Below are 72,089 nucleotides of genomic sequence, written 5' to 3' on the forward strand. Positions count from 1 at the left end.
GTACAACGTCGTATGAGTGCGAGGTCCTTCATCACCTGGATTGCAGGTTTGAGTGTACCTTTTTAATCCTTAGAGTTGGATTAGGTGGTCGTAAGACCCTAGTCGACCTTAGTCATGCTCAAGTGAGCATCGCCAGTCGTCGTCGGTATCCCCTTCTTGTTTGGGTTTGCGAGTCGTCTGTTTGGTTGACCTTCTCGGTTTGCGTGCTTGGTGTGCATGGTTAAATTGATTAATTAGTCCTTAGTAATTATTTTGATTAAATATGTATTTGTGCATTAGAGATTAATGGACTAAAGTAATCGGGATTTCGTTATGCGATTTTCATTGATATGAATTGCTTATTTTAGATTGGGAGTAAGTTCGATTAAATGACTGATTTTGAATATTAAATGCATTTTATATATGCTGTTGAAAAAAAGAAAGTTTTGTATTTTATCGCAATAGATTGATCGTATTCTGTTGGCTTTTGAGATTAGAAAGATTAAATTTGATTAAATGAGAAAATCGATTTTTTAATTGAAAAGGCAAGTCGATTTGTTGTGATAGTTAGAAAAGAATTAATTTTTGAGAATTATTTGTAAATAAAAATTTTAATTCCAAAAATGGAATTTTTGGTCAACTCTTCCATATAACCCAAAATTTGGGGAAAATTGTGGGGATGGACTTTTTTTGGAGAATTTTTGGTTGGAAAGAAATTTTGGGGGTTTTGGGAAGGAATTTTACTGGATCTGACAGGTGGGCTCTCCTTCATCTATTCCAGGATTGCATATGAAGGTAGGATTCTGAATTGTTTTTCTTGTTGCCAAAAGAATTTACTGTTCTGGTTGAAAGAAATGATTTTGTTATTGAGAAAACGATTTGATTGTCCAATATGAGTTGGCTGGAAATTTTAATGGAGGTGTGTTATTCCTCATTGTTGTTTGGGTGTTTGAAAACCCCTTTGTGTTTGGAGAGAATGAAATCACCAAAGAAATGGATACCAAAACACAGTCCGTCTAAAACGAACTTATTATTTGAGCCTGTGCATTTTTATTCAAAATTTATTATCAGATTTTAGTAGTGGGCATTTTTTTTTATATATATGAACCGAACTGGGCGTTTGTGACCATTTCCGAACTGTGTGTTTTTTTTAAAAGAAAAAATATATATATATCTTTATGCGAGCTAGGCGTTTGCTTCTGTTTCGGCATGGGCGTTTGTTTTTGTTCAGCCTGGGCGTATGTTTTTAAACCGAGGTTGGGGTTTGGAGGGCGGGGAGCGGAGCTCCACCCGCTCCTCCTCCACTCCCCCACGCGTTCCCCTTTTCCCCCGCTCGCCCCCTTACCTCCGCTCGCCTACGCAGTGACTACGGCTCACGGTGGTGGCCGTAGGGGCCGCGGTGGCCGCAGGGCGCCGCAGCACCTGCGGGCACCACCGTGAGCGCCGCCCGCGAGCCTTCACCGCCTGCGGATAGGGCTTGGGCGCCCAGCCTTCCCAGTTGGGAGGTGGGCCCCACCCTCGTCTCTTCCTTTTAATGTGTTTTTTTAAACATAGTTATAAAATGGTTTTTTTTTAATGCATTTTTTTATTATTCAAAAAAAAAAATGCTTATAATATTTTAAATATTATTTTATTGTTAAGTGGAATTTAGTTTCTTAATCATGATTAAGGTGGCGTTAATTTTGATAATGTTAAATGGGATATTGATTAATTTCATAATGGAGTTTGTAGGTGAATTAAATATTCCATTTCATTTCATGACTTATGCTCATTTCCTAATTAAGTTCTAAAACTGTTAACTTTGCAACTAAATATCATTGATTATATTCTGATTGATCTTGGATTAATGAATCTAGATCTTACCTTCTAGCTAATTAGAGCATTTGGCTAATTAAGGTAGTATTGTTTAAAAGCACAATAGCGAATAATATGTTATTGGAAAATCGTTGAAATACGATGTAGTTACTAATTGATGATGTTAAATATTATCGTAGAACATATCATTTGAGTAATTTAGAAGTAAGTGAAATATTTATCGTTGGGTGTTTGAATTTTAACGATATGCTTTGGAAATGATTATCTCCATTTAGATTCTCTTTCTACATTTTTATTTCCGTAATCCGTATAATGCATCGGGGCTTGAGAAATAATACGAAACTGTAGAGGTCGGTTTTAGACCAGTATGTTAATGACGTTTTGATTGCAGATTAAATATCTTATTTATTTGATTAATGGTTGTCTGAGTTTAATTAATATGAATTGGTTTAAAAACTCTTTATGGCTTTATATGTCTGTTCGATGCTTTGAACCTTAGAGAGTTAGAAAACCAAGAACAACTTATCCCTAGATGAGATAGATAGCAGTAATCTGATTTAGATCTCGTAGAAAACTTGATCGACGTTTAATGTTTAGATCAATTCGGAAAGATTGCATCTGTTGAATATTGCCTTTTCTGTTTATTGCCTTTGCGAGTTTAATTTTTGTATTCACTTTTATTCATGTAATGGCAAGTCGTGCTTGTATGATAGGACCCTGTCGTATGGAATGATTTGGGGTACCTGTTTCAGTCCTCTGTTTTGAGTTGACTGTTGTTTTGTGGTGTCGTCGTAGTTGGTCATATCCTCCTTGTGTGAGTCAAATGATGATTCATGGTTGACCTTAGTTTGTCAGGTCTCTAGTTAGAGTACCGTCAGTAAGTGTTCATCTTTGAGTCCTGTTTGACCAAATGGTTGTCCTCTTCTTCTTGAACTCCGTTCGTCTGACCATGTGTATTCCCTGGTTTTGAGTTCGTCTGAGTTTAGTCTAGTGTCGTATGGGAAAGTGGCTTTCGATTGGGGGCCACGCCCAAAGTGGCTGCTGGGTAACCCATCGAAAGTGAGTCTAATAAGTGATAACCTTTAAGTAGATTAGAATGTAATCTCTAAGTAAGATAATTGTGCCACACACATGGGACGAGTGCTAATATAGACTCGACATGCTGTGAGAAGGCCTGAAATGGCAAACCATCATCCTTGTCTTCACGAGAGGATGTGTGGGTCCACATGAGGCTTGGATGGGCCGGAAGCTCGGATTAGGTTGCCAGGGTAACCCAGTGTATGGGGTCGGGACCTATGAAGACTTGCCATGGTAACCATACCAAGTTGTGTGATGACACTTGTCCCTACGTTCGCTAGTGTGTTGTCGTTTCGTCCTGTTAAGAGTACCTTCGTGGGTCGTCCTTTTGTTTATGCCCTTGTGAGTATCGGTTTCATGTAGACCTTGGGTGGTGATGGCTCAGTTTTGTGGATGCTCTTCTGGACCTTTGTATTAGCTTCGATTATGTTCAGCTAGATCCTGTTCTTTTCAGGGATCGTTTATGTATTTATTGACCGATATGGTCGTTTGCATATTGTTTATGTTTCGCCTTGATGGCCGGATTGTAATGGTGTAACCTCTTGTATTCTTAACTTTATTAATTATCAGAGGGGTCTTGCAGTTGAGCAGACCCGGAGATGTAGCCCTTTAGGGGTGAACTCCGAGATCATTATGGTGTTATGTGATGTATTCTCTTATGTTTCCTTTATTCAGCTTTATCATGTATGATTAGCTTATGTTAGAATGGTTAAGTGAATAAATGGAATTAACTTTTAATGCTTATATTCAGTCCTTTCTTGAATGCCATGTTGATCGAATGCATAAGTAGTTTAGATGAGATTTATCGTAGATGCATGTATGTAATCATCTTTTAAATGCAATAAGTTGGAATATGAAAGAATGTAACTTAGAGTAATGGATATATTCAGTTGTTGTAAGGAAATTAAGTATGCTTGAAAAGATCTCATATGTTTATGATGAAATTCTAGTGTGTTAGAATATTAGATGTATGGCTTGTAACTTTATATGAAAAGCTTGAATGAAGATTATGAATAGATCTTAATGGATGAATCTTTGCTTGTGATTTATATTTCCGTCCTTGAAAGAAATTGTCCTGATTAAGAATTATCTCATTGTTAAGATAATCAGCTTATTTGATTAATTGTGCGAGTTAAGTGAATTGTGAAATTTAAGTAATCTCGTTGGGAAACTCTTTAGGTGTTAGTTGATGTCTTCTGCTATGTAATCTAAATCTTTGATATCTTGCTGTATCTTAATGTGGTGTAACTTTAAAAAAAAAAAAATTTGCACTCTATTCTTGTGTTATGGCTTAATCCCTTCGGGGTTTCCTGGCGGGGCATTACATTGACATCAATGATTGCACATCAACTATACTCCCATACCAGTTTTACTTCTATACCGGTTGACATCAATGACAACAGAATGCCAACAATCTCCCCCTTTATTATTGATGTCAACACATGTAGTATCCAGCATACTATAGAATATTTCTCCCTCTTTGACAACAATGGCCAAGGGCACTATCAAGATATCATTCCTCCTTGTATCTACCTAATACTGACAAAAATCTTTCTCCTCCTTTATCTTTATCGAATGCATCTCCTCTTTTGATACCACTTGTTATAATTTCTCAAGTTACAGCTCTTGAGATGGAGGACTCAACCATCAACTGACATGAATTGCTCAACTACAAAGTGTATATACAAACCAGAAGCCTTTGCATATACAAGTCTGAGACCAATTGAAGGCACATGTGTCAGTGAACAAAACTTACCTGTCGGTCAAACTGCATAATCTCCCCTTGATATGCAAAATCCATTATGACCCCAAAATGTTGATACCAATTGTTTCTCTTTTGATACCAAATACATGTTCTCTTATGCAGGTAACTTTCTCTCTTAGTAAGCAACACTCTTGGTGGTCTAGTTGATTTCAATTGAATAGGCATTGAAACATCTCACAAAACTAGATACCTCCAAAATACAAACATACCAATACAACCATAGACACTTGCGCACCCTTTGTGTCTAGCAAGTTTGATACATCAGAAACCATTGCTGTCAACTCCCCCTAAGTCATACATATTAGGTCCACATTGTCGGTCAGGTTCAAAACCGGAGCTCCAAACTTCACTATATATCAGTTGAGTTGTGCATATGTGATCAATATAATGATTTATCAGCTCCATTATAACTACCATAGGAAATGACATGATCATGGATGTACACAATGCCATACAATGTCATCATCATTCCAAGAGTAAAACTGGTTAGCCCTCGAGGGATGTATGCATACATAATTAACAACTGGGCCAACATATATCATGCAGGTCTTCATCAACACCACCTGAGACATGACCTCCCATTCCATGTTAGCAGGGCTAATGCAATGATCTCCAACCTCATTGTCTTACATAACCTGCAAGTACCTATTTAACATTCATGTCGGCAACATCCTGCATATACTGGTTTCCTGTATCGATCCATCATCACTACCAGAGCACCTTCCTGTAACTCCTGACATTTTATGTCACAATGTATCTGATTTCAATTGTTAATCTCTATTTATTGACACATGCAGTAGTGATCCAACTCTGATATGTAGGTGTGTAGCCAAGGAAGCCACTACACACACTTATCTTCTCATTTTCATCCTTTGAACTAGCAACATCTTGTTCTTCCATGTGTCCTTCTTCACTGAGGGGGTGAATGATAAGTTCAGTATACTACTCCCCCTAAGGTCCTGCATCTCCTTCAAGCCTTAGGAGATATCACATGTGCATTGAATGCACATAGCTAGTCCATGGTCTTCTTCCTCCACACCTACTTGGTCTCATTCTTCTTCCCATTTTCAGTCATGGGAGCAGGTCTTACCTTCTTCTGTTAATGGGTCCTTTAATTTCTGGACTCTGCATCACAACCAGAATTAGTGCTATAATAGCACACAACATCCATCCCAACTTCATGATTAGGGAACCTCTTAACATACCACTTTGACCATCTTCTTCTGGTCATGTTGTTGTGACTGGGAACCGAAACCGGTGGACCTCTTGATCCTGCAGGGACATTTCTCCTTTGGTTCCATGCAGGCCTCTGACTTTCATATGCTTTGTATCCACTTCTACGTAGAGCATAGTTGCTATACCGGCCTCCATATGACTGCAAGTTCCTCTTCCTACATTCAAAACTTCTATGGCCAATTCCATTGCAATTTTAATAAACATTATTTTCATAATCGGGAGAGGGGATATGCATGTATCTACTTTGATACATTTTTCTTATTTGCATGATATTTGTGAGATCCTCGATTATTCCTTCTCGAGCCCTTTCTAAATTCTTCTTCCCTAAGGCCATGACCATTACATGCAAATCAATAACCGGAGAAGGATGGAATATGACTTACAAAATTATTCTGCCATGCATGGGGAGATCTTACTGGTCTGGCATCTCCATTTCTCCTTCTCTGAGGATGGATCCTGGGTTGTCCATTCTTTGCATTTCTTCCATCTGATCTCTTCTTTTTCCACACTTGTCTTGACATGTGGGTGGTAGCATTTCTTTGTCCTATACCGGTAGGAGGTTTTCTTTGTTGTCTTCTCATGTTCTTGCTTCTGGTGAAGCAGTATTCTCCCATCTTCCCTTTTCCTTTGGCATCTGCATTGTTCATACTTCTTGCAGCATTGATCTTCATTTTTGTCTTCAAGTCTTCACCGGTTGTAGTTAGATCAACCTTCTTCCGGGGAGCATTTCTAACTATGAAGGTTTATCCCTTGTTTTCTCCATTTGAGGAGACAAACAAAATGTCATTATGGAGGACATTCTTACAGGTGGAGCATTCTCCAGCACCACTTCCTAAACCTTCAGTGTCCTTGGCATGTTTTTGATTTTTCAACATTTTGTCCAAGGCATCACTACAGCCATCAAACCGGATTCTTACCTTGAGCTCATCCTGACACTTCTCAAGGTTATTTTGGAGAACCTCCATTTCTCCAAGAGGTTGTTGATTTTCTTTATCCTTTACTTCTAGCTCAGAGGCTAGATCATTGCATAGGCACTCCTTGGTGTCTCCTTATTGAGGCTTCAACTCTAAGATACATTTCTCAGATTATTCAAGGCATTTCATCAACCGGTTCTACTCCACTATAGTAGCATTCTTTAATAGCTTGTATTCATTTCTCACTCTGTTGAGTTCTTCAAGTGCATTTACAAGCTCTCCTTCAAGATCAACTTATGCTTCCTCTTCTACTTCACCTTCACTATTACTGCCAAACACATCTTGCCGGTAGGAGTGATCTGCATGATCATTTTCAGATGTGTGACTCTCATCCTCATTATTCATGAGCCATGAAGAGGTGGATTCCTTCATCATCATTGCTACAACTATTGGCATATCTACCTTCATCATCTACAAATGCATGAGATGCATTTTGCATTCTATAATCACAAGCTAGTTTTGTAGTAGTGAGCTCATTTCCATAGAGCTTCTCCAATCTCTCCCATAAGATTTTTCCTGATTTGCATCTATCCACCTGTAAGGAAACACCATCAGATAAACCACAAAGTATAGCCTTCCTTCATTGCTATATCATTGCAATGGTTTCTTCTTTCTGCATCTGAATTGATGGGAGGATTGACTTTGCTAGGGAAGTCATTAACAACAGACATCCACACATCAAACGCTAGAGAGGATAAGTAGACTTCCATTCTACAACTCCAAATGGAATAGTTTCAACCATCAAAAACTGGAGTAGGGATTGACACTAAACAAACCATTGTGTCCTTAAGCTATAATCTACCCAAGTTGGAGAAAGCTCGTTTGACTGGGAACCTAGACTCTGATACCAATTGTTAGACACAATGCACCACTGAGAGGGGGGTGAATCAATGGTTCTCAATATTTTCCGTTTATCTACCCTTTGTGTGTATACCATTTATTAGGTCTAACTCAATGCAATATTACCGGTTACTGGGGAGACTAATTACAAATGCATTCACACATAAAAGGGTATCACATAACACCAGCATATATGAGGAAAACCCAAGATGGGAAAAACATCTATGAGAAATGTTGTTGGAGGCTACTGCTCCAATCCAACCTCACAATCAATCTCTGATTACAATGTTTAGCCCACCAACCCTTGATTTTAGGGTACAAACCCAAGGAGCTACAATCCCTGATTCAGGGCACCAACCCAAGGAGAGACAATCCCTGATTTAGGGCACCAACCCAAGGAGCTACAACCCCTAGACCAAGCTCCAACTCAGTGAATACAAAAACATAATCATTTAAAAGTTAATAGCCTTGTTACAAATCTATTTTTTAACTCTTCTTCAAATCTCTCTACTGGATCTTCTATCCAGTTCACTGTCAGGTCTCTCTCTCACCCTCTCACTGTTGCAACCTTATTGGTTCAGCCTTTTCTCCTTTTCTACCGGTTCTCTCCCTCTGTCAGTTCTCTTTCCTGGTTATCTCTTCTCTCAACTGCTCTGTTGGTTCCTTCTTGCCTACTCTGCACTCTTCTGCAACTCTTTTTTACCAGTTTGGTCACCACTGGTATACTTCTCTCATAGACTCACTTGCAGACTACCGGTTCCTTACTGTTGTTGGTTGATTCTTTCAACTTGATTCTCACTTGCACACACTGAGTCTCTTTTTAGATACTTGTTGATTACTTGACTAATTTTTCTCACATGCAGTAGCAACAATCTCTCCTTCAGTAGCACGAACAATATCCTTGGCTCGCATACTTATAACCAAATTTTCCCACCAAGACGTGAGTTTGAACATTGACATGGTTAGGGCTTCCACCATGCACTGAATATGCATCTAATCTAATCTCTGATCATTGTGACATATCAAATCCAATCTAATATCGTGTCCTTGATCAATGTTCAACATTCAATCAATGATAATCACCCATCTATCTACCCTGTGAAACACGTCTTCCTAATTTAACCATTTGTAGCGTGTTTTTCGGCCTTTTGTCTGATCAATCACATGATTGATTTGGTTTCCTTCACCCACTTCAATTTGCAAGATTAGTCTTCTTTGGATATCTATTGTTTCCTTCATCTCGAGCCGCAATCCTCTTCTTTTCTTCCTCGATCCTCGCAGTCATCATAAATGTTGACCAACCATCAACTGCCTCACCAACATGGCACATCACTGACCTCTGTGAGCTTTCCACTTCAACTCCATGTTGCATCCTTATCGATATCCACCTTAGCAAAGATCTTTGTGTCAGCTACACTTGGTCACCGACAATCAACACACAACCGATCCTTCTTTTATGTTGGTTCTCTAACCTTGTCTGTATCTCACACTTTACCGGTTAACCATCATATCTGCACTTTGTTGATCTATCAGTGGAGCACCTTAACCAGTCGCCAGACATGCCTATCCATAGCATGCAAATTCTCATTAGATAGGAGCACATCACTCAACCTCTTTGCTTCCTTACCAGTTCTCATGCTTACCGATAGCCATTCTGATGACACCATGTCATCAACCTTCAACTAATTCCATCTAAGGCATCTGCATACCAGTTGCACTCTCTCTCTGTAGTTGTTATGCCTTTCATCATTATCAGTTAGTTTGTCAAGGTGACAAAACTATCACTCTTCATTTGTTTTGGCAACTCAATCATGCCTTCTTTGTTCGTCCAGTGCATATCCCTAATTTCATGCACTTGAGGAATTCCTTTGATTCACCAATAGAACTAGTGCTAGCATTCAAACACCTGCCTTTATCTCTTCTTCCTTATCTCAAAAAACTATGATACACACTATGCATAATAGGAGATAATCTCCACTTACTGGTGCTAGTGGATCCTTGTCATCTGCATCCTGCAATGTACTCATGTGGCTTCCATGTTTGTGCAGCATACCTTCAAATAAGCACATGTGATCTGGAGTGAGTACATTCACTGTCAGTCATCTTTTCACATGGTGACTACATCTTCATCCGGTGGAAGTCTTGTTGTTCTGCATCCACATAGCATATTGGTGACCTATACATTCTTCTCCTCCTATATTGATGTGATTTAGGTAACATTTTGCCTCTTCATCACAATCAAAAGCTCAGCATCTTGCCCACTGACAGATGTCATCATGTACCGGTTTTTATATCATACTGGTCTCTTGTCCATATCTTCCACACAAGTTAGACACTAACTTGTGTATCGGTGACTCAGCTGTGACTCCAATGGTCATTGTATTGAATGGCATTTACTCCCTTACCGGTGACCTACGAGACAGGTTGACATCAATGACTGCACATCAACTATACTCCCATACGGGTTGTCCTTCTATACTGGTTGACACCAATGACAACACAATGCCAACAATTATATTTGTATTAATTCCAAAGCTACCTTCTATCAAATGACAAGACTATATTTCATTTACAAGATAACCCAATTGAAATCTGAAACTGATCACTATCTTTTATTTTTCTCTGCAAAATGATATTACAATTCTCTACTATTTTCTCATGATATCTCAAAACTGGAACCTAATCATGTCGACTTGACCTACACAAAGAGACCCTGTTCAAAGATTTCAGAACCCTTTCTAATGGCCCCGATTTCTCTTTTATAGAAAACAAGGGAGCAAACAAGATTCAGACCAATAGACACATGTCATCAGGATGATTAAACATACCCAAAGTTTGTTACAATAATATTCCATCCTTAGGAAAGTTATAACAAATATCAAAATCTGCAGCCGCTTATCTAAAATTCATCATCTTTTTTACCACCATTGTTGTTGTTCTGGTTCAAAAAGATATCTACTACTAGAAGAGAAAAAAAGTTATATCAAACTATTTACAACCCTTATTCATCATCCAGATGCATCCTACTCCATCCATTGTACTCTTCATCAGATGACAATTCATAACTTGATCAGCTTTACCTCTGTATGGAGTGTATTTAACAGCTACTTGATTTGCCTCTCTTTCAAAAGATTCAAAAAATGACCCTGTGGAAATTATTTTCTCCAATCTATCCTCCAACATATCCATGTTTATCCCTTCACATATTAACTCTGCCTAGGTACTAATGACTCTCTCTACCTCCTCTTTCCAAAATTGTAAAGGCTTGACTTCCCTATCTTCATCCTCAATATCTAGCAAAAGAGTTTCACTCAACTCGCTGAAATTTCTCATTAGCTCCCTTATCTTTCTTTTTTATATTTTTCTGGCAAAATTTGGGCCTCCTGCATTGATATTACCAACAAATAAGTTGGTTGGAGTACAGGTGGCCTCTCAGCATGATACTTGGAAGCCATAGACATTATTCTAACTTTGTTTCCCCTTTACAACCATTTTGTGAACATGGGAACCGTCATCTCTCTATCATCATCAAATTTTTGAATAGCATTAAATAATAAAAAATACAAGGCATGAATGGTGTTAAGTCTACTATCAACCTTTTTCATTTAAATGAGTTAGTACTGAGCTAACTATCTCCTTTTGTTGCCAGGCCGATTGATCTTTTGATTCCTTCAACTTATTTTCTAATTCAATAATCTTCTCTAGGAGCTAAGATTGAGTTGGATCAGTAGATCTAGTGGCTTCAAGCTCATCATCATCATATGGCATCAATGATATTGGGGACATCAACATTGATGTCAGGTTTAACTGCCTCTTCTTCATGGGTAAAAAGTGATGACCTGGATGTTGATGGTGTTGATGTCCCTATAAATGTAGAAGAGGAGAATCTTATCTATCTTTTCTTAAGGGATTTCACTCTCGTTTGCAACTCTACACCCCTCTGTTGAACTACATTGTAATCATTGAAAAGATTTGCAAATTTTCTTATTAACTCTGCCTTTTCCAAGGCTTCTCTCTTTGAATTTTCATGAGCCAATTTGGCAACATCAATATTCAACTTTGTATCCTCCACACTTGATGTGTTAGATTCTCTATTTACAATAAGGCCTCCCCTTAAGTTGGGATTTATGTCACCAACATTGGGCTTTCTAGGTCCTTCCTCTAAGGCCCATATTACCAACGTTGCATAATCATCTACAAAATCTGATTCTTTTAATACTAGTATTGCTTCTTCCTTTGAACCTAATTTTTGGTCATTTGATTTCCTAATTGCAACAAAGGTCATTGAACCGACTATATCCCACTCTGGTAAAATCAGGACTCCAGCTTGATTTACAATCATCCTGCCCTCTTCTACAGTAATTTTTCTGAATTCTTCCATCATCTCATTTTTAATTTCTTTCTGATTTTCATGTCCAAACATGTTTGGCCTCTGAGATTTTCTCTTGGCAACTTATCTTCTTAAGTTCTTCTATTTTCACTTTCCACACTAATTGCAGAAAAGTTAGTCCTCAAGGAATTTGTCACATGCCTCCTTCCTTGCATCCCTGAAAGCTATACCCTAAATATCCAAAGGGGTAAGGTCTAGCTCCAAACTAGGAGGCACAAGAGGAATACGAATTTACATCTCTACAGTTGTCACTATTAAAGTAACTTCCTCCATTTGTTCCTCATCATGCCTTAAAGGTGAATAGGGCACATATGGTGGTGAAGGACTTCTATTTGAACCTTCAAGATCAATAATCTTGATTCCTTTAAAAATCTTAACTTGCACCTTTGGGGAATCCTATGTCTTTATTATCCTTTTTCTTTTTCTCCTCACCAATTCTCCATTGGTGTTGCTCCTCTCTTCCTTGCCACTTGTTTCTTCTCTTTCTCTCTTTTGAGAAGGCTCATAAATAGGTCTCTCTTCTATTAGGCCATCTATTATTTGAGGTTGAGGAGTTCATGAGCCTGACTGTTGCATCCTCTTTTGATGAATCAAAATTGATTCCTCCACTGTGATGGGTGTTGGATGTTATAGATCTCTTCTTTCAACTTGTCGGCCATGAACCTCTTCAAGTTTGTCCTTCTTCTCCTTCAATGCAAGAATCAATTTATCAAAATTATTCATAACAAAATTGACTTTACCATAAAGGGAGTGAAATATTTTGTTGGATCGCAGCTTGGATCCATTTTCTAAATTATAGCCCCTAACTTCCTGAAAGCTATCCATTTCTCTTTCCTCCAATCCTGAATCATGAAAACAAACTCATTTCTAATTATATTCTCAAGAGAGTTGTGCTCATGAGGAAATAGGCCTCCTTTTATTCTTTCCCTAAAAATGTTTTAAAACCCCTCCGAGTCACTGTGTCTAGATGTGCTAACCCCTAAATGATATGGTGCAAAAAATTTGTCAAAATGCTCATATCCTCCTTTCAAAATCACAAAATATGGGATGATAGTATAATTAGGGAAAATTGCTCCTTTTATTCTTCCCTTTAATTCCTTATCCTTAATGCATCCTATCAGCCACATTACTTCAGCAAAACCCATTCTTAGAGGAACATTAAATGCAAATACATGTGGCTAACCCGAGAAACCATAAATTCTGATAACATTGCTAATAGGATAAGGGATGAAATCCCCCAGGTTGTGCTCAATCTTCAGAAGTGGCAATCTTTCCTTAGGCCTTACAAAATCATGCAATTTAATTGGAATCCTTGGTAGGTTCACTATCAATCTTTGCCTTAACCTAGAAGCAAAGTTATTATCAAACCTTATAAAACTAGCCTCCTACATGTCTCAAGACATGTACTCCCAATCTGAACTAGAATCTCATTATTGTCAATTGTTCTTCTGAGACTCATAGTGCCTTCAAAATTATCTATATTTCAATACAAGAACATGTGCATGAGCAAGGAATACTAGTAGAAATGAGTGCTAGACACTTCATTCTTAACATCTTGCAACCACACATGAATCTTCTCTTCAAGGTAGGGGTGAAGTCAAAAATCACTTTATAATCTGATGTTGAATTTGCATAGCCATATTCATGAAATTAGCTAGCATAAATTATATTGGATTGAAACCCAAAACCTGACATAGAGAAAGAAAAAAAAAGGTAGCCTGAAAAATAGGGAGCAAAAGCACCAATGGGAAAAGTCTCCTCTGAACTAGGGCCAATGGAATATGTTGTATGTCCTGCTTTTGCCAAATGAATTGGAATAAATCAAGTTCTAATGAAGACTTTCATTCTATAATACTATGCCTTCAGTTCATTTCAATCTATTTGTACCAAGTTGGCAGATGGTTCATATAAGTCAAAAATCTCCTGGAATTCCTCTCTTCTGATTGTCAGCAAAATTTCTCCCTCATTTCCCCATATAACCCTCGAAACAGGGTCATATCTAATTGCAACAGCCTTGAGCAGGTCGACATCCATGAATACATTTGGCACCACTAATTTACCCAAGTCATACAGCTAGACACTAGAGAATGGGGATTGTAAATTCCTCTGTCCATACCACAATTTGAACATATCTATTCCAGTCATTTATACCCTAGCATCTGCCAAGTGGTATGTTTTATCAGTCAACCCTTCTCCTAGGGTTTTACCATGAACAAATTTCTGCCCTTGGTACTTATCATTTGTCAAGGGCTTTAATTGATCGAGAAAATCATCAAAAAGATTTCTCTTCAAATATTCAGTCTACCTTGAATGTTTTCGTGAGGGAGCCATTTTACCAAACTAGGGTTTCTATCACTTAATCACAAAAGGAAAAAGAAACTAGGATTCAACACAAAAACCTCAAGAGTAGCACAGAAATATGCAAATTCTTATTAAATTCTGAATCCTAGAACAATTTGTGAGATTTTCCCTATGAATACCCACATAATTCACACTTCAATTATCTAGGGAATAAAGAAGGGGTATTTTAACAACTTACTACTTTGTAAACACCAAGGGAATAGCAATATTGCACTACAAGAAACCGTCTCAATCTTCTTCATCTCCCGAGATGTCCTCTAAATCGCTATGAACCTCTTTATAAATCGAAAATAGCTTTGAGAGTGCTTTTATTATCATCTAGAATGAAGCACCACTGTCTCATCTTCCATTGTTGCTCACGAGAGTGAAATAATGGCTCTAACTTGCATTTTAAATAATTTTTAAACTAAACTGTCAATCATCTTTGAAAATGGCACATCGCACGATCATCTTTAGTCAATCTGAAATTGATCATCACATGTGGCAAGTGGGTCCACCCTTAGCATGGTGTGTCCTATCCAACTCACCGCTTACTTCTCCACTTTCAATGACCCCACCATCGGCCTTTCTTGGTCTTCTTTGGACACATGGCATCATCTCGTGATGTCGTGGTCCTTAACCCTCTTCCATATTCTTTCACGGGGTTACAAGGGTCATCGGATCTATTCACACTTTACCTGCAGGCTGCGATGATCACTTAACAATGACCGCTAACTCTCAAGCACTTCTTGGATTAGGTATTAAAACATCATCATTCAATTTTACCATGTGTAGAAACATGCACCTTTAGTAGCTTGGATTTTACCTGCTGGAACTAGCAACATGAGAGATTTGAAAAGTCAAACCACTGGCTCACCCTTCTCCGCCAAGGGCACATGGCATCACCTCATGATGTCATAGTCCTTATCTTCCTTGCACTTTCAATCACAAGGCTACGTGAACCGTAGGATCTGTTTATGCTTTAACATAAAGTCACCGGCAAAATACATAAGACTTTAGAGAGGAAAATTTAGGCACAAGCATAAATATCAAACGGGATCTGCCTAGGGTAGTTTTGTGTGCAACTTAGGAAAAATAATAAAAGGACCAACCAAACGCAACTTAACGCTTAGGAAAAAGAATGGCCCCACCAATAGTAACCGACCCTTGGCTTTAAGTGGAAAAAGGTAACACAGAAATATAACAAGCTTAGGGTCTTTTGATAAAATTTTATCAAAATGCATAAAACCCTAAAACCCTAAACTTTGAACCTAGGAAAGAGGACAAAATTACTCCATAATGACCAAAATTTTGGCTAAGGCATGAAAATTGTTTGTACAATCATTTTTAGGACTATCAGTGGCTCTAGTTGGGGATGTTCATTTCACAGGAATGGAGTGAGTATCCAGAATCTTTGGTGAAGTGGAACATGTTTAGAGCAGACCAAAAAGAAATCACCTGGATAGGGTAGCTTCAACAGAAAGGAAACTACACTACTTATACACAAAACCTAACTAATGCTCATGGAAAATAACTACTTTAAGAAAAGTAGAGCTTAAGAAATGTTCATGAACAGAAAATTCAAGAGCATCACCATTTATATCCTGGAGAAAATAACAATCTTCTCCCCACTTGCTCCGGATAAGATATGGGCCAAGCCAAATGGCATCAAACTTGTCATGTTTTCCTTTATCTTCTAATCTTGCATTCCACATCAGAACCAAATCATCAACTTGAAAAGTTCTTACAATTGTTCTTTTTCATACAAGCTTTTTACTTGCATCTGTAACTTCGCATTTGTGGTGTTAGCCTCTCTTCTAATTTCATCCAATTCCATCAAAGATTGAACCCTTAACTGCATATCGTCATCTATATCATTGTCATAACTTTGGACAAACTTATACATTTTCATTAAATTATTTTGAGGTAGCCTTGCACGCATACCATACACTAAGTCAAAAGGTGCACACCCTATTGCTTTCTTGACTATCACTCGGTCTTCCCAAACTGCCAATTTTAACTTTGAATCCTAGGCCTTTTTTATTTTTCTCCAAGATTCTTTTAATAATTTTCATCAATATTTTATTGCTTGATTCAGCTTTTCCATTTCCTTGTGGGTGGTAAGGTGATGAGTATGAAATCTGGATACCATACTTGTTGCAAAAATCTTCATATTCCTCTTACCTAAAGCTCATAACATTATCAGAGACTATTCTTTCAAGACATCCAAATCTAGTCAACAGGGAAAACTTTAAGAACCCCCCCCCCTCGGACAAGGTGTAAAAACCTAGTGAAAGGTGTATAATTGTCAAGGAAAATTTTAATTTTACTGGCAAAATTTTGCAGTTTACGGAGATAAAATAATAATCTCCATTGGTGAATCATTCGTGATCGCTCAAAGTTTGTGAAAAATCCTGGCGAATTGTAATGTTTTTAAAACCAAAAAAAATATTTGCATGGGCAAATTGTAATATTTTTAAAACTAGAAAACATATTTGCATTGGCGATTTAAACTTATTTCAAACCATTAAAAAAAATATTGGTGATTTCAACCTATTTTGTAACCATTAAAAAAACATATTGGCAATTTCAACCTATTTTCAAACCATAAAAAAAAAATGGCGGTTTCAACCTATTTTCAAACCATAAAAAAAATTATTGGTGATTCCAACCTTTTTCCAAAACGTAAAAAAAATATATTGGCACCTCAGGAGTCCCCGTCAAGTAATTAAAACACGTGGCACACAGTCGTCAACCCTCTGCCTGAAAGATTGCCCATTAGAAAATCTCACGACCTAGCGACAAGCCCTTATGACTTTATCTCCAGCTCACAAGCTGAAAATGCTAAGCCTTCATAACCTCGAGATCTAGCAACTGAGGGCAACTGAACCGCCACTCGCCAATTCTCAACCACAAAATGTTAAGTCCTCGTCACTGCAGCAACTTGGAGATAGTGGTAACTTTAACCCTTGTCGCATACTTGCCAACATAAAACTGTTTATCTCTTAACCACTAGCACTTCACTCTCAAGCTCGCAGCTTGATCAGGTCTTCAAACATTTAACTTCACGAGTTGGCGATAACCATAAAACTTAACCGCAAACTATCCAGTCGCTAGCTCACGACCTAAAAATACTAACATTAAACAAACATGAGAGCTAGCGACAACTGTATGAAATGAGTTACTCGCGGCTATAATGTATGACATCAGACCAACTCGAGACCTCACGACCAAAGAAATTTCATTAACAATCTCCATCTCGCTAACATAAAATACTAACACCCAAAAAGATAGAGACCTCGTGATGTAAACCCAAACCAACTTGTTGCCATCTCGCAGCTTGATCACATCTTTAGACATTTAACCTAACGAGTTGGCGATAACCTTAAAAATTAACCACAAACTATCTAGTCGCTAGCTCGCGACCTAAAAATGATAACATTAAACAAACATGAGAGCTAGCGACAACTGTGGTGGCAAGCTAATAGGTACAAGGAATTTTTAAGGCTTGGATGTCGACTCATTCCTGAGGGACTATTTTGAAGGTTTCTCCTGAGTCAAGGTTGATTTGACAAACGAGGACGATGGTTTTAGAGGCATAAAAGGATTGAATAGCTTCTGAGTTAGAGATGGGAGATCATGGATTTCTCTAAGAAATCAGAGGTTGCTTGTTGTCAGGGATTCTGAAGCAGAATTTGTACAATCAAGGAGGAATAAAAGCAGAACAAAATCGTTCACATAAGATGAGCCTTAGCAGGATGCAATGGATTTGTTAGGCATGACTTCTAGAGTCTAGAATCACGTTCAAAAGCACCAAAATGATGATTTTTCATGTGAATGAGCATCACTAGATGAAGTGTTAAAAATTCATAAATCCAGTGGAGTGGTGACTTAATTGGTAGAAGATAAAAGAAACTTTTTTTTAATTTTCTAAGAGTGGTTTTTTCCTCAGAAAGGAAGATGATGTTTGAGCAGGATCATGCGTGGAGTTGTTGTGTGCTCTGTGATACCAGATGGGTGTTTTTTTTTTCTCCTGTATAAGTTTGTTTATTGTCAGAGGGGTTGTGAAAGTGGGAAAGATTTCCAGAGGGGGCGCGAAATCCTTTTCTTATCAAGAAATGCCACGTGCGGCACATCCTCTGCTTCTACTCTGCCACAAGATGGCAGGGGTTTTGAAGAAGAAGCCCGCAGGAGAATGAAAGAAGGATATGTTTGGGTGGGGAGTGGCAGTCAGTCATCTTTGTGACAACATGGAAGTTGCGACCCCTCCCGAGCATATTATGTTTACCCTAAATCTCCTCTTTCTATTAGGATTCCCAAAGATACTGAGATGGGGGTGAATCAGTATCTAACCGGTGTATGAATTTACTTGAATTAAAACATGTAAAGCATATCAATACAGTGTACTGGTAAATCACAAGTAATGTAGTAAATAAGAAAAACAATAACCACATGAAGAGAACACCATAACACAGTAGTTTAATGAGGAAACCCGGTGTTGGAAAAACCTCGGTGGGATTTGTGACCCACAATATTCACTTACTAGCCAATAAGGAAATATTACTACTACAATAGGGGCCTACACATGCAAGAAGGCCAAGTGCCTAGAGCTCACTGCTCAATTACAAAAGGAAGTCACACTGACTTACAAAAATGGATTATAATAATCCAATGTCTTGTATTGCTTCAAAATAGCATCTGCTATGCCAGATCCAGTACCGGTTTTAGCTCTATTGCATACATAAACCCTTAACCTAAAATTTGCATATTAGGTCTGCATTATTTCGCCTATCCTTCATTACCAAATGTTCTATAATGATCTCATACAAATATGAGTCATCTTACAACTTGCCAAGTCGGCTTACAATGATTTTACAATTAATTACAAAATATATTACAAATAAAATTCATGTCAGCCTGGGTGTCGGTATCCTTTCTTTCACTGTTGGTGTTCTATGTGCCAATGTAGAGTTTGTCATTTCCGGTGCCGGTATAATTGTCTTGCCGGTATCATATGATTGCAAGGTTGCCATCAATGACAAAACCTTCAATCACCAACAATTTCTCATTGGAGTGTGCATTTTCCAACAATCTCCCCCTTTGGTATTGATGGCAACACTCATGAGAAAAATCCAAAAAGTGTCGTCCAAAAAGAATATGCCAAAATTGTCTTACCAAAAACTGTATGCCAAACATATGTGCTCCCCCTGAGCTGATGGTGTCTTCTGCTAATCATTTTTCTCGTTACCACTACTCCCCCTTTGGAATCAATGACAAAGGTTGTCAAAGTGTCAACTGAGTGTGGTTTCCAGCTTCATCCCTGTAACTGGTTGGTTACAATCTGAATATGGTTTGCCAATACCAGATTCAAGCTCTCAGTGAACCGTTCACTGTCCTTTAATGCAACCTCTGTCCTCTGAATTATATCAGTGAGGTTTTGCATTTGTTGTTCCGGTGTCTTCTGTCTTTGAACCAATGCCTCAGATATCTCTTTTCTCAAGGAGGCGAGGTAGTCCAATTTTGGACTAAGTCTCCATTTCAGATCTTTTGCCTTTCCTTTTATTCTTTCCTTCTCTTTTTCAAATTTCTGAAGTTCCTCCTCAAAACCTGTTATTTTATGCTCAAAAACTGATAATGGTTCAGATGAATTAATGAAATTGTCAGCTAATTTATTTATTTCTTCCTGTACCATACTGATCTTGTTGTCTATATCTACTGTCAAAAAGTTTGTTTTACATGTATCTTTGTACAACTTTTTAAACTCTTTTAGTGTTTTACATAGTGCCGGTAAAAGAGTGTCAAATTGTCTCATGCACTTCTTTATTTCCTCTTCAAAGAATTTATGTTTTTCTTTCTCAATTTTCTCTTTGAATGCTTCCTCATTTATTTGTTCAACTGTCACAATGTTGTCAGTAATATACTTGGACAATGTGTCAATTTGATTTAAAGAATCTTTATTATCCACATTACACTTGGGTGCTACCATTTTCAAAATTGGGATTGTATCATCAATAGCTTTGTATGCTTGTGCACTGCACTCTGTTATTTTCTTGATTGAATCCAATAGAAATTTTGTCACATTTGTTGGTCTGAATTCTGCCATGGAAGAACCAATAATCTGTATTTTGTCGGTGTGAGTAACTTCTTTGATTGTAGTGACCTCTGGTAGGTCAGTTTGTGTTTGCATTTCTCTAGGCAAAGGTTTGGGTTTCTCAGCTGTTGCCGATGGCACTATCTCTGCATGAACCTGTTCCTATGAGGGAGCCTGTTGCTCTGCCTATTTCTTAGTGTTGTCCACTGTCGGTTTTTCTTTTGTGCTGCCTATTGCTGGTGGCTCAGTAGATGAATCATTATGTACATATGTGGTCTTTTCATTTCCAGTGTCTGGGGTCACTATAATGTTTTTTGTCGGTGGCTCTGTTGCCACATCTGATTTCCCAGTTGATTCTTTATCCACCATAATATTGATTTTCTGAGTGTCAATGTTCATTATATATAACACCTCAGAATCAGGATTTGTATCCTCATGTGCTGTGTCTATACTCTCAGTAGTTGGTTGATTGTCAGTATTAAATACCAGTGGAGTATCTAGAGGCGGTGGGGATAAGTTGTCTGTTATTTTTATACTGGGTGGTCCACCAACCTTACCTTTTCCCTTATCCTTTTGATATACCTTAATGGGTTTAGGGCTTTGATACTCTTCCTGTTTCTCCTTCTCTACCAGGAATATGTCCCATGCATCAGGTGTTTCTTCTGTTACCTCATTCACTCTACCTCCCATCAGTGCTACATGTCGGTGAGCAGTTGAAAATACTGACCGGTTAGCCTCAGAGATCAATTGATCTATCTCATCAGGTGAGTTGACAAGATGTACAACAAGTAGTTTTTCAATCTTTATTTTCTTATCAAGCTCAACAATAGCTAGCCTTCTAGCTTCTAATCTATTATACAGATCTGTCAGTATTTCATCAACAACTTGCATCAAAAATTTCTTGTAAATATCTAAGTGTAAGATTACACTGTTCTCTACTTTCTCCTTGTCATCAGCTGATTGTGTGTCATATAATTTGTTAATTTTTTTCAGCTTTCCATACTTTGTTATTTCATTGAGAAGTTTATCAATGGGAGCAATAGTTGGTTGAGTCTTCTTCTTAGGGGTCATCTTCTTTTTCTTTGGAGTCAGTTTTTTTGCTAGGGGCCTCACTGCTTGTTGCTTCTGTCTTGTTTTTCTAGGAGAAGGTGAGGGTACCGGTGAAGTTTTTCTCTTCCTTTCAACTCTTTTGAATTTAGCCGGTATGTCACTCTCAGAGGAAGTTGCAATCGGTGACAGATGAACTTCCAGTTGAAGTTCTTCCAGTTCACTCTCCTTAATACCGGTTTGTCTTAATACATCTTCCTTGATAGCTTTTGCCTACCCGGTTCCTTTTCTAATAGTTGCCTCAACCTTCTTAACCCTTTTTCTTTATTGAATTCAGCTTTCTATTGTTTCAACAATGCCAAAAACTTTTTCTTCAGGTTCCTTTGGAGCTTCTAGGAGGGCTTTTGCATAAGTTTTTATTATGTTGTCATCAGTTTCATACCCCATTTCAGTTACCTAGATGGTTCTAGGAATAACTGCCTCTATCCAAATTTCATCCTTCTTTATTACAAAACATATTTCATCCTTATATTTGTCCACACTTGCTTGTGACAATCTAACTCTAGTTTTCATTCGGGCCTTCAATGCCTGAAAATACTCATTTATGTTCTTTTCCTTGTTCTCTCCCATGTTGTTCAGTAAATCCAACAATTGTTTGCCTATCGGTATATCAAAACCAAAATTTCTAATACCAATACTGGGTACTTGTTTGGTTATGTATAGCATCAGACAAACAAATAGGTTTCCAAATTTGAATGTTCCCTTTTTGTCTTTCTTTATCTTTCCCAAATTATCAATCAGTTCATCTTTAAGCCATTCGCACACATCTATTCTTGCATTATCTTTTACCATATCATAGGCACTTTTAATGCATAGGCTAGAGACTGAGTTTAACCTATTTGCATGTGTAGTTTTGTAGCCTAAGATCATACTGATAAATTTGACATTTATATCTATTACATCATTTATCCTTAGTGATCTCTTGTCAAATGTTGCACCAGTTAGGTCTATCACTGTGTCATTTGAGACTCTCTTGGTTGTCAGGTTTGTTACTGGTGGATGGTAACCCATAAAATCTGGGATACTAAGAATTTCTGTAAAACCTAGGGTTTCTATTATCTTGTGTTCAGTTTTGACATTTCCGGATTCATCACAAATTACAGATTTATACATGTTATTGATTTCATCATCACCCAATTCCTCTATATGACAATGCATATACATTCTAGGGTCTTCAGCATAAACTACTTCTTTAGGGATTTGGGAGAATGCACCTATGTCATCATCTTTCTTAGCAATTTTGGGAACCAATTTGAAGACGGGTCTAGAGCGCTTAACTACCTCAATAACAGTAGGGTTTGCAATGAATTCAGGAGTAGATGAAGAAGTCATGGTTATAAATACCTTTATCTACCTTAAGGAATGATCGCTTGATGAATTGCTTTGCTAAGGGTGCCTTCGCTCAAAAAATTTTGCGCTCTCGAAAGTTTGAATGCTCGGTGAATGAAAATGGAGCCAAAACACTTTCTTTATAATGTCATTATCTCCAACTACCACATTTAATGATTGCCATTTAAGTAATTACTTACTTATCTTCCGGTATAGAAGTAATTTCAACTTCTTACCATCAACTGAGGAAATAATAGCATGTTTCTCATTTAGTTGCTAAACCCTCAAAGGATTTTCCTTCAGTTAGATGAAGAGTCTCCTGTCGGTGGAGTGTTACTCTATTCTGCCGGTGGAGGAGTATTCATATCAACATTCTGATCTGACTTTCTAATCCATTGTTTTGATAATTCTTTCTTTACCTCTTCAACCTCTTCTTTACCTTTCAAACTAGGACCTTTGTTATTTGCTGGTGAGGTCTTGCTTCTACAAAATTTAGCAATGTGTCCAATCTTGTTACAAGCATAACAAGTCACATTGTTTTTCTGAATAGCTTTCCCATATCCTATGCCGGTATGTGTTCTACATTGATTAGATAAATGTCCAAATCTTCCACAAACATAACATCTTACATTCATTATGCAATTTTCTAAATTATGACAAACTTTGTTGCATTTAGAACATTGACCGGTGGGTGTATTAGTGTTCTGAAAATTTTTAGATCTACACTGATTTTCTCTATGACCATACTTGTTACAGTTAAATCATTTGCCATTAAATTTGTAAGCAGTAGGTTGTCTTATTGGTTTGCTATGATCATGATTGTTTGCAGTACCAGAGCTTTCACCAACTTCAAAGCCAAGCCCATTTGTATCACCATTAGGTTTCTGATTCTTCAGCATGTCACCAAGTTCTTCTGAACCTTTCTTGAATTTTTCTCTGTGATGATTTGCAACAGTTAGTTCACTTTCCAAGATTCCTTTCTGTTTTATGAGTTCAGTTCTGTCATTTTGTGTGTGCATTAAATCTATCTTCAACATATCATTTTCATGACTAAGTCTTGTGTTCTCATTTCTAGCATCATTTAGTCTTCTGGCCAAGTCTTCTTCATTCTTCTTCCTTTCTTCAATTTCTTTACAAAATCTCATAGTCATATCCTGCATCTCATTCTGTGTTGTACTATTTTCTTGTCTTATCTTGCTTACCAGATCATTAAGAGTTTCCTTTTCATCATTCTCATTCTGCATATTTTCACAAAATTCTCTTCTCTTATTTCTTGCAATGATAATATTTTCTTGAAGCGCTTGAATAATGTCCTGAGCAGCCTTCAGATCATCTTCAAGTTTGATATTCTTCAACTTTTCTGCATCATAGTCTGAAAGAGTGGTTTTCAATTGTTCTCTCAAGTTTTCCATCTCTACTGGTGTCAAGATCTTCCTCAAGCTGTTAGACTTTTGAAAATAGAGGACCATGCTCTGATACCAATTGTTAGGATTCCCAAAGATACTAAGCGGGGGGGGTGAATCAGTATCTAACCAGTTTATGAATTTACTTGAATTAAAACATGTAAAGCATATCAATACAGTGTACTGGTAAATCACAAGTAATGCAGTAAACAAGAAAAACAATAACCACATGAAGAGCACACCATAACACAGTAGTTTAACGAGGAAAACCGGTGTGGGAAAAACCTCGATGGGATTTGTGACCCACAATATTCACTTACTAGCCAATAAGGGAATATTACTGCTACAATAGGGGCCTGCACATGCAGGAAGGCCAAGTGCCTAGAGGTCACTGCTCAATTACAAAAGGAAGTCACACTGACTTACAAAAATGGATTATAATAATCCAATGTCTTGTACTACATCAAAATAGCATCTTCTATGCCAGATCCAGTACCGGTTTTATCTCTGCTGCATACATAAACCCTTAACCTAAAATTCGCATATTAGGTCTGCATTATTTCGCCTATCCTTCATTACTAAATATTCTATAATGATCTCATACATATATGAGTCATCTTACAACTCGCCATGTTGGCTTACAATGATTTTACAATTAATTACAAAATATATTACAAATAAAATTCCTATCGGCTTGGGTGTCGGTATCCTTTCTTTCACTGCCGGTGTTCTGTGTGCCGGTGTAGAGTTTGTTGTTGTCGGTGCCGGTATAATTGTCTTGTCAGTATCATATGATTGCAAGGTTGCCATCAATGACAAAACCTTTAATCACCTATAATTTCTCATTGGAGTGTGCATTTGCCAACACTTTCCACTTTCTCTGATCCTGGGCATGAAGGCTCGAGCTCCTCTTTCCATTTTCTTTGTTCTTGGGCATGAAGGTTGAAGCTCCTCCTCTATTTTAGGGGTGACTTTACTTCTTGTCAGGTCCTAGTATCCCTTCCGAGAAGGGAAATGATCTGTTGGACAGAATGTAACATCTCACACTCCATCTGAAGGCATCAGGGTGATAATCGCATGGCTCAAGCAGTTTTTCTTCTACCAATTTTCAGTTGAAAATTTTGATTCACGACCAGTGCATGGATAAAGAATATTTTTGTAATAGATTTTCTTATGGCCTTTTAGGCCTAATTACTAAGAGTAAATGTTTTGTTGACATGTGTCTCTTAGCCTGAAGCTTGTTGCTCCCTTTTCTTCTATAAAAGGGAAATCAGGGCCATTAGAAGGGTTCCTTTTGGGGGGTCTCTTGAGGGTTCCAAAATTCTGGTGCCTTTGTCATTCCTTTTTTGGTTCTAGTAGTGAGTCTAGGTAAAGAGAGTAAGTTGTATAGTCATTTACTAAACAAATGAAAAGCATTTAGTGTCAAGCTTTGTGCAAGTTCTTGAAGGAGTTAGATGTAAATTTATTTTGTGACAGAAGTAGTAATTTTATTCAATAGAAATGAAATTCTGATCTATTTCTCTTCGGTGTATAATTCTATCATCTTTCAAATGAATAGAATCAAGAGTTTTTCATTTATTGCATTGTTATGGTGTATGTAATTTTTCATTTAACGCTTCCTATTATGCCCAGGAATGCGGAATTTTTATAGTCTGGAATCATATTAAGGATGTGCCTCATTGTAATTGGTGGGTGGATTACTTAAGGGAAGAGGGTTTTGAGGTCCCAAAAAACTTGTCGAACATACCAATGGATAAGATACAGAAATTATTGAATGTTCACAGAGGAATATATATATATATATATATATATATATATATATAATGGCAAGGATACAAAGGTCGAGATACATGTTGATTATAGGTATGAGGAAATGCCAACTTTATGGAGGAGGGAAAACATGTACATGATAGAACACCTCCATATATATTACATTAACATACATAGCATATAAAATCATAAGAGTATTAAGAATGAAAGGATCTAGATCAAACACCACAATAGATAGGAATACAAAATAATTAGTAAAACATGCATGCAACTCAATTAAAGGGAATATATTTTCAGGATCCAATTCCATGATAGATGTTATAGACAAATAAGTAAGAACATAGTCTAAGGTTTGGTAGGTGAGATCAAATATATACAACACAATGAAAACCCAAACACTAAACAAGATGTAAAAATGAAACACAAATGAGGGTAGATCCAAAATATAATCAAATCTAATATAAAAAGAATGCAATCACTAAATCAAATCTCAAAAAAATCACACTTTCATAATTAAAGGCAAACAAGAAAACATATTCACCCACAATGAATCAACTATTATCATTGGAAGGTCACTTCATCAAGACAACATCAAGACAATAGACTAGTATCTTATCCTAGGGTATAGAGTCACTTACAATTCAAAGACAACCTGGTAATAAACTTCAAAAAGATTCATTTGCAAATAAAAAGGAATGAATATGCCATTACATACACAACCCAGATTCAGACAAATGATATAATCATCAGATTTGTATTAAAAAAATGATTACACTGAAACAGCCCCAAGAACTTTAATTCTTTCATTGAAAGAAATCCTAGAGAAATTCCATAATCTACCTTGCAGATACGTAAATTGAAAAACCCTTGACCATTCAATTCACAGTGAAAACATAAATTCAACACAAAGACAGTTATGTCAAGATCTCAAACTGCAAATGATATTGATATTATATTCATAATGATATCAGAAAGTAAATTCAAAATGTGATTTGACTATGCACTTATCAAATTCTTGAACACTTGAACTATTATAACTTTATTAGAGTTTTCAGCATCAATAAAAGTGCCCAACTGGGCATCCCTCTCTACCGATCAAAAAAAAAAGTGGCCATCCCTCTCAAAATAATCTTGGAATCCTTTTATAAGATGAGGATGCAACAAGCTTAAGATTACTTTGAAGAATCTTGGGTAGCACTAGCAATCTGACATGTCTTCTTTTGCTTTAGCATGGCTTGTCACCTGTCCACATCTTTGTCTATTGGCCAACTGAATGCCTTTACTGTTAGCAATTGACACTCATTGGATTCATATGTTGTCATTGATGGAAACAAGATTCTATTGAAGGCATATACCAGCAGATACCGGCATTTGGAGGCATACACCGGCAGATACCGACATTGGAGTAATCAAGGTCATCACCGGCACCAGCACTGACATCCAGCACTTCAGTGAAGCCAACATCAGTCTGGGATCCGAAAGGTTTTATTTGTAAAATCATTTTGTAATTCTTGTATAGGGCCGACATTGAATATATTTTGTATTGTAAGCCGACATAAGGTATATTGTTTATAAAGGGTATATAAGTCAATCTGTTAGGTCATTTTGATATATGACAAGCAAGTAGAACTGTGTAATGCGAAGGATATGTATGTAGTTCATTTGTATGCGAATGTTGGATCATGTAATGATCAGTAGATGGTTTGTAAAGTATTCTTGGAGGAAAGGAGATACCAGTAGAAGGGTTCAGGGTTTATGAACCGGTACAGAACAGAGCTATAACCGGAACTCTTTTTGGCATTGTAGATGCATTTTGTAAGTTCACTATTATTGTTTTATCTCAGCAGAATCTTGTAGTCAATGAGACTCTTTTGTGTTGAGCAGTGTGCTCTAGGTAATGTGTCTTCCTGCATGTGCAAGCCCCCATGCTATGTAATATCCTTCATATGGCCAGTGAATTTATATCGTGGGTCACAAATCCCACCGTGGTTTTTCCTCTTTGAGGTTTTCCATGTATAAATTCAGTGTATTATGGTGTTCATTCATGTGGTTGGTTTATCTACTTCATGTTATATGTTTCCTCATTTACCGGTTTATATGTGTATGTTATAAAAAGTTAAAATCTTGTGTTACTGGCAAAACACAGTTTAACAGCTTGAGGAAGATCCTGAAAATGGAATCATTGAACATGGCTATGGAAAATCAACTTCAGATGGCACTTGAGGATTATGATGTTGAAAGGATGAAGAACTTAAAATTGCAAGATGAATTGAATTCTGCTAATAAATTAATTCTTGTTCTGCAAGAAAGGTTATCATCTGCTCAAGCTAAGAGAAACGAACTTATGCAAAATCAGGATGATGAAGAGAAAAATGCACTTAAGGAAAAATGTCAGAAACTAAGTCAAGTAAACATGCTCATGAAGAATGAAATGCAAGACCTGACTATGAGGATGTCAAAAGATATTAAGGACCAAAAGAAGAAGAAAATATTTATGTATCTTTGAAGAACAAATTTGAAGAATGTGGTAGATTAACTCATGAGAATAATCTGTTGAGAACTGATTTGGTACAATCCCAGAATAATGAACAAGAGCTAGAGAGACAAATAACGACTCTGAGAGATGATCTAACTACTGCAAGTGAGTATAAAGAAAAATTTAGGATTAGTGTTGCACAATTGGATGATTTATTGAAAAGAAAAAGGCAGAGTGAAGAGAAGATTCTAAAGGACTTGGATTTGTACAAGGTGAAAGCTTTGGTATTACAAATGAAGATCAAACAATAGGTATGCAGAACTCATCAGACCAAAGGAAATCGGTCAAGCAATCTAATGCTTAGAAATTAAATGGTAGATGTTTTGTTTGTAATAAATTTGGGCATATGGCTAGACAATGTAAAAATATAGCAAATCAAAACTATAATTCAGTTCCCGGTCAATGCACAAATTGCAAGAAATATGATCATGTGGGGTCGGTCTAGCCAAATGAATTCATTATAGACCAAAATTCAAGGATGAAGTGATCACATATGTTCTAACAAGGGTCTATAATGAATTCATTTGGCTAGACCGACCCCACATGATCACCTAAGAAGCAATTCAGGCGGTCACCGGCTTACCCAAAGTTGGACAGGAACCAGGAAAGAAGATCTCCAACACTGTGGTTGAGAAGCTCACCAGTGCAACTCATGATGGAAGATTGATGAGGGTTAGCACCATCAAAGATACAGATGTGAAATTTGCCAACATGATCATCGACTACAAGGTAACTGAATCAAGTTGATTGAACTCAATTGCCAGTTCCTGTATCCATGTTGCATATCAAATGATAAAGAATAATGAAAAGTATGACTTGTGTGAATGGTTAAAGAGTGAATTAATGTTAAATCTTGGCAAGATCAAAGGTGTTAAGAAAGGAACATTCCGATTTGGCAATCTTGTTGTCTACTTAATGTTGTACTTCATGAATGAGCTACCAGGTTTTGGGAAAGAAACGTTGGGCTCATGACATACCATAAGGTATGCAAATCAAAGATGCAATCACTGGTCTTGGCACTAATAGGGATGAGAAGCTTTGGGGCTACTTTAAAACTTTTCAAGAGAACATGAGATTGAGGGGGATAATCTCCAAACACATTGTGGAGAAATACTCCACTGATATTTTCCTCATGGTAAAAATGGATGAGACACTGATGGAAGCAGTGGAACCTAGAACTATATGGGTCACTGAATTGGGGTATGAAGTTGATGACAGTGTCTTGGAGCTATATGCTAAAATGTTGATTGATGCTCCTTTGGATGATAAGGTTGAACACTTTAGCACTACAAAGGAGAAGGCTCTTGAGGTTAAAATTGGTTTCAACAATAAAAGGAGGGAAAAGAAGATAGACAAATGTCTGCATTTGTTCAAAATTTAATTCACATGATAGATACAGAACTAGGTTCAGGATATAAACTGGTAGATCAATCAGCAGCGACTAGTGCTCATGAGGTAAAGAGGCCTAAGACTTTCATTTCTTCTATCACTTCTGACTCTGATCCAGAGGATAATCAACCTCTTGCATTTAGAAGGGTATAGAGGAAGAAAGCTGACAAACCTCTGGTAGAAAAGAAGAAGGTGGAACCAAGGAGGAAGCTAGTAAGAAAAGTAACAACGGCATCCAGACCTTTGGCAAGGAAACCTACTCAGAAGAGGTAGCCTACTACATCCGCTCCTGCAACCCCCAGCAAGAAGAAAAAGAGTGTGATAGATGAAGCAATTGAATCTGGTAATGTTACCATCATCCCCCCAATGACTTGTGCAGAATTGATAGATGAGGTAACTAAAGATGGAATTTTGAAGAATATGTCAAATTTCTATGAAGATTTAGATGATAATGAACAAAATAAAATGGAAGAAGCAATTTTGTTACATTTAGACATATATAAGAAGGCTTTGGTAGAGATTTTGAAGGAAATCCCTTTATCATTGTATAATAAGTAAGATGCAAGGAGATTAGATGCAATTAGGAGGGACAGAGAGATTAAAGAAGTTGAACTTTTGAGTATGTGTGGTTCTATAAATAATGAGGAAATGAAAAGATGTATAGAAGTTTCAAATAGAACAATATTTAGCAGCAAACTGCAGCAAATAAGCTTAATGATGGGTAGAGTCAATGAGATAATAAATGAGACCAGATATGGTTGGGCTAAATTCTTCCAAAAGAATCCTGATTTTCTCACTTCTCAAGAAGAATTTGCTAAGGCAACAGCTCCCACCATTCTCGACAGATCTAAAGGGAAAGGAATTTTGGGAAGTTCGGATCAAATTTTGAATGAACTGGAAGTTAAACCTAAAACTGATGAGAGTGTATAGACTAAACCGGCAAAGAAACATTTGTATAGTCTGAGCAAGGTAAAATAGATAATGTACAGGATACTGATAACATTGTGGATAATACTCCACTGATAGTAACATATACTGCACCAAGTGGCGAAGCCACCATTGCAAAAGAGGATGAGAAAAGGGATACATCGGGAGAGGATAAGGAAAATGAGACTGATAAGACACTCAGTACCATACCAGAAGTTGATTCTCCAACAAAACTTTTGGCAATTTACACTTCTCAAGTTGAGAAAAAATCAATCACAGAGATCAGTCCCATAGATTTAATGATGATGGCTACTCAAAAGCTAATGAAGGAAGGATTTTTAGACAAAGGAATAATAGATCAGTCAATAACAGTTTTGCACAGATTGATTCCTAATTGTATGATTGAAAATGAAGCAAGCCCTTCTGGAAAGCTTAAGGCATTGACATAGCACATATCTAAACACTTTCAATCATTACAGCAGATTTTTGACAAGAAAGCACTTGAAAGATTTACTCTAGCCAAGAAAGTCGCTTTTGACCAGATTATTGAGACAGAGAAGAGGAAGGTTGAAGAGAAACTTATACTTACTGAAAATTCTTTGAAATAGTGTACTATTATCTACAGGGTCTGTTGTAATATAGAAATTCTTACAGTAAATGTAGATAAGAGGATAAAGGAGTTACATGAACATATTGCTAATATTGCTAATTCCTTTGATGGACTAACTTCACTTACAACATCCATTGATGGACAAATTTTGACTTTGGAGAACCAATTTTTTTCTTTTGAAAAAGAAAGAGACAAGATTATTCAGAGAACAAGGAGTCTCGGAGGTTTGGTGAGTCCAAGATTGGATTCACTTGGTGTACATAAGAGGGAATGTATCAATATGCTTGTGAAGCCCAAACCAGCAAAAGTCACTAAGAAAAAAATGCTTGCACATTTACTAAGTGGACTTGTATCCATATCTGAAACACTCAAAACCGGTTGGGATACCTATATACAGTTACTAGAGAAAGCTTACCCAGAAATCTTGAAATTGGTCAAGCTCCGATAAAGTAAACTGTAATTATTCTTTCAATTCTTTCACTGATCTTTGGCATTGATACCAAAAGGGGAGTGTATATTATGTGAAAAATATGTATAAAAATATAATCCTAGGGGGAGGATATCAGATGGATTATATTACGACAGAGTCAATCAGCTCAGGGGGATTATGTTTTATGTTTCATGTTTCAGTTGAACTGACAGGGAATCCATTTTTCACATGAGTGTTGTCATCAATGCCAAAGGAGGAGATTGTTGGCAATTGACACTCATTGGATTCATATGTTGTTATTGATGGCAACAAAAAACTATTGAAGGCATATACCAGCAGATATCAGCATTTGGAGGCATACACTAGCAGATACCGAAATTAGAGTAATTAGGGTCATCACCGGCACTGGCACCAACATCCAGCACTTTAGTGAAGCCGACATCAATATGGGATCCAAAAGGTTTTATTTGTAAAATTATTTTGTAATTATTGTATAGGGCAAACATTGAATATCTTTTATATTGTAATTTGACATAAGGCATATTGTTTGTAAATGGTATATAAGTCAGTCTATTAGGTCATTTTGATATATGACAAGGAAGTAGAACTATGTAATGTGAAGGATATGTATGTAGGTCATTTGTATGTGAATGTTGCATCATGAAATGATTAGTAGATGTCTTGTAAATCATTCTTGGAGGAAAGGAGATACCAGTAGAAGGGTTCAAGGTTTATGAACCGATACAAAACAGAACTATAACCGGAACTCTTTTTGGCATTGCAGATGCATTTTGTGAGTTCACCATTACTGTTTTATCTTAGTAGAAGCTTGTAGTCAATGAGACTCTTTTGTGTTGAGAAGTATGCTCTAGGAAGTGTGCCTTCCTACATGTGCAAGCCCCCATGCTATGTAATATCTTTCATATGGCCAGTGAATTGATATTGTGGGACACAAATCCCACCATGGTTTTTCCTCTTTGAGGTTTTCCACATATAAATTTAGTGTGTTATGGTGTTAATTCATGTGGCTGGTTTATTTACTTCATGTTATATGTTTCCTCATTTACCGGTTTATGTGTATGTTATAAAAAGTTAAAATCTTGTGTTACCGGTAGAACACTGATTCACCCCCCCCCCCCCCCTCTCAGTATTCTTGGATTCATTCTATCCCAACATTTACCTCTTCCAACTTTGCAACTGACTCTATCCATTTGGCATTTGTAATTGCCCTGGCCTCAACAATACACTTTGTATGGCAACCTCAACCTTGAATAGTGAATCAAGCATACCATTAAGGAAATCAACATCAACTTGATCATCTATATGCTTGATTATTTCTTCTCCCTCCGGAATCAAATCAAATTCGCTAGTCCAATCATAAACTAATTTCAATTCTCCATTACTACCATAAATTGAAGGCACCAATGTACTGTAACCTTCCCCAAATGTCTGCAATTTTTCATTTATAAGAACATCCTTCCCTGTGAAAAATGCATAAGTTGCATTGATTACCTCCACCATGTCTTTAGTGTCACTGATCTTGGGAGGGAACTCATCACTATACAACATTGCAATATCTAGCTTATCCATTAATTTTCTTCTTCTTGACCAAACATTAAACAAAGGTCCAAGAAAAGCGACAGCCTCAGAGGATTTATTACTTGTCTCTTTCAAAGAAATGTCCAAATCATGCACTACCATCAATTTTCCTTTCAATACAGTAATCCTATGTTTCAGAATTTCTGACACAACAGAGATAGCCTTGACATTTTATTCCTTTTCAAGATTTTCAATTTTCTCTGTGTATTCCTCCATTTTTGATGTCACGTCAGCTGGTATTTGTTGTACTTGTTCTGTAATCTATATTGGAGGGGACTCATTAACAATTTTTTATTTCAACTCCACTATCTCTTTCTCCAAAGCGGCCTTCTTCATCAATATCTCTTCATATTTTTTACCTAATGCAATCAATTGGTTATTTGCTTTTGTGTATCTTCTTGACAAATCCTTTGTTTTTTATAAATTCATGAAAGAAACTTGAGCCAAAAATGAGGCAATCTCGGTGTCACTTGTGTTCTACAAATTCTAGATCATTTTGTCAGTTTTCTTTTCTACTTGGATATTTAGAAGGTGGGGCTTTTGAATGGAAGGGGCCAAAGACCAAGAAGCAAGTGTCTTTCACTTAGGATTAAATCCCGATCCTCTTATTACATCTCCAATTTCAAATTCAGTTTTAAACAATGGGTCCTCTTGCTTCCTAATCTAATCAATAATAAAAATAGACAAGATATCCTAGTCAGGCATCACAATCATACCATTACTCTTAATCAATTGTCTTGCTTGATCCATAGTTATTTTCTTCTTGGTAGGATCATATTCCTGCAGTGCCTTGACAATCTCCTCATTCTTTTCTAGATTTCCTTCCTCTGTGATCAAATTTTATCTTAATTGATTTTGTTTCAACCTTTTCCGAAAACTTTTAAATTCATCTGACTTAATAAAGTCATCATCTTTCATGAACTCGTTTGACAAAATCACATGGTCATCAAAGCCTTGAGCAAGGGGCTTCATTTGTTTCTCTCTGTTCTTCATTCTGCCCTACTTCTCTGAGATGTGTCCTTATTTGATGAAAGTAGTGTCCTTGTTCAATAACAATTGCTCTAGAAGGGTCTCTCCTCACAATTGCACCCACCTCTTTGGTTTTTTGTTTCTTTGCAGGTGGCACTTGGGCAGATTGAACTTCATCCCCACTCTCTACATCATCAGCAGACACAATAAGTGGCCTCTTGCCATATGAAGATTGTCCATCTCGGGGGTCTTGCTGCTAAGAAGCCACTTCTGAAATTTGAGGCATTTGTTCCATCAGAGTTTCATATAAACTCAGCATTCTGTTAATCCTCTCCAGGTACGGGTTATCAAGGCAAAAACTTGAGAAACTAGGGTCAGCATCCTTCAATTCTACTTCAACTCTCATCATTTTTTTCCATTTTCTTATCCTTTCTTGTACTTCCTCTTTTCTCAGTGAATTTCTAACCACATCTTCATCATCCAATGGTTCATGGTCCTTTATTGTGGCCCAAGGTGTCTTTTTTGGCAATGCACGTTTAATAAATTGTTCAGGATCACAGAATCTAAATACGGCATTAACCAACCTAACTGTTTAAGGAAATTGTTTAATTCATCAAAGGAATTCCTACCAATGGTAAAATCAGACACAACCCAAAGCCTAGGAAGTAAAGAACCCTTCCTGTGTTTCTCAAGGTATTCTTTTTCAACTAGGGTCAATTGCCAAATAAACTCCATAAAAGCAATCCTAATTGTAACAATTTTTGGTAAAATATGGGGAGGTTGAGGACACCCATAGACTCTGATCACAGTAAAGTTATCAAAAAAGAAAAAGTCCCCCCGGTTATGTGAAATAGACCAGTTTGGAACATACTAGTAAGGTCTCAAAACTCTCCTAACATTAATTGACAATCTTTCCCTATGTATTCTTAGCATTTCCATAATTGGAAAAACAATCCAATTTTCAAAGTAAAGGAAAGAAGAATGGGGAGAACTACTGTCCCAAACCTCAATCTATCTTTATATTGGCATTAAGACACCAAATTCTTCTTTAAACAGCTCCAATCCTTTATTCATGAACTCAACATTATAGAACAAGATTAAATGCATCAACAATGAATAATGCTTAAATGTAGGGCTGGGTGCACCACTCTAAATTTCAACTAGAGAATTACAAATGTGTTCAACCACATAGCCCACATAATCTTAATCTTTGTTAACATCTGGGTGTTGAATGTCCATAGCCATCATCAGTAATTCAACTGACACTATTGAATCTCCATCAAAACCCAACACTTTGCATAATCCATATATTATACAATGCATATAATGGTGGAAAGGTATGATGTCAAATGGTGGCTCGATAATATCTAGAATTCTAACTGGTTTCCCATCCACCCTAGGCATGTATCTAGGCATTGCATGCTTCTTGATAACACCTTTGTATTTGTCATAATCCTCTACAATCTGCTCCAAATCTATATGTGTACATGCAGCACCAGTAATCTGGAAAGCTTCAACGAAGCTAGCTCTGTTAATTGAAACTAGGGCAGACTAGTTATTTCTTCTGATTACCCTAGATACTGAGCAATAGCATTTGGCCAACTCTTTGATCAAATCCACATCAACATACACATTTGGCACAATTAACTTTTCCATATTTAAATCCCAAGGGTTTGACATCGACACACCCTTAACCCTATTATTCCATAAATAATGAAACAGAGCAGTACAAGACATATAAAGTGTTGTTGGGTTTCTGCATTGACTCCATAAATCTTTCCATGCCATTTCATTTGTATTCAAAGCAATGGAATTCCCTGGTAGCAAATCTACAAATTCTTCTTTGTATTTCTTATTCTTCTTTTCCTCAGTGGCCTTGGGCTTGGAGCCTCCACTTGTCATCGCCTTGCTCATTTTAGCTGCAAGAGAAAAACTTAACCAATTTTCTAAAATTTTCCCACACCCAACACTCTGAATTCTCCTACTTTGTTGCAAAGCTCAATTCACTAGATTACCTCAAAGATAGAATACAATTATACAAAATCTCACCTCGATCATGCAATTTATGGTATTTGGGAGTCGTCACTTCTCTCATTAATTGGCACACTTGCATGAAATAGCTATTGTGGCATTAATTCAAAGCTGAAGTACTAGAGCAAAATTTGAATTCATGCCCTTCTATTTAATTGGCATTTGCCATTCAAAACTTTTACAAAACTCGGCAAACAAGTCCACGTGTCAATCCCTGATTGCTTAGGACCCCTTTTTTCTCTTTTCTATCTCAGTTGATTTTTGGAGTGTCACTCAGGCACGTGGCAATAGCTCGTAATCTCGCATGATGAACTGCACTTCCTTCAATCTTCTTCATGAGCTAGCAAACAAGCCATTCCCCATCTTTAATCGCACACTCGCAACCGGTTATAATGATTTGGGAATTAACCGGCGAGTTAGCGACAATGCTACCAAATCCTCTTAATCGCAAGCTCGCAACCCCTTTTACAAATCCTCAAATAATCTTGCAAGTGAGCGATAGCCGTTGATCTTCATCAAGCCCTTCAGTCAGAACCTCGCAACAGCATTTATAATATTCTTTCTTTACTTGCAAGCTGGCGACCACTGCAAATCTAACAAAACATCTTATTTCATCGCAAGCTCGCAACTCAAAACTCAACTTGACTTAAACCCTTGCGAACCCGTGATAACAAGACACTTAACCGCCATCACATGCTCAAAACAATTTTTGACTTAAGACTTACAAACCTGCGAGCATGTGATGACCACAAAATCAGACTAAAACTTACTTGTCGCCAAATCGCAACATAAAATGCTAAACAACTTCAAAACCTGCGAGCAAGCGACCATACCAACTAAGCTACGATACCAACCACATCGCATGATCTCAAATTAAAATGAATTAACTGTGAACACCTCGTGACCTTGCGATAACATAAAATCACACCTAGTCGCAACCTCACAACATAAAATGGTCAAGTGAAAAACATCTTGCGAGGTAGCAACAACTAAAATCTCTCAGTACTCACAAGCTCATGACTTAAACTGACTTGATGACAAAGGACCTGCGAGCTAGTGATAACCATAAAATCTCATACTATTTATCTCTTAACCACAGCGACCCAGCAAGTACCAACAAAAATTGATAGTCGCTCACTCTCCAATGTTTTATGTTACCTTCATAAATAGGCGTGAGCAGTGGCACAACATGTCCATTAATGACTTACTCACTAACTCTCACGGCTATAATGTATGACATCAGACCAACTCGAGACCTCACGACTAAAGAAATTTCATTAACAATCTCCAGCTTGCTAACATAAAATGCTAACACCCAAAAAGCTAGAGACCTCGCGATTTAAACCCAAACCAACACTCGCTAACTCGCCTCTAAAATTGTTAAACATGAAATTTATCTGCAAGTAAGAGATGAAACATTAAACATGTCTCATTGTATGACCAACTGTTTGACCACACTTGACGTTGACATGGACAAATAAAGAGAGGGCAACTCATATTTTCAATGCACGACATCTTTGGTTTACTAGCCAACTAAGACAAAAAAACAAACACAAAACCCTAATCACCATGAACATGACCATAAATTTCGAAAAGATACTTCCATAGAACCAGAGGATAAACCCACGACATGAATCGAAGCTCGACATGACTTAGCCAAAATATTTGGAGTCCTAAAGGAGTTGAAATTTTGGAAAAATGGAAAAATGTTGTTCTAACATCATGTTAAGCATTTAATGTAGAACAGTAGAAAGGTTCTAACAGTTATGCAATATAAATAATTTTATGGATCTTGTGACACAAATTATTGCATTTCATGTTTAACATAATGTGGAACCAATTTACTTATAATTCAATTGTTTACTAATAATTCAGAAACTAAATTCTAATTGTTTACTAATAATTCAAATTCACAATTAAAAATATGATATAAGTATCCATTCTAATTGACAAATTCAAGGAATACAATATCAAAAATCATCAATGACAACTATAGAATTGCAAATTGTAATATGACTCAAGAACTGTAGTATAAATACCTATAAACTAACTACTAATTCACTTCAGTGAATCAGTCTGAGGCTTTTATATCCCAAATGGACTCAAGATCCGAAAACTGATTGGTACTAACAGGTTTGTCTTCATTTTGAGTCGGTTATTCTAAAATTTATTTGTCTTCATGCTAACTCTGAGTCTGTGATCCATCATTTGTCTCAGTACTAGCAGTAGCACCACCAGCTTTTAAAGTGTTGCACAGCCCTCGTCTTTCACGCATGGAATTCCTGATTGCTAGTGCCCTATCATATGGAAAATATTTAACATTATACTAAGTTACAAACAACCTCAAGCAAGTTCCCAAATTTTTGTCTAATTTGTTTATGATCTTTGATTTCAAAAGCCCTAATGCACTGAAAACTCTCTCATCTTCCACCGACCCCAATATCATTGTTTGACATAAATCAGCAAGTTTGAAATATTATGGTATTGCAATATGCAATACTTCACTCTGATCTATCATTTTCCAAAGCCTTGTGATTGATCCAGGTTCAAATGGATTCTCCAAGTTATCCAACTATTGTTTCATACACAATGCAAAGCATTCACATTGTTTTTTAAGATTATCTAAATTTAAAATTCCTTCTATTGGTTGTCCATTGCAATATGCATCTTTTGAAAATGTCAATATCAATTCCTCTAGTTTTTTATGAAACACCTTTGCGTCATTTGGATTATCTCCAATTCAATGCCAAAATTGAGGATACACACAACCCATGGCTTCAAGTATTTCTTCTCAAGGGAATATTTCATGAATCTTAGTTGAAATTTTGTATGCAATAGACTTCAAATTATCAGTAACATATTTAACAATCTTGTCAAAATCTTCCTTTTTAACTAGTAGTGCTCTGCCTCGCTTGCCCATATTAGATTGGTGTATTGGTATCTAAAATCCTTTTACAAAGACACATAACTCATTTTTTGCATTGAAATGTAAAAAAAATTTAGCATGATTCAAATTTGTAATTATCTGCCACCTAAAAAAATTTCAGCATGATTAGAGCTGAATATAGACCATCCAGGCCCAAGCATGTCATTTTACATAGAGTGCTATACTCATTGATATACATAGTTTTGTCTTGGGCTTTCTTAACAAGTTTGTTCATTGAATTCAACATGGGGAGAAGACTAGCTAAAGTTAACAGAGTCTCTATATCACTTAACTTATGTAAGAGATCAAGAGATTTGTCTGTTGTGAGGCATTGCTCATACATTAGTCCAATCAAGGATTGATATTATGTTAGAACTCATTCCGTTGGTCCATGCAAGGAGATCCATCTGGTCTCAACATCCCTAAGAAGCTTGTTTCTTGTTGTTATTCTCAGCAAAAATCTAAAATTATGCAAAATGTTTAGGACTTCGGCAGAAGTATGAGTGGAGCTCGTGGACCAAATCTTCAACTTTTGACACTGTAGGGAAATTTCTTACAATTCTATATGCTAAATTCATTTGATGGGCCATGCAGTGAATTCCAAGCATGTATGGTGCAATACTAGTTTGTAATCTTGCACAAAGACCGGTCCTTTGACCTTGCATTACTGCAGCTCCAACACACACCAACTTCTTGGCAATTGTCAATTCATCCATACCAACAATTTCATTCAGATCTTTATTAACTTCCAAACATAAATTTTCTGTTGTTGAATTTCCCCTCATTTTACGAACACATAGTAGATGAGCTCAGCGGATGTGTTCTTTTACGGTATACACATGCATACAGACCCAAGAAGTGTTATCTACCGCAGTAACTTCATCTATGAATAATGAAATGAATTTTGACTATTTTACACTCTCCTGTAAATTTTGCTTTTCCACCTCAGCAAAACAGTTTGTCATTTCCCATCCAGCGTTTATTGACCAATGTGACATAGGATAGTGAGGAACATTTAAAAAAGATAATAAATTACTATATTCTGGGAAATCTTTCATAAGACGCCCTCTCAACATAATATAAAAAATAACACTCATCTGAACAGTCTTTGCCAAGTTTGCATCTTTCGCTACATGTTCAAGCCCAGCGTTGATTGTATTTCCACTAATACCAATCAATGTTATTTTATGGTTATGCTCTTCATATTCCACAACATACTTAACATGAAGACATTCTTCCTTTAATTTCCATCTTACTACTGGTGTTTCCTTTCCATCTATGATTGGTTTTTCATAAACCTTACCAATATGCTTTTCTATGGTGTCAAGCTTTAGCTGCATCTTCTTCTCTCTTTTAGTTTTCCAGCTACAAATCTTACACGTGCATTTTGTTGATTGTTCATCATTGTTTGGGTCTAGTTCAATGAATGAGTACTTTGCTACCCAATCAATCTTAAAAATCTTTGTCATTTCCCACTCCCGTCCCAGTTTTACTTTCCTTTTTCTTTTCTTCCTACCAACATCATCTTCAGTACTAGCATTTGCATCTGAGTGAATTATCTCATTGTGTATATCCCTTAGAACATCTTCTATCATGTTAGTATTGTCATCCTCATTTGATGCATTTAACTCAATGACAATCTCACCTTGTGGTGGCGGTGAGCTACTGTGAATGGCTTCTGCAACTGCAGAAGTTGATGGACCAGACACTTTGCCAATTCCAAAGTAAGACTTTATGGTAGTATCTTTAAGTTTTAGGTATTTTGATGGCCTCCCAATCCCTTCAGTTTCACTGCCCTAAGGATTCTTACTCTTTTTTGACATCCCAATCCCTTCACCACCCTGAGGAGTCTCAGTCTCACCCTTGTCTCACATTTCAATCACTTCACCACCCTGAGGAGTCTCACCTGTGTCTGACATCTTGAGTCTTGACCTCTCACCATGAATTAAAACTAATACTATCAAGTATGAAGAAATGATTACTCACCTTTATGCCTTCTCAATTCTCTGAATCAGGAATCAAAAATGTCTAGGCCTATGTTGTAGGATTGTAACTCTAGCCCTTTGCCCTACAATCAACTTCCACGTTCCAACACAAATTGTGGAATGTGAATTGAGAGCTCCCAAATTTACTAATCATACATGAACAGATTGGAAGAAAGAGTGTTTCAAACTTTCAATTGTATTTATATCAATCCATGATTGCATTTTTTGTGAATTTTGGGGGCATTTCAAAATGCATCTTGATTTAAGCGGGGTGAAATGGGTCCTCAAATGTTTATAATGTTTTAATTGATATTGGCGAATTGGGCCTCATTATGCTTAACGTGAAATTTAACAATACGCAAAATTGGCCGACGCATGCAATGAAGATTTAATTTACCGTTGGCGAAATAGGTCATGGGTACAGGGTCGTTTTACTATTTCTAGCTAATAACGGAGGTGATCTAATACCCACGTCTGAGTGATTCCAGGCGAATATTACGGGCATTCACGTCAAACAGTGTGTGGTCAATGGCGAAGCCATAATATAGTGGACCATTAACCCCGAAATTCTTGGTGATTTGACCACTGGGTTTCCCCAGACTATTCGCTATTTCCTGAAAAATAAAATCACAGAATTCGCCAATTGGCAAAGATTCGCCACTAAAAAACTCTCTGCTAGTCAATACATTATTTATGAGAAAATCAATCACCACCTTACTTGTTGCCTTCCTAGTGGGTATAGTTTCAACCCACTTAGTGAAGTATTCAGTAGCCACCAAAATCCAAGAGTGACCACCACTAGATTTACATGCTATTTCTCCAATGAAATCTATACCCCATTGCTGGAAAGGAGCCTGCACATTTACAGGTTTCAGTGGCAGATTTCCTAAAAAATTTAATTTTCCTGCAACCATTGGCATGGATCACATCTTCTGACTAACTGATGTGCATCCTTAAATATTGTTCACCACCAAAACCCAGCCCTTAATATCTTGTATGCAATTGTCTTGGCCATATAATGTCCTCCGCAAACTCCACCATGAAATTCTAACAATAACTTCTGAGATTGGTCCTGGTCAACATATTTTAGCATGACACCATCACTATTCCTCCACCAAAGTTTTCCATTGACAATGGAATATTTTATAGCATGCAATTTCAATGTCCTCTTTTTATTTTCAGCCATATCTTCTGGACATTTCATTTTCTGCAAGTAGTATATGATATCATCATGATGATATGATGAATCAATAATGATTCGGAGAACTACTGAGAGGGGGTTTGAATCAGTAGATATAAAACAAACTAAACTTTCACCAAACTCAAAACCCAACTCATAAATCAATCATTGAACTAACTAGTTCAAACAATGAACTAGAAACTACAACTGTACTATCCAGTTTACCGGTTGACGTAAATACGAATATAACAGTGTAACATATCTGAAACTCTCAAACCATTTAACCAAAATATCAAAACACTTTACTAACATTAGTAAAAGCACATTTCAGATCACTTTCATGCATCTTAACACATCTAAGAGACTTTACCAGTTAAACAAATTAACCATATCAAAACATAACCACAAAAACCATTCACCACTTGACACAGTGATTTTTGACGTGGAAACCCAAATGGGAAAAACCACGGTGGGGATGAATACCCACAAGTATTTTTAACTCTTCTGAAGTTCACCATGTTAGGAGCCAAGCCTTGTTAGAAGCTTTACGAAAATGTCCTGTTAGGAACAGATCCAGTTATGGACCACCCAGTTAAGGGATTGACTACAATACCCTGTTAAAGGCAATACCCTGTTACGAGTAACCTCGATAGAGTATTTCAAATCCAATCTAATGGATCACTTGGTTAGAGGATTTAAAAAACACCAAGCCTATTAAAGCTTACTCGGTTAAGGGATTTAACTATTTTAATTGTTAGAGAACAACAGAGTCTTGTTGATCTGGTAATAGCACTACTCTTCTTGATCAGATCCTTTTCATGCTCCTATCTACCTTCAAACATTCTGTAGATACTCCTTTTGGTTCAGAAATCAATCACACTGATACTTAACCAAAATTTCCAACACCACAACTAAACAACTCATCGACCTTTTAAGCAAAACAATAGGTCGGTAAGACATCACAAAACCTAAGATCTTATAGAGATTACAAACAAATCGGTTCAAACATGATCATTAGATTACATAGAAATCATTATACATTGTCCAAGACAACCTCGACCGCTCCTGGATCACCGCACATAGGATCATGTAACTCATCACGTGGTTTCCACTTCATTCTATGCACTCGCTCATTCCCAAGATAAAAAAGTTATCTCTACGCACCAAAACAACTTTGAAACTCATCATGTGCATCATGCATACGTGGAATAATCATCTCTAATCATCGTTTGATCATAGATCATCACAACCATATCACCAAGCTCCATCAGTTAGGGTTTGGCATATCAACAAGTTGGGTTACTGGTTGATCTCACTGCTTCAATAGTAATATCGGTTTCCTTCACTACTCAACTACCGATTGCATTACAACTCCAATACCGGTTACAATTGACATCAATGATAATATAATAGTTCATCAATGCAATCATAATGAAATGCCAACAATCTCCCCCTTTGGCATTGATGGCAATACAAATATCAATACCCCTTGATTGTGATGATTGAGAGTAATGCACATACACATGTATAGGAATTCTGCTTTACATTTTTCCATGTACTCTCCTTCAACTGAGTCTCCATGTCTTGAGTTGGTAACTGTCTATAGTTCATGTCCCTATCAATCATATAGTTCTTCTCCCCCTTGGACAACAATGCCAAAGTGAAAGTAAAACATTCAGTGTCATACTTCACTATTTTGCAACAACAATCTGCAGCTTGTTGCTCCCCTTGTGGAATAGCTCCACTCTACACCAATCCTGCTTCAAGATCTTCAATAAGCTTTGGGACTGATGTCTTCCACATCTGTTCAACTGACTTCATATAGGGGCACAACCCCTGGCTGACTTCTAAGATACTCAAAAGTATCCTTAGGCAGAAGTTTGGTAAATATATCCGCTAGTTGTTCCTTTGTAGATACACACTCCAATAACACATCTTTACTTTGTACTTTCTCTCTCAAGAAATGATATTTCATCTCTATATGCTTTGTTCTAGCATGCAACACTGGGTTCTTTGAAATATTTATTGCACTGGTGTTATCACAGAAAACCCTTACCAATTCTATGATCTTCAACTTGAATCTTTCTAGAATGTGTTTCATCCAGATAGCCTGGGTACAATACATATATGTTGCAACATATTCAGCTTCAATAGTTGACTGTGATATACAGCTTTGCTTCTTGATGCTCCAAGATACAAGCCTTCCTTCAAGAAAGAATACACCTCTAGTTGTGCTCTTCCTATTATCAACATTTCTTGCCCAGTCTGTATCTGTATAGACTTTCAAATCAAAGTTACATGCATATGGATACCATAATCCATAATCAATAGTACCTTTCACATATCTAAATATCCTTTTAGTAGCTACCATGTGTGTCTCCTTTGGGTTCTTCTGAAATATGGCAACTAATCCAACTGCATGAGCAATATCTGGTCTGTTGTGAACAACATAATGTAATTTCCCTATCATAGACCTATACTCCTTTTCATCAATGGATGCATCATCATCATCCTTAGACAGTTTACAACCTGTAACCATTGGTGTCCCAACTGGTTTACAGTCTCCCATTCCAAATGTCTTCAATACCTCTTTCACATATTTGGACTGTGTGATAAATATATCATTCTTCAACTGTTGATTTTGCAAACCTATGAATAATTTTATCTCTCCTAGCAGAGGCATCTCAAATTCAATTTTCATCTCATTTGCAAAGTCATCACTCATTTCATCATTGCCTAAAAAAATAATATCATCCACAAACACCTCACTATCTAGTATCTTATCTCCTTCAATCTTGAGATATATATTGTTGTCTTCACTAGTTCTCTGAAAACCTATCTTCATCAAGTGTGAATGTAGTCTTTCATACCATTCTCTAGGTGCTTGCTTCAAACTATATAGTGCCTTGTGTAGTTTGCACACCATATCCTTTGCATCAGTCAAAGTATAACCATCTGCATGTTCAATGTAGACTTCCTCTTCCAGTATTCCATTTAGAAATGCTGACTTTACATCCATCTGATATACTTTGAATCCCCTATATGCTACAAATGCAAGTAGAGTCCTAACACCTTCCAATCTAGCAACTAGTGCAAATTTCTTTCCATAGTCTTCTCCTTCTTCATGTGCATAACCTTTGCATACCAATCTGGCTTTGTTTCTGACTACTACTCCATCTTCATTCTGTTAATTCTTGAATACCCATTTAGTACCTATTACATTTTTGTTCACCGGTCTGGGTACTAGGGTCCATGTATTGTTCTTCTCAATCTGGTCAAGCTCCTCTTCCATAGCCTTAATCCAGTGATCATCTCCACAGGCTTCCTTTGCAGTTCTAGGCTCAATAGTGTAGATCATACAAGAATTCTCTCTAATTCTTCTTCTAGTCAACACACCAGAATCTTTATCTCCAATAATCTTATCACGATTATGATTAAGTCTAACATAGCTTGGAATAACATGATCATGATCCTCGGGTTCTTCTTCCTCACTATCTTCATCTTCTGCAGAATCTACCTATTCTGGCTGAACTAGTGTTGCAGCAGCATTCATTCCACCAACTTCTGGCTTCACCGATTCTGGCTCCAAAATCAGAATGTAAGGTTCATCTTCCTTCTTCTCCTCACTAGTTTCTCCTGAATCTTTAGGAAACTCATCCACTCGAACATTAGCACTTTCAATGATCTTTTGTGTCCAATTGTTGTAACATTTGTAGGCTTCTCTCTTGGTGGAGTAACCAAGAAATATGCCTTCATCACTCTTAGCATCAAACTTACCAACATAGTCACCTCTCTTGATAAATCATTTACTTCCAAAAACCTTAAAATAGTTGACATTGGGTGATCTACCATACCAGTATTCATAAGGAGTTTTATCCTTACCTCTTTTAATCAATATCTGGTTCATAGTGTAGACAGTTGTGTTGACAACTTCTCTCTAGAAATTCTTTGCTACACCTCCTTGTATTAGCATAGTTCTAGCAACTTCAACAATTGACCAATTATTCCTCTCTACAATACCATTTTGTTGTGGTGTCCTAGGTGCAGCAAACTGCCTCTTAATTCCATTGTCTTCACAATATCTAGTAAATTCCTCTAAATTAAATTCACCACTTTGATCAACTCTTAAGCACTTTATCTTCTTTCTACTTTCCTTTTCAGCTAAGGCCAGGAATGCCTTAAACTTGCTAAAGGATTTTTTTTTGTCCTTCAAGAATGTGACCCACATCATTCTTGAGAAATCATCAGTGAAGATCATAAAATACTGATCACCTTGAATATTTCTAGTCCTTATTGGTCCACAAAGGTCTATATGAAACAAATCTAGCAAATGTTCTACTGAGAAAAATTTGTTCTTAAAAGTTGAGGATGTCATCTTCCATAACTGACATTCCTTACATAGAGCATTCACCGATTTGTCCAACTAAGGAAAACCTCTTACCAACTTGGACTTAGTGACTTTGACAATGTTATCAAAATTTACATGACAAAATCTCCAATGCCAAATCCAACAATCATCTACTTTTGCAATTAAACAGTTGTTGACTTTAGGATTTAGATGAAACAAGTTACCTTTTGTCTATTTGCCAGTTGCAATCAGTTCACCTTTGCTCCCATAGATTTTGCACATTCCATTCTTAAATTCCAATGGATAACCTTTGTCATTGAGTTGAGCAGCAATCAAAAGATTGTGTTTCAATCCTTCAACCAAGTAGACAGCATCTGCACTGCTCTTTCAATTAAGAGAAATGGTCCCCTTTCCTTTTACCATGCAAGGTGAGTCATTTCCAAATCTCTTCTGAAGTTCTCCTTGTTAGGAGCCAAGTCTTGTTAGAAGCTTTACAAAAATGTCCTGTTAGGAACAAATCCAGTTAAGGACCACCCAGTTAAGGGGTTGACTACAATACCTTGTTAAAGGAAATACCCTGTTAGGAGTAACCTCGATAGAGGATTTCAAATCCAAGCTAATGGATCACCTAGTTAGAGGATTTAGAAAACACCAAGCCTGTTAATGCTTACCCGATTAAGGGATTTAACTGTCGTAATTATTAGAGAACAACATGGCCTTGTTGATCTCGTAATAGCACTACTCTTCTTGATCAAATCCTTTTCATGCTCTTATCTACCTTCAAACATTCTGTAGATACTCCTTCTGGTTCAACAATCAATCACACTGACACTTAACCAAAATTGCCAACACTACAAAAAAACAACTCATCGACCTTATAAGCAAAACAATAGGTTGGTGACACATCACAAAACCTAAGATCTCGTAGAGATTACAAATAAATCGGTTCAAACATGACCGTTAGATTACATAGCAATCACTGTACATTGTCCAAGACAACCTCGACCCCTCCTGAATCACCGCACATAGGATCCTGTAACTCATCACACATTTTCCACTTCATGTTATGCACTCGCTCATTCCCAAGATAAAATAGTTATCTTTACGTGCCAAAACCACTTTGAAACTCATCATGTGCACCATGCATACATGGCATAATCATCTCTGATCACCGTTCGATCATAGATCAACATAACTGATTTACCAAGCTCCATCGGTTAGGGTTCGGCATATCAATAGGTAGGGTTACCGGTTGATCTCACTGCTTCAATAGTAATATTGATTTCCTTCACTTCTCAACTACTAGTTGCATTACAACTCCAATACCGGTTACAATTGACATCAATAACAATACAATTGTTCATAAATGCCATCTTCATGAAATGTCAACACATCATACCACTCACAACCATCTATTAATTTGGCCAATCCTAGTCCTCTCACTAATTTAGTGATTTGAATGTCAATGTTGAATTCTTGGATCTTGTTGATCCATTTGCATCTCCTTCCAGACACTTCCTGTTGAGTGAAAATGTCTTTGACTGAAACACTAGGTACATATGCAACCAATGTTGCTCCCATCAGGTAACTCCTAAAATATTTTACTGCCTTTACTAGTGCATAAGCTTGTTTCTCATTTAAATCATACTTCAACTCTGTAACCTGCAAGGACTTACTAAAAAATGTTATGGGTTGTTCAAAACCCTCTAAATTATTTTGCAACAGGGAAGCAACAACAGTATGAAAAGATGCAATGAGAATATTTGCATAGGTTTTACATAATCAGGTGTTTTCAAAATAGGTGTATTTTTAATAGCTTGTTTAATTTCCTGAAAGGCCTTGGTTGGCTCTCCTTCCCATTCTAACTTTGCACCCTTTTTCAACATCTTTGAAATGGGTCTACTGATTTCAGCAAAGTTAGTGACAAACATTCTGACAAAATTGATTTGCCCAAAGAATGATTGAATACCTTTTGATGAGCCAAAATAATGGCTCTTTTTTATATATATTTTTGTCATAGAATTCCTACTTAGGTCTTGTGTCTGGGTAATATTTGGGTCAGAAGACTTTCCTAGTTGATGCCTTTTTAAGTATTTATGGAACTGATTCATCATATACCTAGGGTTGTTATCTAATGATTTTTAATGGTTCATCTATGCAAATTATCTAAATCAATCTTAGAATGTCATTTAATTTATGTTACGTTAACATCAATAGATACAGATACTTTTGTGCACATTAACGTCATGATGCAGGGTCAGCTAAGATGAAAGAAAGACTAAGCTAGCAGTTAAGAGGAACATCGACATGCTGCTACGATGTAGACCCAGTCAAAGTGGAGCAGCGGAAAATCATAACCACTTGATCGCTTCCTCAGCAGAGTGGTTTGTGCAACATTCATAATTGTTCTTAGTGGAGCTTAAATCCAGGAAGGAAGTCTGGCTATATCTTCTCAGTTGTAGGACAGTTGTTGTTATGTTTTCTTGTGCTGACTTCTTCTTTAATGCAATAAACCCTATTCACCTATTCCTTTGGGACGTGGGTTGATCAGTTAGGAATATGTTATAAAGTTTCCTTATAAATAAAAGGTCCCTATCTCCTCTCAAGGGGATGGAACGACCATAGAATTTGTAGTATCTAGTTTTCAGACTTATGTATTTTGCAATCAATTCGGAATAAAGAAGACAATGTTATTTTGAGCTTATCAGTTGTTATCTAGAGTTTTGGATATACTCACTCAAGGGGGGCCACTTGGTGAGTAGTCCCTTTGTGTTTTTCAGTTATTTTCCATCTTGCAATAGTTGTTGTTTTGGCATTCGACTATTCCTGTAGCCACTGGAAATAGTTCTTGTGTTTGTTCCTGCAGCCACAGTAGGCAGAGTAGCTCCTATCCACTAGCCAGAACATTGTTCTTCATTAGCAATTTCTTAAGTTACTTTCAGTTGTAAGTTCTGATAAGGTATTAGTTCATCATATTTTTTCATTTTTATTTCAAAGAATTTCCTTTCTAGCAGTAGGATATGGTTGCAATTTGAACTTAGCGCACATACAGTGCTGGCCCGTTTCAAGTTTACGTCCCTAGTCGATAAAGTAAATGAGCCTTTGCTATAGGAAAGCTAGTTGTTCAGTAAGGATGTCCAATCCTTGAATTGATTTTTTATAACCTAGTTGTCATTTCAGCTGTAAGGACCAACATTTTTGGCGTCGTTGTCAGAGATAGTACCAAACTAAGAACCTGTTGTAACCATTAGTTTTAACCTTTCCTAGTTTGCTTTAATAATTAGCTCTTAGAATTTCTTCATAAAATTTGCATGCATAGAAGAAGAAGAAGAGATGCATTAGAAAGATTTATTCCCTCGCATTCCACTCGTGGAATAAGATCTAATCAAGCCCCAGAAATAAATCCTTTTATTGAAACTTTGGTACGAGCCAGAAACCAAGGTGTTTTTTATTTATCCGAGGGAGACCTTGACTTCTTAAACAAACCCCCTGAGCAGAACATTTTACCTTTAGTTCTTTATCAAGGACCAATGGCAGCAAATCCTCCACCTACAAACCCAACATTTGGGTTTCCTATTCCTGACTAGCATGATAATGCAAACTTGAAGAATATACCAACCTCCTCTCTTCCAAAGTTTTATGGCTTGGTCACAGAAGATCTAGATACCTTTCTGTTCAAATTTGACATCAACTGTAAAATTTATGACTATACCACTGATGCCCATAAACTCAAGTTATTCCCTACTACTCTAAAAGAAGTTGCTCTTAGGTGGTTTATGTTTAGGTAGAGATGTAATCACCACCTGGGATGAAATGAAGGACAATGTCTTGGAGAAGTATAAAGATTATTGCTGGGGAATGGATCGACATGGTCATGATATATTTCAGATGACACAAAAAGAAGATGAGAGTCTGGAAGAATCTTTGAAATTGATTTTTCTAACAGGAATCAATGAGGACTGTATTGACTCATTGGACCTTATGGGAGGAGGAGACATTACTCAAGTTCAACGGGATGACATCAGGAATATCTATCAAAAATATTCCAGAGCTTCAGCCAAGAAAGGAAGACATTATAGGCCTGGCTCTACAATAGAAAAACCATCTACAACAGTCTCAAGGATGGAGACAACTCATCTGTTAAATGACTTTAAAGAGGATATTATTAAGAATATGGCTACTCAGTTGGATACACTTCAAGCAAGGAAGAAGCATGAAGAAGCAGAGGCCATGCTCGCTGAGTTTTGTCCTCATTGTCGACAAAAGAAAAAGGACTACAAGTATAAACTCCTCACTAAAATTGATAACCATCAGGCTCATCTAGATTACAAGCCAATCTATGGAGATGATGAATAGCTCTTTTATGTTGCACAATGAAGGCCTTGGCCTCCAAGACAAGGTATGCCACAAGATCCATTGTCTTTTTCTAGTCCTTATATGAACTTTAATGCACAAAATAACCAGTGGCAACCTCCATATTCCCAAAATTTTGGGAATTATACTCCTTAGTCTTGGAATAGCTCTTAAAACCATTGTCCCAATAATATTAGCCCTTCCTTTTAGTGGTAGCAGCCACAAGGGAATTGGTCACCACCTCAAGGTAACTGGCAATAGATACCGCGATGGAGGGGAGGGCAGCAATGGTCAAACCAATCATCAAGTTTCCTGCAGCCACCACAATAGTCCCAACAATCGGCTTTAATGCCACCAACTCCTAATGCTACTCCACCCAAGCCAACTCAACTGCCAACACAACCTGTACCAAATCCCAATAACAAACCTCAACAACAACAACAAGTTTATTCAGTTGATCCTAATCAATATCCTTCATATTCTCTTAATATAAGTGATATTCACTTATGGTCAGGAACAACTTTGCCTGCCCCATCTCCTCCATTTATAACAAAATTATCATCTGAGGAGATAGATCAAGATATCACACTTGATCAACCTGAAAACCCTAAGCGAGTACCTCAATCTGAGACTTCAGGCACACCTATTAGAACACCTCCATTTCCTCACAGATTGTAGGTAGAAGTGTCTAGGCAACAGGATGACACAGCTTTTGATCTAATTGATCAATTAAAATATAGATATGTAAAGATTCCACTGTTTCAAGCTATTAAGGATATTCCCATATATGGAAAATTTATTAAGGAAGCATGTTTAAAAAAACCTGGACAAAAGAAAAAGGACCCACAAACAGTACATGTAGTAGGGAAACTGGCTGATATTATGTTAGGAAAAGTTGTTATCCCTAAATATTCTGACCCAGGAAGTCTTGTTGTGAAGGTACTCATCAATGGAACTCAAATTAAAAATGCCCTGATAGATTTGGGAGCAGCCATAAATGTGATGACCAAGAATGTCATGCAACAACTCAGTATTACTAGTTAGGTCTACCCCAATAGTCCTGCAGCTTGCAGATAGCTCCATTGTCAAACTGGATGGGATGGTTGAGGATATTGTTGTCACACTAGATTCTCGGGAAAATCCAATTGATTTTATGATACTCTCTCCTAAAGAAACATTGGGGGGATATCCAATCATTTTGGGAAGACATTGGCTTGCTACAGTCGATGCATAAATAGGTTGTAGATCAGGGGACATGACCATTTTAGATGGTATCACCAATATAACTCTTTCACTTTATTCTCCAACACAACCACAACTTGATCAAGAGAAAGTAGTATGGCCAGATGTAAGAGAAGAAGCAGAGGAATTTAATTTTGTTCAGCAACTTATGATGTTGACTAGGGAACCGTTCATAGAACTCCAAGAGGATGATAAGGTACTAACATCATAGGAGAGTAGCTCAACAGTTGCTTGGTATTCCAACATGTCCTTTGCATACACTCCTCTCATCTACAAGTTCTTTGGATTCTCATGTAGCCACAGATATATTTCATACCTTACTGTCGCAGGATATCCAAACCTCTTGTTTATCTGTAATATCTAACATTGAGTCAATCACTCAAGTTGAGGTTGCTTCAGGAAAGAACCTGAATATCAACAGTCAACGTACAACAGACCAAAGGTTGTCCTTAATAGAACTACTCAAGACCCATAAACAAGTATTTGCATGGGATTATCATGACATGAAGAGACTAGATCCTATATTGTGTACTCACAGGATTTATATTAGAGAAGAATCTAAACTAGTTAGACAGCCTCAACGAAGGATTAATCTTGCATTAAGGGAAATAGTCAAGGAGGAATTACAAAAGTTACTTAATGTAGGGTTCATTTACCCTATTTCAGACAGTCAATGGGTATCTCCTCTGGTTATAGTCCCTAAAAAAGGAGGTAAATGGAGAGTTTGTGTTGACTATAGGGAGCTCAACACTACTACTAAAAAAGATCATTTCCCACTTCCATTCATCGATCAAGTATTGGATTCTCTAGCAGGCAAATAATACTTTTCATTTTTGGATGGGTTTAGCGGTTACAATCAAATCAGAATAGCTCTAGAAGACCAGGAAAAGACAACCTTCACTTGCCCTTGGGGAATGTATGCCTTTTCAGTTCTTCCTTTTGGTCTGTGCAATGCTCCTACAACCTTTCAAAGGGTTTTCCTCGATATATTTTCAAATATTTCCCATGATTGTATGGAAATTTGCATGGATGATTTCACTGCTTATGGGGCCACCTTTGACGAAGCATTGCAAAATCTTGCCAAAGTGTTGCAACGGTGTGAGGATCATAATTTGTCCCTAAATAGTAAAAAATGCTTCATGATGATACAAGAAGGGATAGTATTGGGGCATCGTATTTCTCAGTCAGGCATTCACGTTGATCCAGCCAAAATTGAGGTAATACTTAACCTTCCTGCTCCTGCAAAACAAAACAAAAAGTAAGAAGTTTTTTAGGCCATGCAGGGTACTATAGGAGATTTATAAAGGACTTTTGTAAGATGGCAGGACCTCTATATTCTCTCTTAACACAGAATGTTGAGTTTGAATGGATGCCATCATGTGAAGAGGCATTTTCTAAACTTAAGGGAGCCTTAACCCAGGCTCATGTACTCAAAGGACCTAACTGGTCTCTTCCTTTTCACATTTACATAGATGCATCATATTTTGCAATTGGAGCAGTCTTGGGGCAAAAATAAGGAGTTTTGGAGAATGTAATTTATTATATCAGCAAAAATTTGCAGGGACCTGAGCTAAATTATACTGTCACAGAAAAAGAAATGTTAGTTGTTATCTATGCCCTCAACAAATTCAGACACTATATCACTGGCTATCAAATTTTTGTGCATACTGATCATGCAGCCATCAGGTACCTTATGAATAAAAGTTCCATTTCAGGTAGGTTGGCACTATGGTTATAGTTAATGCAGGAATTTGACATCACTATCATCGACAAGCAGGTAAGGCAAATGTAGTGGCAAACTTTCTTTCCAGACTTCAAACATGGGATGGTCCTGAAGCCATTGATGATTCCTTTCCACATGAGCATTTGTTTTCAATTAATGTGAACATTCCATGGTATGCTAACATAGCTAACTACTTAGCAGCTAACAAAATCCCTCCTTATTTCTCACCAAAAGAAAGAAGGTTGATGTTAATGCAGGAATTTGACATCACTACCATCAACAAGCCAGGTAAGGAAAATGTAGTGGCACACTTTATTTCGAGACTTCAAACACAGGATGGTCCTAAATCCATTGATGATTCCTTTCCAAATGAGAATTTGTTTTCAATTAATGTGAATATTCCATGGTATGCTGACATAGCTAACTACTTAGCAGCTAACAAAATCCCTCCTTATTTCTTACCAAAAGAAAGAAGGTTACTGGTAGAAAAGCGTTTCAATTTTATATGGATAGCAAATTGCTTATTCTATACAAGGCCAGATCAAGTTATGAGGTGATGTGTTAGAGAAGATTAAACTTATGATATCCTTCATGCCTTCCATGATGAGCCTTGTGGAGGTCACTTTGCTACCAAGAGAACAACTTTAAAGATATTGACTACATGATATTATTGGTCGACTTTGCACAAAGATGCAGTCAAGTATACCAGGAAATGTGATAGATATCAGTGAATGGGTAGACCAACTCAGTCTGATGAGATTCCTTTGCATCCACAAGTGGTTGTTACACCATTTGACAAATTGGGGCTAGACTTTGTTCGGCTAATTGATCCATCCTCAAACAGTAGGTGATACATTCTTGTGTGTACTGACTATGTTACAAAATGGGTTAAGTTCAAAGCATTCAAACATGTCAAGGATAACAAGGTAGCAAAAAATTTATATGAGGATATATTTACATGATATGGAGTTCCTAGAGAGATTGTGACATATCAAGGGGCACAATTCACTTCCACTTTGATCACCGCCCTGGTCAATGAATATAATATAAGGCATAGGAAATCCACTCCCTACCATCCTCAGGCAAATGGGCAAGCTGAAATCACCAATAGGGAAATTGAATCTATATTAACCAAATAGTATCTCTTCATCATAAGGATTGGTCTAGTAGGTTGTTTGAAGTAGTATGGGCCTATCAAATGATGGGATGGGGTTTGGGATAGACTAGCCTAGTCTATGCTCTTGGATCCTTTCCTTGGATCACCTGGTGTTCTCTTCACACTCTAGGGTCTCTAGGAATTCCCTAGCTTGAGGAATCCCCTGACCTTGCCCAATCCACCCACCAATGAGTTGCAATGCTGCTCCTAAGGTCTCACCTACTCATGAGACTCAAAACCCCTTACTATGGCTAATAAGGGCTAGGCTTATTCCACACCTTCCAAGGTCTTAGCAAGGTTAGGTCAGGTCTATTCATGGTTCTTCCACCCATTCAAGTGCCCCCAAGAGGTTACAAGCTTCCTACCTCTTACCAATTTCACAATTTTGTCTTTTTGCTTACAAAATAGGGCTACAAGGATTAGGACCAATTAGGCCTCCTACCCGGTCCTTTAGGGCTCCCTCTCACAAACGATACACTTGCTTGTGAATCTTCCCAAAATACCTGCTATTCATTTGGCAAGGACTCAAGGATTTTCTAGGTTTTAGGCCTCCAAGTGTCTGTACACTTCCCTAGGTGGATTTTAAGGTTTTCAAGGGTTTTTGTGAGGGTTTTTAGGGTTTGCCAGGGTCTCAGTGAATGTTTTGTATTTTTTCCACCTTGTCTGGATTGGTGGAGGCTCCTTCTTCACACCAATTGTGCTTCACTCACCCCTCTGCAACTACCCCAAAGGGTGCACTCTTCTCTGACCAACCTTGCTCTTCAAGACCTCTGCAACTTGACCTCTCCTAGCCGGGCACTATTCAGTCTCACCTAGGAGTGGGACTTTACATGGCCTCCCTGCATTTTCAAGGGCCCTGCTTGCATTTCACTATGGTACAAGGTCTTCACTTCCATTCCCCATGGTTTCATGGTGATTCCACAATGGGAAATGGAGTTATGATTCCATTTGCACAAACTAGTCCAAAACTAGACAAAGAAAAGACAGTTTAAAAAGTATTTACAAACACACACAACCTGCAAATAAAAACCTAATCTAGTTGCTCACAATGAAATTATTTACACCATAGAAGTCACTCCACATAGTTTTGTACGCAATTCAATCCATTAACTTTCTCGGTAGCTTCATTCAAACTGACTGGTAACCAATTTTCAGTCTCAGTCAGGTCACTTTGCTTATGTCGTACAATGTCTGACATCCAACCCATTAACTTAGGGTTTGCAAATACTTATACTACCCTCTCCTCGGTCTATGTGCCCATAAAGGGTTGTCCATGCCAACCTAAAGATTTTGGCCTCTTGGTGGAAAAGTTGCTTGACAACTTTTAAAAGTTGTCATGCAACTTTTTCAACTTTTGAGCAACTTTCCCAATGTTACTTTTCTTGACTCCTAGACCCACATTGGGCCAACCTAAGGACACCACCATGCTATAAAGGACCCCTAAAAACCTCCAAGGCACACATACCCTCAATTTTCAAGAAATCCTCAATCTTGACTTATAACCCTTAAGACCTCAACTAGGACCCTAACTAAGACCTATGAGCACATGGCTCATTATTTTATATACAAAGGCATCAAAAGAAGCATAACACCAACAAAACAAGAAGGATGGAGATCTTGCAAGGGTGCTCCTGCACCATACTCCCCCTCTACACACAACTAAGAAATAGAAGAAGAGATGAGAGTTGGGTCTATGCCAAGTGTCTTGAACTTGCTCTCCTCCACCCAAGTAGCTTCAGATATTGGTTGATCTGCCCATTTCACTAAGTGCTCCATGTAGACCTAGTGTCTGGTGGACTTCTTTACTCTAGATTCCAAGATCTCCTCTACTATAGGCTTCTTCACCTGTGGTAAGATATTAACATCTAGGTCTTGCAATACATTGGCTTGGCTCTCAGTCTGCCCTTATCTCACCCTTGTACATGATCAGATCAGCTACATTAAAGACTGGTGAGATGGCTAAGTCTGAAGGTAAATCAACCTTATAGGCATTCTCACCATATTTTGCCAGAATTTTACAAGGTCCTACCCTCTTCATCTGCAGTTTGGTAGGCTTACCACTTTGCATCCTAGCTTTGCTCAAATGGACCATCACATAGTCACCCACCTTGAACTGAACTTCTCTCCTTTTCTCATCCATTTTGGCTTTCAGCTTTTGAGTGGATTCAAGGATGGCCTTCTTAACTTGCTCTTGGCCTTCCTTGATGGTTTGAGTGAAGTCCTCTGCTTGCCCACTCTTCATCTCCAAAGTACCAAGGTCTCTCAACTCACATACTCCCCTTGGATGTCTGCCATACACAACCTCAAAGGGACTTCTACCAGTGGTCCTATTCACACTGTCATTATATGCATACTCTGCTTGAGGAATGATTAGGTCCTATGTCTTACCATACTCCTTAGTTAAACACCTCAACAAATTGCCTAACACCCTATTGATGACTTTAGTTTGACCATCTATTTGTGGATGGTAAGCTGAGCTAAATGACAAGTTAGATCCTAGTCTCCTCCATAATGTTTGCTAAAAATGGCCCATGAACGTGTTGTCCCTGTCTGAAACAATGCTTAAAGGGAGTCCATGAATCCTAACAATCTCCTTAAAGAAGAGATGTGCAACATAGCTAGCATCATGTGTAGTCTTACATGGAATGAAATGACTCATTTTGGAAAATCTATCTACTACCACATAGATGTTGTTCATACCTGTTTTAGTCTTGGGAAGTCCTACTACAAAGTCCATGCTTATACATTCCCAAGGTCTATTTGGGACCAGTAATGGTTGATAGAGACCAGCATTTCTTGATCCTCCCTTTGCTCTTTGACACACATCACATTGCTCTACATACCTTTTCACATCTCTTGGCAACTTTGGCCAATAGTAGTACCTCTGTACTAAGTCTAAGGTATTGTTGACTCCAAAGTGTCCACTTAAGCTGCCATTATGTTTCTCTTGGATGAGGTTCTCCCTCATGGATCCTCTCGGTACACACAACTGATTACCCTTGAACAAGAGACCATTTTGGAGAGTGTAATCTGCATACTCACCATGAAAATGGTTCTCAAACTCCTTGCAAACCTTGTAAGCTGATGAGAAGTCTTCATCTCCTTCATAGAGGTCCTTGAAACCTTCTATTCCTATGCTCTGCAATTGTAACTCTTGAACTATCAACAACTTCCTGCTTAAGGAATCTACCACCTTGTTAAGTTTCCCCTTCTTATGCTTGATGGTGAAGGTGAAGGATTGGAGGTATTCCATCCATTTCAGATGTCTATTGCTAAGCTTCTCTTGAGTGTTAATGTAACTCAAAGCCTAGTTGTCTGTGAACACCACAAATTCCTTTAGAAGTAGGTAATGCCTCCATTTCTTTAGAGACTGCACTAATGCATACAACTCTAGGTTATAGGCTGAGTACTTCTTCTTTGCTTCATTGAGCTTCTCACTGAAAAATGCCATAGGTCTTCCCTCTTGACTCAATACATCCCCTACTGCAATTCCACTTGCATCACACTCCAAAGTGAATGGCTTGTCAAAAGTAGGTAGGAGAAGGATAGGTTTTGTGGCTACTTCTTGCTTCAACATTTGAAATTCTTTGTCAGCCTACTCAGTCCATTTAAACTTAGTTTTAAGGCCTCCTTTAATGGTGTCAAGGACTGGTGCACATATGCCACTGAAGTTCCTCACAAACTTCCTATAGAATTGAGCTAATCCATGGAAACTCCTAACTTTAGTCCTTGTTTTAGGTGCAGGCCAATTCAAGATTGCCTCCACTTTGCTTGGATCCATCTTCAAGGTTCCCTTAGACACCACAAATCCTAGGTAGACTAGCTCTTGCTTCAAGTAGTCACACTTCTCTAGCTTGATGGATAACTTCTCCTCATGCAACCTCTCTAAGACTAACCTCAAATGCTCAAGGTGCTCCTCTTTGGTTCTGCTATAGATGAGAATGTCATCTAGGTACACCACCACAAATCTGCCTGTGAAATCCTTCAACACTTCATTCATCAACCTCATGAAGGTGCTCGGAGAAATGGTGAGTCCAAATGGCATCACAAGCCATTCATACAATCCCTCTATGGTTTTAAAAGCAGTCTTCCACTCATCACCCTCCTTGATTCTTATATGGTGATAACCACTTTTAAGGTCTAGCTTGGTAAAATACATAGCACCTCCTCAAAAGTCCATTAAATCCTCTATTCTAGGAATAGGAAACCTATACCTTATGGTGATCCTATTGATTGCCTTTGAATCAATGCAAAGTCTCCACTTACCTCCCTTCTTTGATGCTAGCACTATCGGGACTGCACATGGGTTGATGCTCTTCTTAATCAGTCCTTGTTCCATTAACTCCTGCACTTGCCTTGCCACCTCCTTATTCTGATCAGGTGTGAGCTTATATGCAGCCTTGTTAGGTAAGGATGCACTAGGAACAAAGTCTATTTGATGGCTTATAGACCTTCTTGGTGGGAGTGTTGCAGGTGTTCCATCACTCACTATGTCCTTATACTCTTGCAACATGTGCTTCACCTCCTTGGGTACTTCTTCCTGCAACTTGTCTTCTTCCTCATTTGGCTTCAAAAAGATAGCACACTTCACTACCTCCTCCTCATGTAGCAAGTTTAAGAACTCTTTACCGGTAGCCAATAAAACACTAGGTGTTCTTGAGGTTCCCTCTTCATTCTCTGTCAAAGACTGGATCTTGAAGGTCTTGTTGTCCTTCTTAAAGGAAATGGAGTTCTCCTCTCCATCATAGATAACCTTCCCATCAAATTGTCAGGGTCTTCCTAGAAATAAGTGACAAGCATCCATAGGTAACACATCACAAAGGATCTTATCCTTGTATCCTCCAATAGAAAAATCTACCCAAGTTTGCTCATGATTCAACCATGTCACCTTGTATGGGTTAGTGTGGGGTATCCTTGTGAGTTTCAACTTCCTAACTGCCTCTTCTGATATTATGTTATTAGTTGACCCTGAATCAACTATCACCTTGCAAACTTTACCATGAATCTTGCATCTCACCCTAAACAATGCTCTCCTATGCTTAGGTTCATTCTTGACTGGCTGTCTTATCAAGACCCTATTGAACATCAGATTTTCTCCAATCTCTGATTCAATATGGTCCACCTCAGGTGTCTTGCTGCTTGAAGAGTCTTCATGTGCATAAGCAACCCTCTTTCCACTGTTTGATTATGTAGGCTTGTCATGGCATCTATATGTCGGGTGTCCTAATTGTCCACAATTGTAACACTTCATTGTTGCAAAGTAGGAGTTACCTATGCCGATACCTCTACCCCTACTTGGACCTCTTCCTCTAGAATGTCCTCCTCTGAGATTGGTTTCACTGCCATGCTCAGTCAACTTAGCTTCTCTTTGGTTCCTTTGCTCATTTGCCTTGCTTTGGTAACCACCTCGGTGATTCACTTGTTCTCTACCTCTACCTCTACCCCTATTATTAGAGTCTCCTTTCCTTTTGTTCCTCTCTTCTACCTTGGCAGCAAGCTGATAACACTTCTGGACAATGGTAGGGGTCCATAGGCTTATCTCCTCTTGAATGTTCCACTTTAGGCTGCTTAGATACCTAGCCACCTTAATAGATTCATCTTCTTGGACTTTGGATCTAAGACATAGCTTTTGAAACTCCTCTGTGTAGGAGGTCACATCAAGATCCTTCTGCTTCAATCCTTGTCTCTTCTTATGAAGTTGGACTTCATAATCCTCTGGTAAGTAGTTCTCTTTAATCTTACTCACCATGGCCTTCCAATTTGCAATAGGTAGCTTCCCCATGCTAACTCTCTCTTCTTGCAGGTACTTCCACCATGTCAAAGTTTCTCCCCTTAATCTTGATTTGGCAACTTTAACCTTTTGAGCCTCTGTCACTCCCTCACACTCAAAGTGGTTTTCCATGCCCTCAATCCATTCCATAATAGTGTCTATGTCCATTCTTCCACTAAAATGTGGCAATCCTTCAAAAGCTTTGGTGTTCAAAGCCTTAATAGCCTTTGCAAATGGTTCTTCATTGAACAAGGGATCTGGTTTAGGGATAATGTCATCTATGTCTATATTTTTCTTTCCTTTACCCTTGGTATCTTCATCCCAAGGTCCTTGTGTCCTCTGATCCACCACTTCCTGCAATTTATCCCTTATCTCACTCATAGCTTCTTCAAGGAGTCTATTCTTCTCCTTCTTCTCTTCTACCTCTCTAGCCAGCTCTGCATTAGTGACCATTCTTCTCTCCCCTACTGATTCACCAGTATATAGAGACATACACAGTCCTCCAAGTCTTTAACTTGCTCTGATACCAATCTGATGGGATGGGGTTTGGGATAGACTAGCCTAGTCTATGCTCTTGGATCCTTTCCTTGGATCACCTGGTGTTCTCTTCACACCCTAGGGTCTCTAGGAATTCCCTAGCTTGAGGAATCCCCTGACCTTACCCAATCCACCCACCAATGAGTTGCAATGCTGCTCCTAAGGTTTCACCTACTCATGAGACTCAAAACCCCTTACTATGGCTAATAAGGGCTAGGCTTGTTCCATACCTTCCATGGTCTTAGCAAGGTTAGGTCAGGTCTATTGATGGTTCTTCCACCCATTCAGGTGCCCCCAAGAGGTTACAAGCTTCCTACCTGTTACCGATTTCACAATTTTGTCTTTTTGCTTACAAAATAGGGCTACAAGGATTAGGACCAATTAGGCCTCCTACCCGGTCCTTTAGGGCTCCCTCTCACAAATGATACACCTGCTTGTGAATCTTCCCAAAAGACCTGCTATTCATTTTTCAAGGACTCAAGGATTTTCTAGGTTTTAGGCCTCCAAGTGTTTGTACACTGCCCTAGGTGGATTTTAAGGTTTTCAAGGGTTTTGTGAGGGTTTTTAGGGTCTGCCAGGGTCTCAGTGAATGTTTTGTATTTTTGCCACCTTGTCTGGATTGGTGGAGGCTCCTCCTTCACACCAATGGTGCTTCACTCACCCCTCTGCAACTACCCCAAAGGATGCACTCTTCTCTGACCAACCTTGCTCTTCAAGACCTCTGCAACTTGACCTCTCCTAGCCGAGCACTGTTCAGTCTCGCCTAGGAGTGGGTCTTTACATGGCCTCCCTACATTTTCAAGGGCCCTGCTTGCATTGTACTATGGTACAAGGTCTTCACTTCCATTCTCCATGGTTTCATGGTGATTCCACAATGGGAAATGGAGTTATGATTCCATTTGCACAAACCAGTCCAAAACTGGACAGAGAAAAGACAGTTTAAAAAGTATTTACAAACACACACAACCTGCAAATAAAAACCTAATCTAGTTGCTCACAATGAAAGTATTTATACCATAGAAGTCACTCCACATAGTTTTGCATGCAATTCAATCCATTAACTTTCTCGGTAGCTTCATTCAAACTGACTGGTAACCAATTTTCAGTCTCAGTCAGGTCACTTTGCTTGGGCCGTACAATGTCTGACATCCAACCCATTAAATTAGGGCTTGCAAATACTTATACTACCCTCTCCTCGGTCTGTGTGCCCATATTAGGGTTGTCCATGCCAACCTAAGGATTTTGGCCTCCTAGTGAAAAAGTTGCTTGACAACTTTTAAAAGTTGTCATGCAACTTTTTCAACTTTTGAGCAACTTTCCCAATGTTGTTTTTCTTGACTCCTAGACCCACATTGGACCAACCTAAGGACACCACCATGCTATAAAGGACCCCTAAACACCTCCAAGGCACACATACCCTCAATTTTCAAGAAATCCTCAATCTTGACTTATAACCCTTAAGACCTCAACTAGGACCCTAACTAGGACCTATGAGCACATGGCTCATTATTTTATATACAAAGGCTTTAAAAGAAGCATAACACCAACAAAAAAAGGAGGGAGAGCTTGGAAGGGTGCTCCTGCACCATCATACCACATGGAAAACCACTATAGGGTTTACACCCTTTGAAATGGTGTATTGAACAAAGGCTATGATGTCTATGGAATTTGAGCATAAGACACTTAGAACAGCCATTGCATTGGATATGACTCTCTCTGCAACACAACGGGATAGGCTCCTGCAACTTGATGCCTTGGACGAAATCAAAAAGTCATCCCTGTAGAAAACAGATACAACTCAGAATCAATGCATGAAGTGGCATGATAGATATATAAAATACAAAGCATTCAAGCCAAGTGATTGGGCCCTTCTCTATGATTCAAGGTATAAGGACAATTTGGGGAAACTGTAGACGTGTTGGTTAGGGCCTTATGAGGTGATTGAAACATTCTCTAATGGTGCAGTATGATTATCCACAATTGATCATGTCAAATTCAAATTGTTGGTGAATGGTCATCACATGCGCCTCTATCATAAACCTCTTTCCAAAGGAAAATTCCTATAGCAGTTCACTACTCCAAAAAATGTCGAGATTCCTACAGCAACAGTGGGCGTCCTTGTTGTTTCTCCTTCTTCCTAAATCTTTGTTGCATGCTCATAATAAATAATTCCATATTCGATGAAAGTACTTTTCTGTGCAATAAATATTCCATTTCCGTCTTCACTCATTCTCTTCCACTTATGTCATTCATTTCTCCACCTCACTTGTCGTGCATAGCAGATCAACTTCATACATAATGAATTTCTCCAATTGTAGTCATTATGGCACAAAATCAGCTACGCTCGTGTGTATTTATTTTTGTTACATACATGTAATTAAACCATATTTCATATCATATTGATATTTGCATAGTGTTCTTTTCAGTCATCCTCTGCATGTGTGGACACCTGTTAAACCTTGGGTTGGGGGGAAGTACGATGTGAATTATTCTCACGGATAATTCTTATGTCATCTCAAATTGAGTTTATATTTAAATTATTTTAGTTTGATGCGATATTATGTACTTTGTTCCTTTTGTCTACCTTGAGTTATTTTGGAATTGTAGTAGGGTTCTTGGCAAATAGAGCATATTTCTTTTGAAAGTTTGTAGAGTTGGGCATATTTCTTCCATTGGTGAGTTGAGAGTTTCAGTGTTACGATGGGTGGTCCACCAGTTCGTCATGAACCTATAGTCTATGAAATCCTTCTACAAGACCAGGATTGTGAACCAGAATTCTGCAATAGTGGGTGGTTAGATTATTTTATCAAGCTAATTGAGTTCAATGAGGAGGTTGCAAGAGAATTCACCTGTACATTTTCCGATGGAGAAGCTTAGGTGAAAGGATTGAGAGTTGTAGCGACAGAAGAATGGATTGCAAAAGTAACTAGGTTACCAGCAGACGGGGAAAAATACACTGAATCAAAGGACACACGAAGTGCAAGAGAAGAATTTACATGATAGGAAGACCCACCTTTTGTAATAGATAAGCAGGGGGCCAGACGAGAATCCCTTTTTCCTGAATGGAGAGTAGTAGCGTTATATGTCATGAAATATTTAACTTGTGAAGGGAGATTCTCATGTCTGCATTCCCATAATTTCAAGCGTCTAAGTCATCTACGCCATGGAAGAAGAATGAATGTTCTGAATATATTGTACAATCTTCTTTCCATTAACTCAATGGAAACACAAAAAGGTAGGCCTCACTTTGTTACTCATCATTGTTTGATTAAATTGTTAATTGAAAGTTCTTTAAGAGAGGTTTCCCAAATGTCCTGAGATGAATTTGTAAAAGTTAGAAGATTTAGGGTAGACAATGTGGGTCCAACGAAACCGCTCCCATCTCAAGAGCAGGAAATTTTAGAAAGACCCAACCCTGCCATTGAACCCTCATCCTCTAGGATATCACCAAATCAAAATGTTCCTACAGTAGAGGAACCCTCACAAGGAGAAGCCTTGTCTAAAGTAGAAGAAGCCTCGATAAGGGTTCCTTCGCAAATATCAATAAGAACTAGGGTTTTTGCACAAAGGGAGAAAGGCAAAGAGAAGCAGATTGACACAAAAAAGAAGAAAGAGAAAGGAAAAAGTGGGTATTTAGCCTCTCCTGTTGCAAAGAAAAGAAAAGTTGCAAAAGAGGTTTCTCCTACAACCACTGTAGTAGCTGAGGAAGCAACTAAGGAATTGGGTACAGGAAGTCATCCTGCAGCCACCAAAGAAATGTCTCGGAGAAGAAGCGGCAGGCTTTAGAAAAAGCCTAAAGATCAAAAGCAATTAGAGGAGTCGAATGTCAGCATTCGGGTTGATTCTCTAGAGAATGAGTCACGTAGTCCTTACTAGGATGATATTCCTTCACCCTCACCTAAGGAGCTTATAGGAAGAAGATAAGGATGGGGAAGAAGAACTCCAAAACCCTCATGAGCAGCTATAGGAAGGTGTAGGCTTTGATGGACTTAAAAGTTCGGCCTCCCTTGTAGAGCAGATTGTTCAAACAGAAAGTGGGGCTAGAAAGTCGAAGCCTAAAGAACCAATTCACAGATCACCTTCTTCTCTTACCAGTCATGCAGTTGCACTTGCCTTTTACCCAGAATGGGAATTAGAAAAAGCAGAAATGTGGAGGCTTATTGACCAACAGAATAAATTTATTGAACAAAAAGATGATGAGATTGCTCAGCTTAAAATTAAGGTGGAAATGGTAGCCACCATGGTACCGCAGCAAATGCAATGCAGAGCACCGCCTTGAGTTTACTCCTTGTATTTGAAGAAATAGCATTTTTTTTTTCAAATGATGAGAATTGTTTGGGATTTAAGCCCCTCTTTAAAGACACCTGAGGAGATCTATCATGTCTACCAAACATCTCCTACAGCCATCAAGAATTTTCTTGATAAATTTTATTTACATAATTACCTTGTTCCTAATTACGCTGATTGGAATCCTCTGCTTTACATTGGATATATCAAGCTGAGAGCTCTCATGTCATGGGTTCAAAATAAAATTACAAGGGGAGAAAAATTCAAGATACATAAGAAGGAAGAACTTGATCTCTTACTTCCGTTGAGAGATGAGTCAAGGAATCCAAGAAGGCTCTATTACGACTGGCAGAAAATTATGTAACAGCCAAATTTTGGGAAAAATATTTTGCCCCTGAGAGAAGAAATATACAAAGAATATGAGCAAATGGCTACAGGAGAAGGACAGGTAGAAATACGACATTTAATCCAGCACTGGAATAGCCTACCGGATGAGTTGAAATAGTCCAAGCCACACTCCTTATCAAATTATCATGCAGCGCTGAGGCAGGCACCCAAATATATAGGTTTAGGAAGAACGAAAGGAAGACATTGGTTGCCCCTTAGCTTCCAACCACCAATTCTCCTATGGCCACTAATGGGATGCGGGAATAATGACCCACCATATGATGAACCAATAGAACACTCTAGGTGGACACGATTGGAAACGATGAAAGGGTTCTATTGGAGTTTTTCTACAGTAGGTTTTGGGCAGGTTACCCCTGGCAATTTTAGAATCAATGCTAGAATTTGAAATTTTCCCGTTGCTAGAGGATCAGCAAGAATCTAGGTTGGGGGGAAATGATGAGCTAAAATAATGGCTCTGTTTTGATAGATTTTTGTCATAGAATTCCTTCTTAGGTCTTGTGTCTGGGTAATATTTGGGTCAGAAGACTTTCCTAGTTGTTGCCTTTTTAAGTATTTATGGAACTGATTCATCATATACCTAGGGTTGTTATCTAATGATTTTTAATGGTTCATCTATGCAAATTATCTAAATCAATCTTAGAATGTGGTTTAATTTATGTTATGTAAACATCAATAGATATGCATGCTTTTGTGCATATTAACATCATGATGCAGGGTCAGCTAAGATGAAAGAAAGATTAAGCTAGCGGTTAAGAGGAACATCAGCATGTCGCTACGATGCAGACCTAGTCAAAGTGGAGCAGCATTGAAGAAGATCATAACCACTTGATCGCTTCCTTGGTTTGTGGTACATTCATAATTGTTCTTAGTGGAGCTTAAATCCAGGAAGGAAGTCAAGCTATATCTTCTCAGTTCCAGGACTGTTGTTGTTGTTTTGTTTTCCTCTACTGACTTCTTCTTTAATGTAATAAACCATGTTTGCCTATTCCTTTGGGACGTGGGTTGATCAGTTAAGAATCTGTTATAAAATTTCCTTGTAAATAAAAGGTCTCTATCTCCTCTCAAGGGGATGGAACAATCATAGAATTTGTAGTATCCAATTTTTCAGACTTATGTATTTTGTAATCAATTTGGAATAAAGAAGACAATGTTATTTTGAGCTTATCAATTGTTATCTAGAGTTCTGGATCTACTCACTCAAGGGGGGCCACTTGGTGAGTAGTCCCTTTGTGTTTTTTGGTTAATTTCCATCTTGCAATAGTTATTATTTTGGCATTCGACTATTTCTGCAGCCACTGGAAAAAGTTCGTGTGTCTGTTCCTACAGCCACAACAGGCAGAGTAGCTCCTATCCGTTGGCCAGAACATTGTTCTTCATTAGCAATTTCTTAAGTTACTTTCAGTTGTAAGTTATGATAAGGTATTAGTTCATCATATTTTTGCATATTTATTTCAAAGAATTTTCTTTCCAGCAGTAGGATAGAATGGTTGCAATTTGAACTTAGTGCACATAGAGTGTTGGCTCATTCCAAGTTAACGTCCCTGGTCGATAAAGTAAATGAGCCTTTTCTACAAGAAATCTAGTTGTTCAGTAAGGATGTCCAATCCTTGAATTGAGTTTTTATAACCTATTTGTCATTCCTATTGTAAGGACCAACACCTTTCATTGTCTTGGGTTGAAGGACTTTGTTTATTATTGCTACCCTCTCTGGTTCAATTCTTACACCGTCCCTTGAAACAATATGACCCAACAACTTACCTTCAGCTACCCAAAAGCACACTTCTTTGGGTTTAAAGATATTCCATATTCGACACCCCTGTTGAAAAAAATTTCAAGATGACCACAATGATTATCTTCTTTCCTAGAATGTGCCTGCGACCCTTTGCAACATTGCTTCCATATTAGGCAATTGATAGTTATCTTTCAAGGAAGATATATTTAAATTCCTAAAATCCACACACAATATGATATCTTCATTGTTTTTTTTCTCACAAGTACCAAGTTAGAAACCCATGACAAATGTATGATTGGTTTTATAATTCTAGCATCCCTTAGTTTGACTAACTATTCTTGCATCTTGGGTGCCAATGTTGGATTAATAGGTCTCTGCTTTTGTCTAAAAGGCTTAGCATTTTCCTTAAAATGAATTTTATGTTGAAATAAATCCTCCCTATAAGATTTTAAGTCATCATATGACCAAGAAAAGACATGTTTATATTTTCTTAACAAATCAATCAGCATCTTTCTTACCTTGGGTGACATTTTCTTCCCAATATACACCTTTCTTGGGGCTCCTTCTATCCCAAGGTTAACTTCTTCTAAATCCTCAGGGTGTGGGGCAGTGGTGGCAACCTTGGCCTTATGTTGACTATCAAACACCCTTTCTAGAATAACCAATCCTCTGGGAATTTTGTTTGTCTTCAATTGAATCACCTCCTTCCCAAATATTGTCTCTTTTTCATCCTCTGTTTCTACAAAGGTACCAAAATCAATCTCCTGATTTTCATATTGTTCTATACAAGTCAAGAACCTTAAAATATCATCATCATCATAAAAAACCTGTCAGGTTTCAATGTTATCAAGGATTGAAGGCCTGGTTTTAACTTCAACCTTTGATATTCCGGCAAAAGTAATATCTTCTCGCCTTAAGGCTATATTGGCCATCAGGTCCGCCATTCTATTATGGCTTCTTTTCTTCCAGTCAATGCCAAATGCATCAAAATTCTCAATCTGATCCCATACAACATTCCTATACTACTTCATCCTTCTGTTCTTTCATGCATACTTAGACCTGACTTGGGATATGACTAATTCGGAATCTCCAATGACTTTGAGATTCCTTATCCGATGTTTTTCAGTTAATTTTAAACCTAGAAGCAATGCTTCATATTCTGCCACATTATTTGTGCATGTAAAAGATGGAGTAAGAGAAAATTTAAAAGTTTCTCCACTTGGTGAAATGAACAATGCACCTGCACCCGAGCCTTCCTTTGAGCTAGCTCCATCAAAATACATTGTCCATAAATCATCATCTCTTGATGTTTTCTCTACTTCCTCATCCAATGGTGTAGGTTGTCCTTTTTCCTTTTGCAAAGAATCCTCAACTCTGAATGCATTAATATTTGTGTCTACAAAACATGTCATATCTTGATCAAAGTCTTTTTCATGTATTGTCATATATGGCACTCTCGACTCCCTTTGAATCTTTTCATTTTTACCATCAATACAAAAAGTGGCATAAGATAAATCACATTGCAAACTTCCACCCATAGAGGCACTCCACTTTCTTGACAACAACATCCCATAATGAGGTGGGATATCTACAACTAGGACACTCATGGTTAGTTCCTTCTGAGAGAAAGCAGCAAGTTTATAAGGCAAAGCCCTTATGGTACCTATCACAGGTACTTCTCTTGAATCCATAGCACAAAATTTTCCATGAGGAGTATCTACATTTAAACCCATAGGTTGCATTATCCTTACTGGCATAACATTATTTGAGGCCCCCGAATCAATCATACAATTCTTGAAAACTCCATTTATAATAACACTCAGAAAGAAAGGGTCCACATTATTAGGGCTCTCACCTATTGTATCTTCAAGATAAATTTGGGGAATCTAAGAAACCATTCCCTCTAACTCTTTATCCTTTATCTCATTTTTACTCACTCGTTCCTTTTCATTATGAGAAACATTCTTTTGTTCAATCTCAACAGAAGGAGAAACATCCATGACCCAGGTCATGGCTTTCTCTTTGTGCTCTTCAATTCTTAGCATTTCTTGTAAAGGAACCTTAACTGTAATTTGAGAAAGCAACTGAATCATATCAATAGGTGTGTAAACTGGTAATTCAAGAGGCATACCTAATTTTTCTTCATGTTTCTTTGGTTTGTTGCTTTCAATATTTTATTTTTTCTTCATGTATTCTCTAACAGGCGAAGCAGATTTTTCAACCATCTTTATCTTCATCTGTGGTGAGGCATTTTCTACAATGGTCTTTATAGTCTTATCTTTCTTAGCCCATTCTTTCTTCTTGACCTCCTTTGACTTGATTGCATCCTTCCTTGGCTTATCCTCCTTGACCTCCTTGACCTCCTTGCCTTTATTTTTCAATTCTTTAATAAATAAACCAGAAGGCTTGCCCTGGTCTTCACTGAATATTTTGTTTCTCAACTGACAATTGCTTTTATTCTGAGCTATGATGGTAGTTGTTATTTAGGAAATCTCTTTATATGAAGGTCTTCTCAAGGATACAGAATTCTCTCCTTGTTCAACATTACACATTTGATCATCAACACATAATTCATCATCAAAAAAAACTTGTTGATGGTATGATTTTTCTATCTACCTCTAGCGATCTATATCCAGATCTTGAGTCTCAATATCAAAAAAATATTTTGTCCCTTTAAGGTAAGAAGTAGTCATGAGACAATCAACATTATCATCCTCAAAGGTTTCTTCTCCTTCTTCATGTAACTCATCTTTGGCAGAAATAAACTATGCAATAGCACAATATTCAGGTGAGTGGGGTGATTGACAAGCAACAAACCAAGATGTATCCTTAACAACATTTGTTGTGTGTTTTTGCAATGGATTAGGAGTTTGATGCTCCTGCTTATTCTTCTACTGCTGAACTTGTTTGCCATCCTTCCAATTTGTGTTGTAAGGATAATCCTGCAATCTTGGGGGTCTATTAAATTTATTAAATTGTGGCTTTTCTGGTACAGTACCCTTATAATTCTTTACCACAGTCAATTTTAAATCCTTCAAGGTATTAAGTACCTTGTCCCATTTGTCTTCCTCTTTAAGTTTTGAGCCTAAAGACTTTTCAACTCTATACTTTGCACTCTTAGAAAATCTAGGATCATCTCTTCTTCCAAGCTTACCTAAAGCTCTTCTATTCCCTTCAACGTTAATAGCTATCCTAAAAGCATCTCTAAGAGTTTGAGGATCTTTATCTCTAAGAATGTACACCATTTTTACATCAAATGCATTCATATATGTGGGCAGACAAACATTATCATCCAACCTTAAAACCTAAAACAACTTATGCATGGCCTTTTGAAACCTAATATTAAAATCAGCCACGTCCTCATTTAATGACTTCTTGATGTTATTGAACTCATTTAACATGAAGCTTGCATTCATTTTATCACCATACTTCTCTTTGAAACACCTCTCAAATTCTTCCTAGGAGATGATACTTGCAATTGGCAACCCTCTGTACCAATCCCTAGCATCCTCTGTTAGAGATTGCACAAATAGTTTCATGACAACATCCTCATGCTCCACTTCATAGTCATTTAACTTATTAGTGAATGCCCTCAGATGTTCCTCACCAGTAATAGCATTATTCCCTGCAAACTTATTGAATTTATCCCTTAAGTCATTTGGGATTGCATTAGGATACCCTGGTATCCCATCAAAATGCAACTGCCTATATCTTTCTAGATGGATAGGTCTTCTTTGAAACTGCCCAACAATAGCTTATCCTGCAACATTTGTTGTGGTATTAGTCACAATAGTATTTGTTCTAGTGCTAACCCTAGCAGTAGTATTAAAATCTT

This window comes from Cryptomeria japonica, chromosome 9 (genome assembly GCF_030272615.1).
Source record: "Cryptomeria japonica chromosome 9, Sugi_1.0, whole genome shotgun sequence".
In the NCBI taxonomy this organism is placed as follows: domain Eukaryota; kingdom Viridiplantae; phylum Streptophyta; class Pinopsida; order Cupressales; family Cupressaceae; genus Cryptomeria; species Cryptomeria japonica.